This window comes from Durio zibethinus, chromosome 4 (genome assembly GCF_047325235.1).
Source record: "Durio zibethinus cultivar Kanyao isolate XHJ-2024 chromosome 4, ASM4732523v1, whole genome shotgun sequence".
Classification (NCBI taxonomy): Eukaryota; Viridiplantae; Streptophyta; class Magnoliopsida; order Malvales; family Malvaceae; genus Durio; species Durio zibethinus.
This window is the reverse complement of record NC_143165.1, coordinates 2,144,474-2,199,067: the sequence shown is the minus strand read 5'-3', so window position 1 is coordinate 2,199,067 and position 54,594 is coordinate 2,144,474. Positions and strand designations below refer to the sequence as shown.

At 28.9% G+C, this 54,594-nt stretch overlaps 2 protein-coding genes and 1 pseudogene across 3 annotated transcripts; 1 reads left to right on the top strand and 2 right to left on the bottom strand.

The window, feature by feature from the left end:
* Nucleotides 1–4,330: 4,330 nt before the first annotated feature.
* LOC111287337 (receptor-like kinase TMK4) lies at nucleotides 4,331–8,472 on the bottom strand. The gene is made up of 2 exons (XM_022877822.2): nucleotides 6,026–8,472; nucleotides 4,331–5,196 (listed from the first exon to the last, which is right to left on the bottom strand). The coding sequence occupies exons 1-2, from the start codon at nucleotides 8,271–8,273 to the stop codon at nucleotides 4,682–4,684; spliced, it is 2,763 nt and encodes a 920-aa protein (XP_022733557.1). The 5' UTR covers nucleotides 8,274–8,472; the 3' UTR covers nucleotides 4,331–4,681.
* Nucleotides 8,473–25,370: 16,898 nt separating this feature from the next.
* LOC149519024 (uncharacterized) lies at nucleotides 25,371–29,435 on the top strand (annotated as a pseudogene).
* Nucleotides 29,436–32,709: 3,274 nt separating this feature from the next.
* On the bottom strand, nucleotides 32,710–35,455 carry LOC111287766 (uncharacterized). 2 transcript variants are annotated; one of them, XM_089759021.1, is made up of 3 exons: nucleotides 34,267–35,455; nucleotides 33,712–34,152; nucleotides 32,710–33,591 (listed from the first exon to the last, which is right to left on the bottom strand). In XM_089759021.1, the coding sequence occupies exons 1-3, from the start codon at nucleotides 35,438–35,440 to the stop codon at nucleotides 32,930–32,932; spliced, it is 2,277 nt and encodes a 758-aa protein (XP_089615147.1). In that variant the 5' UTR covers nucleotides 35,441–35,455; the 3' UTR covers nucleotides 32,710–32,929. The 2 variants fall into 2 exon arrangements, with proteins under 2 accessions (XP_089615147.1, XP_022734468.2); XM_022878733.2 differs by having other exon boundaries at nucleotides 32,710–34,152.
* Nucleotides 35,456–54,594: the final 19,139 nt, after the last annotated feature.

The following is a 54,594-nucleotide window of genomic DNA, read 5'->3' as shown; positions in this document are numbered from 1 at the left end:
TGTAGAGCGTAGAGAGGAAAAAGAGGATGTGAAACACGGCTGTAATCACTTCACTGGATTGTGAGATGAGAGGTGAAAAAAAAAATTTTTAAATCGATTTGAAATTATAATATTTCGTTTAGATCGATTTTTTTATTTGATTTAAATTAAATTTAAATATTAAATATATATTAAATTTGAATTGAATTTCGGATCAAAAGATAAAAAAAAAATCGAATCAAATTATATATTTTTAAAATTTTTTATTTATATTTTAAATTTTTATAAAATAAAATTAACAATTTCATATCAAAATTTACTTAAACATATTAAAATTTTATATTAAAATAATATATAAAAATTAAAATTCAATAAATTAAATTAAATTGATAAATTTAATTCGATTCAATTTGAATCGGATCGAATGAAAATTCGATTCGAATTTAAATCGTATTTTCACTTTTTATATTATTATGTAATATTTAAAAAAAACTGAATCGAATTGAATCAAATTCGGTCCACATGGAACCATTATCACCTCTAAGTGAGGCAATCTGGAGGGCGGAAAAAGATATTGTGAGAGAAAGGAAAATGAACGTTTCTTTTTGTTTTTTCAATTTCATAGTTGATTAATTTTTTTTGGTTATTAATGCCTAAGAAATTAAAAGTTAGATTGTCAAGGGATTTTTTAAAAAAATAAAAAAACTAAATTTAATGTGAGTAAAAAATTAAATAATAAGATATGTAAATAAAATCAATGATTATATCATTAAATCAATGGTTATATTAATATTTTTAGTTATAAAAAATTAATAGTATTAATAATTAGATTAAAATTATTAAATTAAAATAATATAAAAATTATATTTACATGAATTATAATAAAAAACTAAATCTCAAATGTTGTTAGGGTAAAAAGCTACTAACATAGTTTTACATATTTTATTTTTATGACTTTCGAAAGAAAAGGCTAAAGAATTTGAAGATGATTGCAACTTATTTTTGCTATTGTTTTATTTGTAATTTGCATCATTATCATTTAAAAAAAAAAGACAATAAAGATAATAAGAAATTAATTAAGTTATTCTAAATTTCAATTTCTAACTATTAGTTGACCAACATTACGACAAATTGATATCAATTGAAGAGAGTGATTTGGTTTTGCCTACCCTTAAGATTAAAAACTATTTTTTTGCTTTTATTAAAAAAATGAATTGGACTTTTTAAGGCACCTATCATTATTCATTATACCAAAAGTTTAAGGTTACATTTGAATTGATGATGAGATTCAAAATAAAAAAAAAATTATTGTAATTGTGATTCAAAAAATTATTGTAGTTATGATTGAAAAAAATTAAAAATTAATAAAAAATTTATATTGATTTGATCTTGTTAAATTGATATTTGAATTCAATTAACAATATGATGAATTTAATCATATCGTATAAAAAATATAGTAAAATGCAAACGGATACTAAGTATGTCACAAGAATAATTAGATTTGAACTAAAATGTAAAATTCAATTCATAATGACTTATCATTTTATTTTATTTAAAAAAAATTCTCTTTGATGTCCACTTGGTTTCTAGCTTATGATATTTATTAATATATAATTTGGAGCATGATATTCTATTCTTTTTTTTTCTTTATTTATCTTTTTTATTATTATTACAGGCCATTTAAAAGATTTTATTTTTCTTCTATCTGTTTTTTTATTATTGCATACATTTTCAAATTTTGATAAAATATAAAGACCATTACGATCAAAATTTAAAAAAAAAAAAAAAAACTGAAAATCGGGCAAGATCAATTTATGCCACAAACCAATTGAAAAACGTTGGATCTCCCAACATCTGTGCAATGATTAGCGGTGGCAGTTGCCGACTTTGGTTTTGTTTTGTTTTTGTTTTTGCTTTTTTTTTTGGGCCAGTTGTTGCCAACTTCGGTTTTAGTCTTTTTTTTTTTTTTTTTTGTCTCCTTTCTTTTTCTTCTTTTACGGCCGTCCACTGTTTTTTTTTTTTTTTTAATTGTTTTTTTGTTTCGTCCCTATGGATGTTTTGAACTACAAATTATTTAGTATTAAAAACCAACTTTTTAAAGATAATTGATAATTGTATAAAAGTTAAAAAAGAAGCATATATATGAAATACATTAAGTTTTATTGCGAAAGAATGATAGAATAGAATGAAAATGAAAATGAAAAACTGGATAATTTAATAATTAAAATTTATTGTTATTTTTTTATTTTGTAATTTAATCATTATATTTTGTAATTTCGAATGCAATTATTTTTATTATAATCTTATAATTATTCAATTATGATAAAAAAAATTATATAGAGGTCAATAACATATAAGGGTAAATTCCATCAAATATTTTGATAAAATCCTATATAATTTTAAATTTTGATTGATTAATTATGCTGTAATATTATAAATAATATATTTTAACACTGAAAATAGCGAAACAAATTAACATTTAGCTCAAGTAGAAGGACTAAATTTGAATTTAAATCCACTCATTATTGTAATTCTAATTTCCAGTAGTACTAGTAAAATATTGATAATAAAGGAATTATTTTCGGTCTCCTAATTAAGGCAAACCAATTTCCTTAACAATGACCTTGAAATCTCAATTCAAAATCCAACTCACACAGCCTAATTCATGAACAAATTTACTATTAGAGATTGACTGCCTTACTGTTTGATTCAATTGTCATTGAAAAACCCATAAATTTAGCCAAAAGTACATACAATTAATCTTCAATTTTTATCTATTTACCTCGTCTCTGAAAGAGATATTACATATTTAAATTTTTTTAAAATTGTAATTTTAAAAAAGTTTGACCAAAATATATACCATTTGAGCTAGTATTAAGTTGAGAAGTGGGTGTAAACTTATTCTTAAATTTAATCTAAAAAACTAACTGCATTTTTTTTTCAATAAAATAAGTCTCCAGGTAACCACTATTTATGCTACTAGTTCATGCAAAATTGTAAAGGCAGGTAATTTACCACTTGAGTTTGTTAAAAATCAAGTTTGATACTGTTTGACAAATCTCACTTATCTAATAATAACTTCAAATTAGTTGTTAACAAATACCAAAAAAAAAAAAAAGTTGTTAACAATAATTGCCTTCAATATTCAATAGTTGTTGCTAATGAGACTTTTTTTTTCTACTGGTAAATTGACAAATTGATAATCTCAATTAAATGTTGAACAAAATAAAAGTTATTTTATGATGAATTATAAATTAATTTTATTTTAAATCAGATCCTTTTTAATGATGATTTTTAAAATTTTTTTAATAAATAACAGCCATTCTTTTCACTTCAAGATTTTATCTATTTGTTTGTGTAAAAAAATCTATTTATTTGTTATAAATTAAAATTTTATAATTATAATTAATCCACATCAAGATTTTAATTTGAAGTCTGCAAAATTCAACAAAAAAGGCTGTTAGGTCTGGGGTTGTAAAACAATGGTGTTGCTGTCAAGACAAATAAACCTAAATCCAATTTGTTTAATCAATAATCATTTTTAAGCTGTCAATTCAAAGGAATCCTGAATGAATTTCAACCACCACGTTGTGCTTTTGTGGGCAGTGAGTTGTGACAGCTTGAGACAGATTATCTCAGATTCATTTCAATTCATCAACATATCAACCTATATTCTTTCGATTTACATCAATATTTTAATATACATATATATATATATATATATAAACATAAGTTACATTAATAGTAGTCGAATTTTGTATAGCATTTATTTTGATAATTAAATCATAATAAGTTTTGTTTTAATCATTAATATTTGAATAAATATTTTTTTCATTCGACTGTTAAGTATAACAAAATGTTGACAACACACATCACAAATTAGATTTTTGTTTTGAATACTAACGTCTGTTGGTTCGAGTGATAAATGATTCAATTTTTTTAAATAAAATTATAATTTTAAATTTTATAAATAAAAAAATAGATATTAAAAAAATTTATTTTCTTATGAGGTTCAATCCAATTTCGATTCTAAAATAATTAAAATCTAAAATAATTACCGAATATTAAAAGCTCTCAAATAAAAAAAAAAAAGTTCTCGTTTTGAATTTATTTGGGGTTTGGCTAACAATGAACATAAAGGAGCTTCATTTTTCAGGGTATACTATACTTTTGTATGGTCCGAATTGGACATTGTTACGAACTTGCTTTTGTTTTTTCTTTGTGTCCACTTGAATTCCATGCTTTTGCTCATATTTTTGCTGACTTTTTCGTTGAATGGACAGGTTTTAATGTGTAGTGACGACTTTTGTCTCTGTTTTTATAGGTTGTGCACAAACCAAACATGATTGAATGATTGAAAACAATAATTATACATTACAATGGAAAAGGTTGAAAGAATATGATACAAATTTTCTCTCCCTTTCCTCCAAAACTCTACTTCCTGTGTAAAAGCTCCACCAACAAAACAAATCGATTGGTTAGCTTTTGAAGAATTTAATAAGAAACAACAACAGCTCTATTGGCTCAGGCTTAGCACAAATAAAGATAAGAGAACAAACTGAATTAATAAACATAATATGACCATAATACTCTTCGCAATCAACTGGACTGTAGCCCAACCGGCTTTTTTTTTTTTTTTTTGCCCTCTTTGCAGCTTTTACAGTCATACCTCTTCGAAATTATGTCGGTTTTTCCATTTCCATCACCGGCAATCGGTTGAGCTGAACGAGTTTGGAAATCCCGAGGGTATTGCGGGAATGCTTGACTGGGTTTCGGAATATGATATATCACCATATATTGTTGACATACCTTCATCTGCTTGCCATCTTTGTAGAGCCTGAGGAAGGCTCATGTGAAGGTCAATGCCTGAGTTTTCATCATCGTCTTGGCTGGTAGGTTTCCACTGCTCAACAAGAGGGCCTAGCACATTGACTGCATGCCCCATATCGGGTCGCTGATACGGTTCACGAGCTGTGCAGTGACCTGCCAGCTCAGCTACCTTGAAGATGCTCGCCATTGTCTCATCATCAAGGTTGATTGTATCATCAACCACTTTTGGAACGTTGTCTTTGTTGATTAGGACCCTGCGGAACCATGTGACTAAATGTGACTTCTCATCAGGTAAGGTTTCATCGAGAGCTTTTCTGCCAGTGATTATCTCCATCAAGACCACTCCAAATGCATAGACATCCACCTTAGTAGTCACCCTTCCAGTTGCTGTTACGATTTTAAAAAATAAAAGAAAAAGTATATCTGTTTAGAAATTTTAACATTTAACCAAACAACTAAAGCGCGTATAGTCCATATCTTCCTTGTGAATCGAACTATTTATCAGTTAGAGACTTACTTCTAGCTGTTTCAGTTAGCAAAATTCATCAAATTATAGAATAAAGGTTCACATTCAACGTCAGTTGTCATTTAAGTATATGACAATGTTTTGAAGAGAACAGCCAGGCAAAAGGAGAAGACAAGAAAATATTAATTGGTTTTTCCAAAAAGAGTGGTTAAGTAAGCCCAAAGAACATAATTTAACAAACAATAAAAGCCTTGCCATACCATGCCTACTAAAAGATGCCTTTTATATATATATATATATATATATATATACATACATACATACATACAAAGGAGGTCGTAGCCATGATTTTAATCTTTCTCACAAGAATACCGAATATTCTATGGGGCCTCGTAACTTATAAACCATGTTGTGGAAAACCTCGTCCCCATGTTTCCTACCTCTTTCACTCCCTATAGAACAAACTAGGATGTGAAGAAATTCAAGTCTAAAAAATGGCTTGTTAGCACCATTTTGATATGTCTAAAGCAGATAATACCATGAAGAGCCCCAACCCCAATCACATTAACTACTAATATCCTAGGTGATTCTATACTTACATTGAGACATTAAAGATGCAACTAAATTACTTTGAAAGGATTGATTCGCCTAAAACAAATTTTCATAGAACATATAGAATTTTTATAGAACATATAGAGCTAAGCAGCTCATATAAAATATTAAAAAGTTTCAGGACGAGGATCCGCCTACCAGCATATTCAGGAGCAAGATATCCAAATGTTCCTGCCAATCTTGTCTCTACAGAGTACTTTCCCTCAGGTGCATTCTTAACAAGGCCAAAATCTGAAACCTTTGCCCTCATGTCATCCCCGAGAAGTATGTTGGAAGGCTTCAAGTCCCGGTGAATGAAACTTTGTTGTGCAAGAGAGTGCAAATACTCCACCCCCCGTGCAACATCAAGTGCAATGGTGACTCTCTGCTTCCATGTGAGTGAAGCATAGCCATTTTCCGGCCATTCAAAGAGATGCTGACCAAGGGTACCTTGAGGCATATACTCATAAACCAAGAGCCTCTCATTACCATTAATACAGTAACCCAAAAGTGCAACCAGATGCCTATGCCGAACCTTTGTAAGCACTGCAATCTCAGCCTGAAACTCATTCATTCCTTTAGTACCTGTTGCCACACACTCCATCCTCTTGACAGCAATCTGTGTGCCATCATGGAATTCCCCTTTATACACAACCCCGAAACCCCCTTTCCCTAAAATATTAGCCTCACTGAAATTATCAGTCACCTGTCGTAGGACTTGCATTGAGATCACAACATTTCCACCCTCAATGAAATGGCTGTCACTATGATCACCACTGCTGTGGCTTTGCATTTCACCAGGAACTCCCCCATGCCCATTCATCCCACCACCCATCGCCCCATTCTTAACTACTCCCTTCTCAGTATCACTACCCTCCATCTTACCAAATTTCCCATACTTCTTGTTCATAATATACTTATAAGAAACAAAGCAGACAACAGCAACGAAAATTAATACACCAACAACAATACCTATAATCAGAGCAATCGAATTCTTATCATTGCCACCATTTTTTGAGTTATCAACTGAACCTCCATCTGATGCACCAGAACCTGAAGTTCCTCCATCACCAGAACCACCAGATTTTCCTAGTAAACTATTCCCCGAGTAAGCAAATTTTACTGAACTCGAAAATGTCGGGATGTTTCCACTAAGATTGTTATTAGACACATCAAGAAGCTGCAAACTACTCAACTTAGTCAGACCATCAGGAATCGGACCTGTTAATTTATTATCATTCAGGTTCAAATTCTTCAATGACGTGAGGTTCCCAAAGGCCGGAGAAATCGTCCCAGCCAAATTTTTCTTTGCAAGATTCACCGTAATCACATTCCTTTGTGCATCACAAGCAACAGAAGGCAATTTACAAGCATCATTTCCAGCCCAATTATCAGAAAGGAAAACAGGGTACCCAAAACCTGCCGCAATCTCAAGCAATATAGCAACTTGAGGATCACAAGGATCCCCATTATCCGTACAGAAATGATTGATTCCATTAACAGTAACTTTCTCAACTGAGCTAGGAAACTTTGGTGAAGGACCCTGCAATTTATTATTAGACAAGGAAACATTCTTCAAATTCGGAAGATTGATTAAAGATTTCGGAACAGGCCCTGTCAACTGGTTGTCTCTTAGCTGCAGATCGAACAGACCAATACATTTAGACAAATCTGGGATCGGACCCGTAAACATATTTTTTTGAAGCCAAACCTGAGACAACTGTGTCATGTTGGACAAAACTTCTAGAGTACCTGTGAACCCACCATTCTGATTGTTGATCCAAAGATTTTGAATCATAGAACCAGCAAGAGAAGCCGGCAATATACCGCTCAAATTGTTGTAAGACAACCTAATACTTTGTAAACTGTTCATAGAATCGAAGATATCAGGCAAGGTACCGAACAAGCTGGTGTTGTCTAGTTGAACTTCGACAAGGCCTGTAGATTGGGCTAAATCTGGGAAAGTCCATGGACTTAGGTTCATATTATCACTCATACTCAAAGTTTGCAGATTGGTCAATCCTGAGAACGCGTCTGGAGAGACTGAGGTGAACGCGTTGCCGTCAAGGTAAATGATTTGTAAGCTGGAGAGTTTGGCGAAAGATGGGATGGTCCCAGATAAAGAGTTGCGCTGAAGAGACACACTACGGAGTTCGGTTAACGAGGAGATATCGGGAGAAACAGTTCCAGACAAGGATTTGGAAGACAGGTTGATGGAAGTAACACGGTTGGATGCATCACAATTTAGGCCTGGCCAGTGGCAATAGTTGTCTGAAGAGGTGGAAGACCAGCCGCTGGGAGCTGGATGGAAAGATGAAGCTATTTTTAGAATCGTTGCGCCATCGTCGGCGGCGCCAAGAACGGCGGACAGATGGAGGAACAAGAGGACGAGGCGGTGGTTGGGCATTTTGGTTGGTTTTATGACAACCAGAAGAATTTGATTACGCCACAACAAAGGTGTGATGGGTTGGTTGTTTGAATAAAGTTAGCTGTTTTTTTATTTATTTATTGTTAGAGATGAAGAAAGAATGGAAATGGCGAAGTAAAGACAGAACACAGTGTTTAGGATAAGAGAAGCGTTGGGGGAGAGACAACAGAGCAATGACGAGGAATTTTATTAGTTGTATTTGTATTTATTCAATTACCTTTTTTTTCTTTTTTCTTTTGTTTTTTTCTAATTAATTTATTTTTTAAAACTTTAAATACAAAATCTGAAAATACCTTCAACATCTTATAAAATAGTTAAGCTTGAAAATTTTGCAAGTAAAAGATTACTACTTAACTCATTAAGTTATTACTCTTGTAATAATAATTGAATTAAAATTTGAGAATGCATCAATGTTTTTTTTTTGGAAGAAAAATTTGAAAATAAATAGACTGTTCAATCCTCCAAATTATGATAAGATGTATTATATTTGACAGCTTAAAATAAGTAATTATAAGTCAAAATGCAACAATTTTTATTAAATTAATATAAAAACTCCACCTATTACTATACAAAATGCCAATTGAAATTCCTTAATAAATTGTACTCCTAAATAATAGAATGAAATAACATAACTATTATAATTTATACCGTTCTCCAATCAGTTTCATTAATTAATTTTGTCCAAGTATTGTTATTTATTAACAAAAGGCATCATAATTAACTAATATATATAAATATATATATTCTTTTAAATAATTGGTAATCTACAACTTTAAGAAATCCCTAGAAAACTTTCACAATAAATAAAAAAATAAAATTATTTTTCACTTTTAAATTCTCAACAAAATTAATCTTATTCCCAAAAACAATTTTTATTTAATTTAATATAACTACATTGTAAAAGAAAAAAAAATACTATACTAATATTAAATTGAGTATACTATACTAATATTAATTTTAAGAGACGATATTTAAAAAAATTAAAATTTTAGTAATCATAATCTTTTTTCTTATCATAACATGATGATATCTTTTATATATATATAAAAAAAACTTATGTTTTGTAAAATATTTCAAAAAAAATTCTAAATGCAACAAAATCAATATAAAAAAAAATACATTTTTAACATTACTTAGAGAAAAAGTACAAAATAAATTTAAATAGTTAATTACGCTTTTGATACTTAAATTTGATATTTAAAAAATAAAATATGTAATTTATATCTTAAATTTTTATAAAATATATAATTTGCACTATGAACTTTTAAATTATATATTATGATAATTCAAATTCTAATATCTCTAATCATATCAATATATATATATATATAATGTATGATAAATATTATCTAATTATATGTTCAGCATACGTATTACAAACATTTTTATTTAATAAAAATATCTAAAACTATATATTTTTAAATAAATCATAACATTTTTAGGATCCATCAATTATTATTTGTCATGTGCCATTCACATTATATTTTTACAAAATATTTAATATTTTTATTTAATAAATAATATTTGTATAAAAATTATATTAATTAGATATTATATAGATAAGTTAAATTAATAGTATTAAAATTTGAACTAACAATATATTATTTAAAAAATTCTAAGTACAAATTTATATTTTATTTTTTAAAATACTAATTTATATATTTTTTAAAATTTCAAATATTAAAAATATAAGTAACTCAATTTAAAAATACCCTATAATTTATATTTTCGGTGGTGGATAAGCGGCGCGGTCCCACAAAAGGACAGCTATTGCTTAGCTGATACTATAAAATAAAATCCAGTCAAAACCAAAGAAATAAAACAAAAACTACACGACTAGCCGTCTTTGGAACTTTTCTGTACTCCCGTCTGAGTGCGTTACCACGATTTTTCCTTACATTTGAGTAACCGCGTTTTTGTTTTTTCTTTTTAGCTGTCAATTTGTTAGCCTTTATTATTATTATTATTATTATTTTTTCAGTTAGTTGGTAAATTACTTGTTTGACTCTTGACTATTGGAATTGAGCTGGCTCTTCAAGAATTTCATCACCTCAATTGATCACTTCCAATTGAAGAAGTCAATCTCTTGCTTCCTTACAAAACCGAAAAACATAATTTAGATGAAAATCAACCTTATCGTATAAACATAGCTTTTCTTTATAATATAATAGAAAACAGTGACGGATCTTAATATTTATTTTTGAGGAAGGCCAATTATATTTATTTTATATTTTTTGTAAAATTTTTATCACATGTATATGGTAATAAAAAATAATTAAGCATATAAAATATTATAATAAAATCAAGCATATAAATTGTACAAAAAAAAACATTTCTATGATAGCATTAAAAATGTTAAGAATAACACTTTCAAATTAATGGTAAAATTACTGAGTATATATATAGTCTTTCAATGACTTATAAAATTTTTCTTTATTTTTTTATAATTTAAAATTGAAATAAAAGAGTATAAATGAATCAATAAATAATATTTTTATCAAAAAACAAGAAAAATAAATAAAATTTTAAAAGAATGAAGTTGAAATTTTAAGATTAGAAGTTTTGATTTATTTCACCTTTTTTAAAAAAGGTTAGAATCTGATTTAAAAAAAAAAAAGATTTTAGGATAGTATTGGATTGAGATCTAAAGCACAATTAAAAGAAAGAAATTAAAATCTAATGAAACTAAGAATTGAAGCAAGCTAGAAAAAAAAAATAGAAAACACTTAATTATTACTTGTTCAAAATTAGAGTCTTATTGAGAAAATTAAAAAATTAATTTGATTTTTGTTAAGTTCATATAATTGTGATTTAAAACTTATGACAAATCTATTTATTTTAAAGATTTTAAAATAATTATTAATTAATTGATACAATAAATGGATAAATATTATATGATTTTAACTCCTCTTTAATGATAATAATACATAAAATTAAATTATAAAATCATAAAAATAATAATTTTAATTTGAAAAATCAATATATACACATACTAGAAACTTTAAAACTTTAGGAGATGTCAATGCATCCTCGAGCTCTAATAATATAACTCCTCTCAATATATGTGCTAGAGGTAAAATTTTGAGGGGTGTCAAGACCTCCACAGGCTTCAACAAGGAGCCACCTCTAATAAAGGGTATCTCAAGTTCTCTCGAATCTACTTTTTTTTCGGTAGCGAAGCTAGCATAACGATATTAGGGTATTTTAAATTTATATTTATTTTCGTATCTATACTTAATTAATATTTTATTTTTATTTTTATCATTTTTTTTATGAGTATTTAATAGGCATGAATAATTCTCATATCTATAACCTTTAACAAAAAATAAAAAACTAAAATTTTTTAAAACTTTTTTTTTATTTTTATCTTGTATATTTAGATAAAGTTTTATAAATATATATTAATATATATTTTTTCAATAAAAATATATTAATTTTAATTAATTTAAAATAATAATTTATATTATTTAATAAAAATCTATATATTAAATATATAAAAATTTATATGTAGGAAATGAGTATAAAACATGTGCTATATTATCTATCTTCATTCTTGTACCCAATAAAAATTTAAAATTATATCCATTTACATTCTTATACTCATAATGTGATAACCATCCCAATCATTATTTGGATAAAAATCGAATTCCCCATTAAATGAGGGTAAAATTGGCATCTCAAATTATGGATAACTATTAGTTAGGCTTTTTAACGTTATTTTTCTTTGCTCCAAAATATGGTCAAGCTTCAAAATCATGTCTTTTAAAGAACTTCCAAATATATGCAAAACAATTTAGTAACGGAATCTATGGCACAATAGTTCGTGCATAAATCTCTGTTTAAATAATAGATTTTGACTTTCTTTTCTTTCAATTAAAAAGAAAAAAAGACCCTCATCAAACAACGTTGACTTTTTGTATTTTACTATTTTAATTCTAAAATAAATTTATTTTCACAAATGATTTTAATTATTTCATGCAAGTGTCAGTTATCGTGTCAATGAACGGATAGATCTACATAACAAAAAAAATTTGTATGCTAAAACCGTTACTTTTTTTTTTTTTTTTTTCATTTGTTAAAAGCGTATATAATTAAAGTTTTTGACATATATAACGGATTTTGATAAGATGTTATGGTTGGAAATAAATAAGTGAAATGAAGGTTTTGATAATTTAATTATAAAAAGTTATAATTTGATCACTAATGCTTATGAAATAATTTTTTATCACCTAGCCGTTAGAGACTAATGATATGCTGAAGTGATATTACCATATCATATGACATATCACATAATATTATTGACGTGATATTATAAATTTAAAAAATTAAAATTAAAAAAATTATACTTTTGATCACTTAACATTTGAGAGTTATTATTTTGATCATCCAACTTTTAAAATTTTCACAATTGGTTATCAACGTTTGATTTCTATTGTCAACACGGCTCTATAGCGATTTGATAACTAACGCTATAAAATTTACCATGATAAATTATTTTAGTATTTCTCTTATCTTTATTGAAAGATTTTGGAATAATACTCAAATAAGTTAATTTAACTTTATAAAAAAATAGAAATAAGTATTCAATATTTTTATTGTGTTGAATTTTAAAATTACAAATTTTTATTTTGTTGTAATTATATCCTCTAAATCTGAAAATTGGATGAATAAATCCTATTGTCAAAATTATTAAAGTAGCAATACTTTATTTATTTGTGATTTAGCTTTTCCAAATAAATTCAAATGAGTATTTTTTTAATAAATTGTTCGAATTATTTTCAAAATAGTGAAAAATAGTTGAGAAATCAATGTTGCCAAAAGCTTAGATTTAGTTTTGGTATAATTTAAAATACAAAAGAAATGATTTAGAGGATTTTTAGGAAGTGTAATTCAAATACTCTATCATAGGCAATTGAATGCTTAATGTTAAAAGCATTCTATTATGAAAATACACTAAGGAAGTCGACTACCTTTGTAAAGAAGTTTACTATCTTGAGTTGATTTGCATTATGTTATAGAAATTAACTAGATTATAACTCGTGTGTTGCACAAAATAATTTTATTTATTTAATATGAATATATATATATATTAGTTTTTTTAAAATTATATTAAAAATTTAAAATTTATAACATATATAAAATTTATATATATTAACTTGTCATTAAAAAATAAATTTTTTAAAAACAGCAAAAAAAAAACCATATCTTTCCTTTCAATATTTTTTTTTAAAATAATATTTATACACCTGTAAAATTATATCAAATAAAAATAAATTATGTCTTTTTTTTAAAAATATATATATATATTATTGAATGATAAATTAAATGATAGAAATATTAACACATTTTCACTTTATTAGAAATTATTATACAAAATATGAAAATGTTAGAAAATATGTGAAAAAAGAAAAATAAATTGAAAAAATATTATTTTTCATATGTATGAAATTGTAATAACAATAAAATATATCTTAAAAAAAATTATAAACAAAAAAAATAATTTGCAATAGTAATAGAATATACCTTAAAAAAAGTTATTGAAAAAATAAAAAAAATTTATGCCTAATACATTACATTTGTAGTCTTAAATTTGCAAAAAAAATTCTTTAGTGGCAATTAGGATTAAATAGATAATTTTTAAGTTAATTTTTTAAAATTTAAAATGGATATAATAAGAGATAAATATAATATTAAAATTTTACATTTATTTGAAATATAAATTTGATAATTAGAGTTCAAATGGATATAATCATTTTGATAATCTTATTATTTAAAGATTTAGGATGAAAATTTTTAAAATTTTCAAAATCTTACATAAAATTATCTGAATTTTTAATGTCTTACGTAAATTTTTTTAAAAAATAATTTTTTAAATCAAGATAAAAATATTATTGAAAGATTTGGATAAACTTAATTTTTGTAATTTTTAATTTATCTAATTTATAATTAAAATAAATTATATTATTTCTTTAAAAAAACTATCCTATGTGTCATTTAAAAGAGTTGTCCACATAAATATTTATATGTCAAACTTATTTGTGTATGTTAGTATATAATATATATATATATATATATATATATATATATATATATATTAGATTTAGGCACTCCAAATTTCAAATGCCTTAACAAGGGAAGTTGAATTCTGAGCTTTTATTTGAAATTATACTAAGATAATGGACTGCCCCAGTTAGGTCAATCAACTACCCTATGTTACAAAGCATTCTGGAAGCTGAAACACAAGGGAAAATTGACTACCCTCGTAGGGTAACTAACTGCCCTAGCACCAAAAAAAATCATGTTTTATGCTAAAAAATTATGGTTTCTCTTCTTATAAATTATAATGATTCAAGAACAATTTTTCACTAGTTAAAAGTTGTAAATGGCAACTATAATCGTTTAGAAAAATGTGTTCTTAATGAGATAACACATTGATTGATTAAATCAACACAATTCGAGGGATATAACCCTTGAATCAATTCTCTATAAATAGAGAAAGTTAGAACACATTTTTATATACTTAAAAAGTTCTTTTGTATTCAAAATTCTTTCCTTCACTCTCAAAGTAGAAATAAAGTTACTTAGACTTCGTTTGCTGCAGAAAATACAAGACTAAAACTAGTATTTTTGTTCTCTTTAAGGTTGTTTAGTGGTTTGAACTTCATTAGGGCAATGTGAGTTCAAACAATGGTTTTATTGTATCTTATAGACTATTTTGGTTATCCTCTTTGCATCCCAAAGTCTCGTGGGGACGAAATAAATATAAAAAAGTTATGTTCATAAACACGTCTTGAAGTTTATTAATTGAAGATTACTGCAATCGATTCTCTGTTTTGATGTCAATTTCAACCATCGTATGAAGGCATTTTTATCAACAAGAAGATGATCTTAAAACCAACATAAATTATATCTGTCAGCTTAGAAAATTTAAAAGAAATATGAAATATTTCATAATGTTAAGGTTTTAATTACAATGAAAATTCATAATCTTAAATTCTATGCAATAAAATACTAAAGTATAGTAATAAAAATAATAAAATAATTTATTAAATTAAATTTCACAAATATTGATGATTAAATCGATATAAACCATGTTGACAGTAAGACATTAATAATGGAAACAAAAATATTAATAATTTGACAAACGTTAATAATCAAATTATAAAATTATCAAAGCTGAGAAACCAAATAGAAACTTTCGAAAAAGTTAAATGATCAAAAGTATAATATGTTTCTTTTTTTTTTTTTTTGATTTTTTTAATTTATAATTTCACGTAACATTTTATATGTGTTATAATGTCACGTCAATATGCCATTAATCTTAGACAATTAAATGACAAAAAATAATTTTATAAATGTTAGTGGCAACTATAACTTTTTAGAATTAAATGATCAAAATAAAAAATTGTCTATAATTAAGAGACTAAACATGTAATGTACCCTTTTATGTTCAACTCAACAACAATATTTTATAGTCATAATTATGGTATGGATGATCATTCTTTTTGAAATTTGTTGAATGAAAATTCTTTGAAATTATAGTGACCTATTTCTTTTTAAATAGGTTTTTTTTTTTATTTATAAAGAAGGGATCTAGGGAGAATTAAGAAAAAAAAATTTTCAAATGTTAAAAATTGAACTCCAATCTTATTAGAATTTACTAGATGAGTAAACCATTTGAATTAAATCCCATTTCAATATTTTTAGATCGTTAATTAGTTCTATCACGTTGAATTTTATTTTTAGGGTGACCAAACATTTTATTTGGATATAACTATTTTTAAAATTTAAGGTTAACATTAATAAGTAATTGACTTATGTTAATTTGTTATTGCTATATTTATAAAAAAAATTGACAACTTCTTATTCCTTTTTTTTTTTTTTTAAATCTATGACATATAAAGTACCTTGTTTGTTCTATATACACTACAACAAAATGGCGTATTAGCGGCAATTTTGTAGCAGCTTTCACTTACAAACACCGCTAGCTTCCGTGTTTTTACAAAATTTCATGCGTTTATTATCCAAACGTCACTAAATATTCAAATAGTGGCGTTGTTACTTATAAACGCTACCGAAGACTTGACATTAGAGGCATTTCTCGACTAAATCGCCTTGAATATTTTTTATTAAAAGTTTCGATGAATAGTTAAGGCGTATTTTTGACAGACAACGCTTTCAATAATCACACCATAAAAAATTGTATGAGATTAAAGAACTCATTGTCTACAAGAAACGACATTAATATTTAGACCAAATATTTTTTCAGTCTTATTAAATTTATTTTCTTCAAAAACTCAACTAATATTAAGCTTATCAAATTGTTAGGATTGTACGGATGTTTATTTACTATAAGATTGTTGGTTCGATCCGTCCTTCAGGCTTTTTTTTAGGTTTAGGCACATATCATTTGTTATTGATTATTCTAGGCGTTTTCTTGGCATAAATGCCTTCACCAATTGCTTTAAAAAATTTATCATAGAATATTAAAGACGTTTTTCGTTGAGAGACGCCTTTAATAATCGATAGGAAAAATATGGGGTCGATTATTGAATGTGTTTTTGGTCGAACTTGCCTTGTATAATCTAGTAAATTTGTTTTGAATTTTTAAAGGCGATTTTATAATAAACACCTTCAATATTCCATAGATAAAAATTGGATAGGATGGTTGAATGCGTTTTTGGCTCAAAACACCTTTAATATTCGCAGAGATAATTTTTAATGGTCGAAATATTGAAGGTGGCTATATCCAAAAACGCCTTCATAACTTTTTGTTGGGATTATTGAAGGCGTTACCCGTAGAAAAATGCCGTTCATAATCCATTTGATTTATTTTTAGTTGGTATTATTGAAGGTATTTTTTACCCAAAATACCTTTAATATTCCAAACAATAATTTTTTGGGGAAATTATTGAAGGTAATTTTGGTAAAAAAATGCCTTCAATGTTTTTTGTAGGGGTGCATGAATGCGTTTTCTTGCTAAATACGCTTTCATTAGTCTCATCAAATAAACATAATTGATATGTTTAGTCAGTTGTACAATTATGCCCAGAAAAATGTTTGCTATCAGTTGTATATTTATACCAAAAAAATATTCAGTTTATATATCTGATACTATGAATTACATTTTAAAATTTGCATAATGAACATTGTTGTATTTTAAAAAATTTACCACACATCTGAAATTAAAACTGATAACATTGCCATATTAATATATTTTTTTTGAAATAATCGTACTTAGTAATTTAATAATTACACATAGTGTATTCATATTAAGTATATCAATAATATTAAACCAATACCCGGCCCCAATATACAAACTTAAAGTTTTCATTCAACATTGCATGTTAACAACATTATAACAATTTGTTCCATATATATTTACAATCAACCCACAATGTCTAACCTGAAGATTTATCAACATTGATAAATGACAATACATAATCACACCATTCTTTAAGGACTTCATCCAGCTTCTCTTCTATGAAACTTTTTTTACCCTCCCACTAAAAAAAAATCAGAAGGAAATGTTAAGAAATGAGAACATAATGTACCATTTTATTTTTTTGAATATATAATGAGTTTATGAAATTTATACTAACCTTGAATGGTGTGATCATAAAATCATGTAACACAATCTCTCACATAAAACGAAGGACACAATATCCACATTCAGTATTATCGGGTTGACGAAAAACCTAAAAATTAAATTGAGTCAGTTTAGAAAATAGTTATCTACATAAACTCAGTATTAAAAGAATAAATTTGACATTTACTGGTAATGACACCCATTTCAGTTTTTTTATCTTCTTATTGAATGTAGATATTATCTTAAATTGAAAAGAAAAAAAATTAGTGGGAACCTAAATAAAATTTACAATATGAAGAAATAGAACATATATAATATAATAAAGTACTGTAATACATCTTTATAAAAGTTTCAATATCGGGGTTAGGCATCCTCGTTGGATTAACTGAATTAAGAAGGTATGGCGTTAAGGATTTTATGTCAATCACAATAAGCACCCAATGACGACTATAAAATAATAACAATGATATACTCAGAATAAGCATCAGATCATAGAATGGAGCAGGTTAGAGTAATTAAGCTTTGAATATAGCTTACTGCGCATTATACGGGAGCAAATAATAATCAGTCGGTCTTTTCATGCATTGGATCACATGATTAGCAGGATACACAACTGTGCCACTCTGTTCACTAATGAAGTTGGGATCAATGAATCGAAATCTGTTTATCAACTATCTCCTTTTCAGCTCTCTATATAGGAAGCTACATGATAACAATCAACATTGTTGGTTAGTATTACACCCTAATACTAACTTACTACATATTGAATGTGCATATTTGTATTTATAAGCTTACTTCATATAAGTAACGATTCTAACAGCTGATAATTTATCTATTTCACAAAATTCTTTCACCTCATCCACACCAATGAAAGAAAATGATTGTTTATCAAATAAGTCTTCTTCAGCCTCAATGGATATAAAGTTTCTAACAATTCATTTGTCTAACGAATATTTTATTAACTCATCCATGGAAGCCTGGACAAGGGTCAAACGTTGAGGCTGAACATCCTCCTACAATATTAAACTAATGTATAAGTATTAAAACCAAATCACTCAATATTATAATCAAATTAATATTCAAATTATAACAAAAATCTTACTTCTTGAGTGGTAACGGATGATGGGATCACTTCATTACTTGCATCGACAGTTTCTCGCATGGGGACGATGCTATCAGGCTGAGGTACTGGCATTACCTGCTGCATTGCTGTCAACATGAACTCCAAAGCAGTGAATCTTTGCTATTGGTCATTAAAGTGTAGCTCCTGGTCATTAATTTGTTGCTGTTGTTGCAAAATTATTACTTCATATTGTGCATTTCTCATTCGTGGGGTTTTTGCTTGTTTACAAAAATACGTTGATAGCAAGATAAATTTACCAACCCCACGAACACGATCAAGCCTTTCTTTAGTGCCTAATGCTAAAGATAAAATATCTTCGCCATACTGGATTGCCAGTTCATCAAATTTTACTTTGGCAGCATAATCATCCTAAAAGATAATAATAAATTGGGCTGTTAGAACAAATCTACACAAGCTAGTATACACTCATGCATACAACCACATTGCCAATCATACATTATAGCAAAAAAATAGTTATACATACAATCTTTTTTACCAGTTTCTTGATTGCTTCATCTGTAAAGGATCCATCTTTTCGTAGATGTCTTTGTTTTTAGACATCCCATCTAAAAACTTTTATGTTTGAGCTCACTGATTCCTATTAAATTACCACAATAAAAAGAATCAGAATGTATGAAATTAATGTTCATAAATATTCATTAATGAGTATAAAACAAGTGTGCGAAGACACACAAGTTCATACTTCATAGTTGCATATCCTTTTCTTACTATCCGATGGTGATATTGTTGTTTGGCCCAAATGTCTCGATGTTGTTCTTTGATTTTTTACAAAATCATGAAATTACGTCAATCACATATGAAAATCAAAGGCTATATTGTATAAAGACTTATAAACTTGGTTTAATTTGGTAATGGGTTTGCGTATTGAAAAATCTTCTAACAACTGATATTGAATAAAATTTGTCCAATCTTCCACACTTATGACATCTACATATGTCGTAGATGGAACAGCTAAAACATCACCTTCACCAGCCATCAGTAAAATATATTGAGTTGTCAATCTGCTTTTAAAGTCTCTGAAAGCATTTTCAGCAGATTGTAACACAATCTTTTTATAATCAATTGGGACATCGAACCATTCCTAAATAAGTTAACACAAATAGTATCAACACATTGAATTTTATTTAAATGATCATATAACAAAGTTTACAAAATAGTTACATAAACATACCACAACGGACTGCCATATTTCATCCTTTAGATCATCAGGAACTCATCACCAATTGGTGTATGTAATTGAAATCCTCGTACAGATGATGGATCCAATATGAGTAGCCATCTTGGTAGTTTTTTCGGACACAGGCTACCCACTTTGATTGAAGTCAACATGAATTTTACTGCTAGTCGGTTTGATTTGTTTATTTGAGCCCCTTCCCTTTCTTTTTTGACCTACACTTCTTTCTTTTTTATGTTCATTAGAAGGAGAATAATATTGTTCGGAGTCCATATTACCTATAATATTGATCATAATTATACGAATTACATAATATGACCCTCTAAATTGATCATTGTATTTAATTTAATACAACCAATACCATACTAAGAATAGAAACATCATTTAACACACCATTCAGCAATGTGCTCATACACACCCTTAAGCAAACCACTCAAAAACACCATTCAGCCCTTATTCAAACCCATTCAGCAAAACAATATCAGACAATAAGTTCAGCAAACCATTCAACATGAAATATTATTCAGACCCCCAATATCATACAATATTATTTGATAATATAATATCAATCAACAATGTTCAACAAACCACAACCTAGAGGAATGTATACTATATAGAAACAACATACTTACCAATATTAATGAAAATATATAAATGCATATGCCAATATTAAGGAATTGAAAAAATAAAAATTCTTTATTGAAGGTGTAAATAATACAGTAAACTAAAAAAAAAGACTTACCAATTTAAAATAGAGGTTTACAACGGTGATTTGTTGAAGGTTGGAGGTGAGAAATTGGAGAAAGAAAGCAATGATCTGGTAGAAATGTGTTTAAAGGTTTGGTTTGTTTGGTAGAAAAACGTAACTTTTAATCGTTTTGTGTACCAGGATTCTGCAACTTCCTATGTTCAAGGTAGGAAAATGAATATAAAATTAATTAATAAAGGCATTTTCATGGAACAACGCCTTCAATAATCACTTGAAAATTTTATTAGAGATTATAAAAGGCATTTCTTACGAAAAAGACGCCTTTAATTATAAGCCTTTAAAATTGTGCATCCAACTTATTAAAGGTAGTTTAAAAAAAAAAACGTCTTTTCTAAATTTTAAAAATTATAAAAGGCATTTTTAGAAAAAAATCACCTTCAATAAGTATGGATTTCCAAAGTTCATAACAAATTATTGAAGGTGGCTTATAATTAAAGATGCCTTTAATAATTCAAAAATTTTTTTTTGGAAAAATATTAAAGGCATTGTTATTTGAAATCGCCTTCAGTAATTATATACAAATTGTGATAAGAATTATTAAAGGCATTTATCTTAAATATACGCCTTCAATAATAGTGTTACAATATGTGTAGCGGTATATAAAAGGTATTTTACAATAGAAAACACCTTTAATAATTTTTAAAATATTTAGTGAGAAAATTTTGAAGGCATCTATTATTAACAAACACCTTCAGTAATTAAAGGTGCTTTTTCTAATAACATATGTTCAATTACCATCCTGGTATATCGAAGGCGGCTTATAATAAAAGACGTATTTAATAATCCTGAAAACTTTTATTAGAAAAATTATTGAAGGCGTTTTTATTTGAAACCGCCTTCAGTAATTATATATAAACTGTGAATAGAAATTATTAAAGGCATCTATCTTAAATATACACATTCAATAACAATGTTACAATATGTGTAACAGTATATAGAAGGTATTTTACAATAGAAATGTTTTTAATAATTTTTAAAATATTTAGTGAGAAAATTTTGAAAGCGTCTGTTATTAACAAAAACTTTCAGTAATGGAAGGCACATTTTCTACTACTCGCCTTCGATTACCATCGTAGTATATCGAAGGCGACTTATAATAAAAGACGCTTTTAATAATCCTGAAAGCTTTTATTAGGAAAATTATTGAAGGCGTTGTTATCTAAAATCGCCTTCAGTAATTATATACAAACTGTGATAGGAATTATTAAAGGTGTTTATCTTAAATATACGCCTTCAATAACAGTGTTACAATATATGTAGTGGTATATAAAAGGTATTTTACAGTAGAAAATACCTTTAGTAATTCCCAAAATATTTAGTGAGAAAATTTTGAAGCCGTTTGTTTCTAACAAACGCCTTCTGTAATGGATTACTACGTTTAAAGGTATATTGAAGGCACATGTTCAAATAAACACCTTCCATTATCATCGTGGTGTATTGAAGGCATGTCATAATAAAAGACACCTTCAATAATTAGAAAAATTTTTTTTATTGAAATTATTGAAGGCATTTTTTTTGCAACCGTCTTCAGTAATTAACTACAAACTGTGATATGATTTATTAAAGGTGTCTTTCTTTGATATACACTTTCAATAATAGTATTAGAAATTTTGTGACGATATGTTTAAGGCGCCTATAATATATTTAAAAAATATTTGGGAGGTAATTATTGTTGGCATTTTTTGTTAGCAAACGCCTTTCATAATCCTGTCCAATAAAAATCTTTTCAAACTTAGCGCATCCAATCACCAACTTTAAGCTTCATCTTCATTATTATATCTTTCTAAACCAAGTACAATTTACTTTCCCTTTCTTTCCACTTTTAGTATTTGAGCATTGTCTTTTAGAACCCTATTTCGACTATTAATAATTTATTGACTTTAGCTTTTACTTAATTCGACTATTCCTTCAGCTCTTGCAAATCGCGATTTTTTTTTTCGTGAAAAAAATTTTCTACAAAACCCACCTTATTTCACCTTATGTTAACCCCAATGCCATATACTTTTGGGTATTGTCAACGTTAGCAACAGAGTTTTAACAATCATAATATCTGGTAGCTAATAAATTACTTCACACCAAAGAGTTATCATTTTGTGTAAGTACTGTTCTTATTATTATCTTTTATTTAAAACATAGTAATCCATGCAATTGTACATGTTCATTTTCATATTAATTATTTTTATACATTTGGTCTGATTATGTAGCAACTAATAAATGGAAAGAATTGGATACAAAAGTTTAGATTAAGTAAAGAGTACAGAGATAGAGTGAAAATTTTTCTTAATTTTGCATTTGAGAATACAAGTGAAGATAATATGATATTATGCCCATGTGTGAAATGTGCTAATATCGAGTGACAAATGCATCAAGTTGTTTATAAGCATTTAATTTTTATTAGATTTCTATCAGGATATGTTAATTGGTATTTTTATAGAAACTTTATACTGTCAAGATTTTCCATTACAGTTTCTTCAACATCAAAAGCTCCTCATCATCAACATGATCCCTTTATAGCAGATGACATTGAAGGTATGTTATGAGATGCTTTTAACATTCATAACCAAAATTTTCATAATCTTTCTCACAAAAATTAAGGATTTAATCAATCCAACATTGAAATGTATGAATTTGGTGAACCTGAGATAGGTGTACATGACCAACAATCTACAGGAGAAGCATCAAAGTTTTATAGGTTGCTTGAGGAGATGAATGAAAAACTTTTTTAGGGATCAAAGCATTCAAGTTTGTCTTTTTATGTTCATTTTTTTCACTTGAAATGCTTATGTGAATGGACGGAAAACTCTCTGACTTTATTATTATAGTTTATAAAAAAAATATTTTCTTTTGTAAAAATCTCTGAATCTTGTAAGGAACTAAACAAGATGATCAAATATTTATGTCTCGGATATGAAAAAATTCATAGTTGTCCCAATGATTGCATATTGTATTTGGGGGATAAAAAATATCAAGAATCTTGTCATTTGTACAGTATTTCTCGTTGGGTCGACAAAACCTCAATGAAAGGTTGAATAATAATGGTGATGAGGTATGTATAAAAAAGAAGCCTATTAAGGTTTTACACTATTTTTTATTACTACCAAGACTGCAACGATTTTACATGTCTTTCAAAACTACAGATTCAATGAGGTGGCAACATGAGAAGTGGACGGATGATGGATCATTGAGGCATCCTGCAGATTCTTTGGCATGGAAGTCATTTCATTTTAGATTTTCAAACTTTACATCTGATCCTCAAAATATTATGCTTGGACTGACAGCTGATGGATCCAACCTGTTTCAAATGATGAGTACTTCTTATAGTACTTAGCTAGTTGTATTGATTCCTTACAATTTGCTATCATTGATTGCTATGAAGCAACAATCATTTATATTATCTATGATAATTCTCAAGAAAAAAAGTTTAAATAATGATATAGACATCTACATACAATCTTTTATTAAAGAGTTAAAGTAATTATGGAAGGAGTTGAGACCTATGATGCATCAAATACAAAGAACTTCAATATGCGTGCTGCTTTATTATGGACTATCAATAATTTTTCTACTTATGTGAATTTATCTGGTTGGAGTACAAAAGGTCGTTATGCTTGTCCATGTTGTGTTGCATAAACATGTTCGACGTGGTTACGTAATGATAGAAAGTTTTGTTATATGGGACATTGTCGATGGTTAGATGATAATCATCGATTTAGATTTTAAAAATATCTCTTTGATAAAACTGAAGAGTTAAGGAGATCGCCTTTACTCATTAGTGGATCTACTATCTTGTCAAAGTTAAAAGATATCAATTTCACATATGAAAAAATGACTTTATAAAAAAAAAGAGTGAGGGACATCTTTGAAGGTGTCTAATCTCGTATTACGTAAGTTGGTGATAGTCATACAGAAGTTGGTGATCTTGATGTTCAAAGTGATGAAAAGGACGATGAAGTAAATGACCCTAATGAGTATGAGTTGTGAAAAAAAGTATATTTTTTGAGTTGCCTTATTGAGAATATAATTTATTAGGTCATAATCTTGATTTGATACACATAGAGAAGAATGTTTACAAAAATTTTATTGAAACATTTCTCAATGTGAATAGAAAATCCAAAGATGACTTAAAAGAGTCGGCTTGATCTAGTTGATATGAGGGTTCGCCCATACTTTCATTCGATGTTGCTTTCTAATGGCAAATATCGATTGCCTGCTGCTTGTTTTGAGATTTCTAAAGTCAAAAAAGTTATGTTTTGTAAGGTTTTAAAAAATATCAAAGTTCCAGATGGCTATGCGTCAAATATATCAAAATGTATGAATATGAAGGAGCAAAAACTGTCATAATTGAAGTCATATGATTATCACATTTTGATGTGAGACTTTCAATTGCTTTACGCTCATCAATGTCAAAGCAAGTGACTTATGTGGTAATTGAATTGAATAACATATTTAAATCTCTATGTCAGACATGTATGAATGTGAAAGAGCTTGACAAAGTTTAAGATCGAGCCACGATTACTTTATGCCATTTAAAGAAGATCTTTCCTCTAAATTTTTTCACTATTATGATGCATTTGGTTATCCACCTTCCATATGAAACAAAGGTCGGTAGGTCGATTTATTATCGATGGATGTATCCTATTGAAATGTATTATTTATTTTAATATTGATTACATTTTTATTGATTATTAAGCCAATCTACTTAAAATAACATATGACTAATGTTTTATGCTATAGGTTTTTAGAGAGGTTAAAGTTTTATTGTCACAACAAACGCTATCCAGAAGGTTCTATTGCTGAAAAATATTTAGCAGAAGAGTGTATGACATTTTGTTGTCTTTATTTGGAAGATGTTGAAATGAGATTTAATAGACCTTTGAAAAATGTTGGAATGTAGCATACAGACTCGGCCTATAATTATCTTTTCCAAAGTTTTGGACAACCTATAGGCAAAATTGAATTGGTGCAGTTAGATAATAAATCTTGGGCACATGCACATCGATATGTTCTTTTTCATCATAACTCAATTGAATCGTTTCGCACGTAAGTTGTTTAGCAAGTAAATTATACATTATAGTAGGCATTATTTATTGTGTTTTTTTTGTGTTAATACTTTATCACGATACTTTATAGTGAGTATAAAAATAATTTGAGAGATCTTGCACATTATCGATAATCAAACCCTCGAGCAGTTGATAAGTTATTCACTAAAAACTTTCATGAATGGTTATGAACAACTATAAGTAATGCCATACTTCTTATTATTTTTTATCTACATAGAATGCTTACGGTAAAAATAACATTAATAATATATATTTTATTCTACTTTTATAGGTTTGGAGTAGAAAGCTTGTTAGTGAAGAGGTGAAGTGTCTTTCACACGGTCCAAACTGAATTGTGAAACGATACAAAAGTTTCATCATTAATAGATTTAGATTTCACACAAAATCTCGTGAGAGATTTAAAAGTACATAAAATTTAGGAGTTATTGTGACTTCATCAACTACTAGCTATGCTAGTGCTAGGGACACAAACCTTTTAGATAGAAATGTTGACTATTATGGTATGATTAATGGCATTATTGAGTTGGATTATTATGGCAAGTGAAAAATTGTCTTATTTTGGTATGATTAGGCAGATGTGAATAGTGATAGGTGTTTTAAGAAAAATCAGTACAGATTTACACTTGTTAATTTTTCTCGATTAATTCATACAGGACAACACCTCATCAATGAACCTTATGTATTTTCATCTCAAGTCAAACAAGTATTTTACTCTGAAAATCTAAAAAAATTGGGTTGATTTGTTATTCTTCGAAACACACCTAGAGACTTATTTGATATGGGGTTAGATACCAAAGATGATGTTGAACATGGAATTGAATATTATCCTTTTGCTGAATAAAACTTGGATGAAACTACCTCCAGTACCAATGCTCAGTGGGTCTGTAAAGATGTTACTGAAGACATTTACGAACCATGATTTTGTGCACTTATAATTTGTAATTCGAGTGTTTAAGACATAATGTAGTAAATAATAGTATGTAAATAATGTCACATTCACTATTGTTTAATGATTGTCTTCTAAATCATACATTATATTTTGATTTAATTAAATCGATATATTCTTTATATATCGTAGGTTTTGATTTCTTAAATTGAAAATGTCTTTATATATCTTTTGAACTAAAATTTTTTCTATATTCACTTTTATGATGTAGGTAAGCTACAATACGAAAAAGTAGGTTGAAAGAAAAACATATCAGAGATATTAGTTCAGAACCATCTGTGGCACCTATAGATATTGGCTATGGACTAAATCTTTTGGAGGAAAATAAACGTACTATCGGATCTAACTCCGTCATTTCTAACCCTTCAATTGATATTAGATCAGGCAATACGGGAGGTCCAAGTTTAAATAGTACCCCATCAATTGATTATACTTTAAATTTGAATGTAGGCATGATATAATCTAATTTTAAAATTCGAGTATAATCATAAAAGTATTACGATTTTACAATTATATTATATGTTTGTTGCAGTTGATAACAATGGTCAACGGAGGACCAGAGGCTGGACAACTTTGAAGGAATTATTTACACTACCTCTTAATGAGCGTATTGTAGTGTCTACAAACTCTAATAGGCAATCAATTGGTGAAAAGGCTGAACTATTGATCGAATTTCTAGGCACGTTAGCCCATAATGGAATGAAATTGCCTATTCATTATGAAACATGGCATGATATTCCAGAAAAAGTTAAGGCTAATACGTTAAACTTTATTGAGGTATTAGTATAATTAATTAGATATATTCAAATTTTTTATTTTACTTTTTGTTTACTTATTCAAACTTTTTTTATTGTATTATTACAGTCAAGATTTGTATTTGAAACACCAACTTCATATGTGCTTAAGTCCTTGGAAAAAAAATGGAAAGATTATAAGCATAGTTTGAAGAATAAGTATTTCAAAATAGAATTGTAAATGCGATGATGCAAAATCTACCCTGTAATGTGATTAGGTGGCAATATGAACAACTGATTAGATTTTGGTTTTCAAGAAAAAGAGAGGTAGTAGTTTATAATTTTGTATAATAGAATGAAATGATGAAAGTGTTTGATGGTTTAAGTTGATAATATTTATATTTCTATCATATAGGCAATTATTTTTTATGACAGGAAAGAGAACAGATTAGGATTGGTAGCAGAAAGCAACACAAATATAACCACACAAGTGAATCAAAAAGTTTTGCAAGAAAGTAAAAAGGAATCGTAAGTTTATGATAATTAATTTATTCCAATTAATGAACTTTTTCTACCGTCGAAAGGTAAATATAGAAATTAACATTTATTGTTCTGTTTTAATAGATTTGATTGTTTCACTACATGATATTAAACTTATCGAAAGTTTTGAACTTAGTTACACAGACGATATGTATGAAAGATTACTGTTTACGTATATTTACGCCTTTATTATCTAGTTGTTGTTATTGTTAATTTTTAATAGTTTTGATACCTTCAATACTTGATATTAAGCTTGTCTGATTGATTGAAATTGGTTTCTATGGTTGATATTGGAGAAAAAGTTGTTAGTTATCTTTGTTTGGGAATATTTTTACATATAAAAGGCAAATATACAAATAAATTTTGGATGCCTTTCAACACATTGAATGACTTCAATCCTTCATATTAAACTGAGAGAAAATAATTGAATATGGTTTTCATGATCGATATGTGTGAAAGCCAAAAATACATTTATTCTTTGCGTATATTTAAGACTATTGTGTTATTATAGGGCCAAAATATAAATAAAGGAGATTAAAGTTATTCGAAATTTTAATACTTGATTGACAGAATTGATATGCATAAATAAGTTACGGTTGATATGTATCCTATCAAATAACATATGTTTTTATATAGGAGAATAAGATGGGCAGTACAATTAGACGTGTAAAACTTTTTCGCGTAACACACAAAAAAAAAGATGAATCTTACATAAATGTCAAGACACAAAAAATTATGGTAATTTGTATCATCTATTTTAACATAAAGTAAATATTAACTATTTTTAACATATAATTAATTAGTCATTAAACTTGATTGTTGTATATGACAAATTCACAGGAGAAAGCGAAAGAGAAAATGGCTGCTGGAATTGAAGTAGCATCTGAAAGTTCTCTCAACATGCAAGAAATAAAAAATCGAATATTCATAAAAGTTGCTGGAAAAGAAAGGCATGGACGGGTTCGAGGCCTTGGATTGAGTCCAACACCATCTGTCTACTATGAACATAACTCTCCGTAATTTACACTCTTAGCAAGTCAGTCTTCATAAGATATTTCAATATTGAGAAGGGAGTCACAAACTATGCAATAACGTTTTCAGCAAATGGAAGCAGAAAAAGAACATGAGCGTGCCAAAATTGAAGAAGAATGTACTAGAATAGAGCTAGAGCGTTCAAAATTTTAACAGTTGCATGATCAATTCGATCATCTTATGAATTTTGTGCAACAATAATTTTCAAAAAATGATCTTTGTGCTCCATAAACTCAGGTATTATATTTAGTAAATATTAAAATTTTTAAATAAAAAATAAGCATACAATGAGGTGTTAAAAATTGTATGGTATTATTCAATAGGTTGTTGAGTACGCTAGTGACCAAGGTGAAAATTTTTTTTCATCAATTGGGAGCCAGCAAAATGTATGTAGTCATCCATTTCATATATTTTAATTTTTTTATTGGCTAATGTATTTACAATATTTGAATGCTATTATACTAATTATTAAACTTTGTATTAATTATATGTATATTTAAACGTGATGGAGTTAATATTAATTTCAGTTTCTAAATTTAAGCTCTTTACTGAAAATAAAATTTATTATAAAAATTGTAAAAAAATATATATTTACATTATAGCGGCATTTGCATTGGTCAATGCCGCTAAATGAATATTTTAGTGGCATTTGTAGTATAAAATGTCACTAGTAGTAGCGGCGCTATTTTCAGCAAATGCCGCTACTTCGGTGGCATTTTTTATAGAAATGCCACTAAAGCAATGACCTTTTTTTCATAACAACGTCACTGAATTAGCGGCACCTAAAAGATACAAATGCAGCAAATATTGAGGCATTTTCAGATTCAAATGCCATGCAAAGTAGCAGCGTTTTCTGTTATAAATGCCGTCAAAGAAATGACATTTTTCTCATAAAAATGCCACTTAAATAGTAGCGTCTCTAAGATATAAACACTACTAAAATGATGACGCTTCACATACAAACGCCGTTAATATTGAGCTATTTTTTTGAAAATGTCGTTATTTATCGTGACGCGTGTATAGGTGACATTCTGTGTGACATTTTTTCGCAAATGCCGCAACCTTATAGTAACGTTAATAGATGCCGCTAAACGGTTAAAAAAACACCACTAAAAACCAAAACCCTCACTGGCAACTTCTTATTCCTTTTTTTTTTAAGTCTATGACATATAAAGTACCTTGGTTGTTCTATGGATGAATTCGGTATATGAGTAGTAATTTCTCAATTGATTTCACATAATTTTAACACTTGGATTCTTCTTTTTGTTAGGGTAAGCTATTTGGACATTTAATACATAATATATTTAGAATTAATAAAATCAAATAAATTCAGTTAATACCATACAATTACAAGCTCATAGAAAACTACAATATAATAAAAAAAATTAAATAATCAATTATAATACTACACAAACCCATTAATCAACATTGTTAACAAAGTACTGAATTTTTTATTGTATTGATTAAGGTTCAATTCCTGACAATTATAAATATAAAAAATTAATTTAAAATTTAAAATTGGCCCGTATACTTAATTATACATACTATATTTAAAGTACTAGTATAACTAATGGATTTTAATTAATTGGCCCAATTTTATATATCACTCATAAATAAATTTTAAATATCCAAATTTGGTAAAGAAATTAGAATGAAAAATATTGGATCATTTTCTTCAACTTAAATTTAAAAATTTATAGTAAATTATCTTAAAGAGATTATAAAACGAAATTCTCAAGTATATTTTTGGATTGTTTTATATATTTCACATCTCGTAAAAATTTTAGGAAATTACATGGGTTTATAGGCCTTAAAAGGCAAAATTTGGACTGACCTAAGTCCATAAAGGTGTTATTCATTTGTGAGTTTAAGGATGGCAATTGATAGTAAGTAAATGATTATTTTATGATTATATTACATTCAAATACTTATAAATAGATAATTAATAAATTTAGATGATAGATTTATTATTTGTGACATATTCATATGGATTTCAAATACTACCTCTTGATTATTTAATATCTGAGTCTGTTTAAGTTTTTTAACGGATAATATCAAATATCTAAATTTATTATCCAGTTACATATAAAAAAATATGTAAAATTTTATATTTGTGGATATATTTGAAGCTTAGTAACAACTTTTATTTATTATGTATTAAAAGTGAACTTAAATTTAAAACTCAAGTAAAAAGATATTTTAATGGATTTCAATATTTAACAAATAATGTTTATTTAATTGGATACAGATTCATATGATAATACTAAATTTAAATGGATAATTAAAAAAATTTAGATATGAATATCTCAAACATTATAGATATCTGCCCTGTTACCATTTTTATGTGCCTAAAAAATTTATCCATAACTTATTTGTGATTTTTGGTTAACAAAAAAGATAAGAAGCTAGGCCCATACTTGTTACATGCAAGATGAAATTATAGATATCTTTATTACATTATTATGTTACCTTGTTTCTGTGTTTTTTTTTTTTTTTAATAAAGTTACTTAAACTAGATCTTTCTTTTGGAAGAGAAAAATATTGATGTCTTTAAATTATAATGATTATTTGAAAAATCTGTTCAATCCACTGGAATTAGAGCTTGACTTGACTCAATTTGATTAAAAAAGTTATGAACCTGAATTTGGATAATTTGAAATTTTAATTTAAATTGATTTGATTTTATAACTCAATAATTTGGATTTTGAATGAATTGAATTTCAAGACTAAAACCTAAATAATTTAAATGTTAAATAAAAAAATCAAATTTAAAAATAACCCAAATTTCCTTTTATCCAAAATAGCTCAACCAGACCCACCTTGAATTGCTTAATTATCACCTCTAATTGAAAGACAAAATAGATATATTTTTAAATAATAATTAATAATAAAAAAGTATTCAAAAATTTATTCAATTCGATATGCATAATTCAATTTTTGCAATAAATGTCATGGGAAATTGTGAAGTATTCGAATATTAAAGCAAATTACAAAATAAACATAAAAAGTAACAAAAATAAAATAAAAAATACATTGTAAAAAAATGCAAAGACTAACCAAATATCAAACAATAATTTCAATTTTGAACTTGCAAGAGAAACGAGCAAAATTTTCATCGTTTTTAAAATAGCAAATGATAAAGACAAAACCGGTTGCAAGGAGCATAAAATAGCAAATAGATGAAAATTCACAAAGAATTTAACAGTATATTAATGTCTTTCAACCGGTTTAAATTGAATAGTTTTTAGCAATGTATTAGTCAAGATTGATGAACAATTAATAAAAAATTTTAATATCATTAGATTAACCAACATAAAGCCGTGATTTAGGCTTCATAACTAAAGCTAAACTTGAAAACTTTAATCAAATATAAACTGCACATTTAACTTGGCATTTATTACAAAAATATGCAAGTAGAAGGCCTAAATTCAACAATTCAAAAGATAATTTTAGAATAAAATTTAAGACTTGACTTTTAGAAAGTGACATATGATGACATATTTACAACCTTTATTCTATCTCCCAACAACATTCTACTTTAAAAAGAAATAAGAACTATTATCTATTAACTTTGCTGGCGGAATCCACTGTCCAAGATGAATAAACAAGAGCTTAAGAACTCAAAGACCATTTTTACCTAACAAGATTCAAAACCTATGCCTCCTATTCTCAATTCTTCTAGGCTGCCTCTTTCTAAAGACAATTCCGAAAACATTCGTGTTCACCAGCGGCCTAAAGATAAAGTTGGAGCCAACAACCATTCCTATTATTAGTCCAGCTCCATATCCTATGGCTACTACTTCCCAGCCAAACTCAAACACACTGCCAATGCCTTCGCCTTCTCCAGAGTTTAAAGGTGGCAATGGGGCTTCAGGAATTCCACATTTTATTGATAAAGGGCTTCCACATAACCCTGAATCTGCGTCAAAGGAATTAGTAGCAAATGTGCTAAACTGTGTTCCTTGAGGTATGGGCCCTTGGAGGTTGTTATGAGAAACATTGAAGAATGCCAGGAATGTAAGTTGTGTCAATTGTTGAGGGATTTCTCCAGAGAGATTATTTTGAGAAAGGTCTAAAGATTCTAGTTGTATTAGATTCCCCAAGCATGATGGGATATGACCAACAAAAGCGTTAATGGAAAGGTTAAGTACCTTAAGAGCCTTTAAATTCCCCATGGCTTCTGGGATTTCACCACTGAGCATGTTGTTCGAAAGATCGATGGCTGTCAAGGATCCTGGAATATGCCGGTATTCAAGTTCCAGGCCTTTATTTGTCAATTTGACTGAGCAACGGACGTGAAAATCTTGGACTTGATTGGGTAAAACAAAATAAAAGTCGAAATTTAGGATTACTCCAATGTATGACAAGCTGCTTGCTGTGGCTACTTTCATGGAATTCCAAGTATTGAAGTACCCAAATGGTAAATTACCTGTTAAACAATTGTTAGAGAGGTCGATGATTTGCAACTTAGGGAAATGAAATTTGGTTTGAGGTTTCCCAATCACACCATGGAGTCCATTAGATCTCAAAACTAGAATCTTGAGTTCTGGAAGTGCACCCAACCAAGAGGGGAAGCTATCATTTATTTGATTGTATTCGAGGTGAACAGCCTCTAGCATGGTACAATTGACCAGTGACCTTGGTATCTTTCCTTGAAACTGATTTTGACTTAAGTCTATCGCCTTCAACTCACATCCCATTTTGTTTGCTTGAGGAATTGCACCTGTAAAGTGATTATTTCGAAGATTGAGTACATTCAGACTTTTGCTGAGGTCTCCAAAACATGGAGGAAGCAATCCGCTCAAATTGTTATCGGACAAACGCAAGAGAGCAAGACAAGACAGATTGCATATCATTGGCGAAATTTCTCCTGTCAGTGAATTATTTGAAAGGTTAAGAACGCGATTTAGCTTCGAATCACCAATGGATATTTGTACGTAAGATAACTAAACAAGTAAATTTTTGAGAGGAGATGTGATCTTACCTGATAAACTGGTGTTTGTTAGGTCCAAATAAGCTAGATTGGTTTGCGTACCGAGCCAAGACAAGGTTCCATGGTTGAAATTGTTGGTGGCAAGAGATAGATAAACAAGTCGGGTAAGATTGGCCAAGGAAGAAGGGATATCTTCGGAAAAATTGTTATAAGAGAAGTCCAGACCCAAAAGCTGGTTTAGTCTTCCAACAGAGAAATGAATAGGTCCCAAAAAGTTGTTAAAAGACAGATCAAGATATCTGAGTTGAGTAAGGTTACCAAGTGAGTATGGCAGCTTCCCAGAAAATTTGCAGTATTTGATGTCCAAATATTCCAAGGACTTCAAGTTTCCGATTGATTCTGGCAACTGTCCAAAAAAACTTGTGTTTGCAAGGGATAATTTCAAAAGAGGGTGGTTGGCTTGAATAACAGGTAAATATCCAGTAAGCTCCGGATTGGACTGCAGATTAATCAACCGAAGCCAGGGTAACTCAAAAATTCCAATAGGAGACTCACCACGCAAGTCACAATTTGATAAAATTAAAGCTGACAACGAAGAAAACTTTGGTGAGATATTATTAGGTATGGAAGAAGATATTCTCACATCACTAAGATCGAGTACTTTAAGGTTGGTTAACTTCTCAAGCAGAGGCCTCAACCCTGGCTTTCGAAGCTTCAATGAGTTCCCTGACAGATCAAGGAGCTCTAATTCTGACAGCTCTAAGATTTCTGACGGTACTTGACCGGAAAAGTTGGAGTAAGAGAGATCAAGGAATGTCAGTCTTGACAGGTTCCTTATCTCTGAAGGAATTTTAGAATTATTGAAAACATTGTCTGCGAGATTAAGCCATTGAAGGTGAAAAAGACGGAAGAGGCTGCTGCTGGAATTGATTGAACCATAGAGATAACTGCTACTAAGGTCAAGGCCGATTACATGACCAGTGCTATTGTCACACTCCACCCCCTTCCAAGAACAGCAGTCGCCACTTTTCTCCTGAACGTTCCACGATTCAGTTTTGGGATAACCATAAGAACTAGAGTTAATGATGACAAAGCTTTCCTTGAACTGCAACAATGCTGAGAGTTCAACAGGGTGGCACAATGGCTGTACCGAAGAACCAAGAAAAAACAGGAAGAGAAAATAAAGCAAGCTTATTGAAACGGAGAGATACAAAGGGAAACCCATAATACTTTCTCAATAAGAAAAGAGAATGAGCGCTGATGAAGTGATTTTTTTATAGACACAGTTTCTTTCAGCCACACCGCGTGTTGAAATGAAACTATCAAGTCTTTGTCGTCAAGACTCAAGATCGTAGACCTTAGCAAAAGAATTAACTATATTCCAATAAAATTCACATTTCCATAGATAATGGAAGAGACATGGCTACAAAACTATTGCGTATTTCATGCTGAAACAACGTTATTGACATCATTTATCTCACTTAATGTAACAAATATTAAGTGTGAACAGTAGAGGTGAGAAAAATCTATTCAAAGGTGAGAAAAATCTATTCAAAATGTAGAATATGATTTGATTTGAATTTTTTTTATTTAATTTGGTTTAAGTTTGAATATTAAATATTTTTATTAAATAAAAAATTGAAAATATTATATTCAAATAAAATTATATATTTTTATTAATTTTTATATATATTTTAAATTTTTATAAAATAAAAATAATTATTTTATATTTAAATTTATATAAATATAAATATAAATATAAAAAATTAATAAAATGAATCGAACTTATAAAATTTGATTAAAAAATAAAAATAATCTATTCAAATTTAAATAGATTTTAAATATCTAGAATATTATATATTATAAAAAAATCCAATCAAATTTGATTTAATTGATCGGAGAACCTTGACCAAAGACTATTCGAAGTCAGTTGTTAAGGCTAGAAAGTGCCAGCGGACTTTCTCACATCCATAAATACCTATAATTATCTTAGGCCTCGTTTGGATTCTACTGATGCCGTGGTCGCACCTAAAAATGTGCTGGACATTCGTTTGAATGTCATTCTCCATGCTTTTGAACGCCACTGGATATAAAATTTTGAACACCAGTGGAGCTTCTGGATTTTTTATTGTTGTTTTATTACATTTTTGCCCCTTTATCTTCTTCTTCTTTTTTTTTTTTTTTAATTTTGTTGCCTTTTTAATTATTAATTAAGTGATAAATAAATTTATATTGTTTATATTTTATTATTATTAATGATATAAAAATATTTTTATTTATTTTTTAAATATTAAATAATTTAAATTTTTTATTACATATAGATTTTAATTTATATTCTTAATAGTCATTTTATCATCTCACAACATTAAATCTCATTGTTACCACTATGTTTGCATCCAAACACATACTCTATGAAGACCTACACCTAATTTGAGAGATATTATTTATTTTGACTTAAAAATCTTATAATTTTATCTCATAAAAGAGGCCTCTTAAATTTCGATTTAAGTTTTTACTTATGTATCACAATGGATTTTTAGAATCTCTTTATATGAGATTGAAGTATCATAAATTTCTTTCACTAAAGTTTGACATCCCTGTTAAATTTAACATAAAGTACAAATAGAATCACAGTATCACAGAATCAGATTACACCGAACATTGGGATTTTAGATGTGACTTTCACCATGTATGACTTAGCTTCCATTCGATTAGTAATCGCTATGATGTCATTTGTGTATACCCATACTTAACCTGTAAAGTATTGTTCATTTTTATTTGAAAATTTCGTACACGATTTTATCTCACAAAAAGTGCTTTAAAAATTTGAATTTAAATCTCTACTTATATATCATATTAGATTTTCAAAATCTCCTAATATAGAATTAGAGCATCATATATTTCATCATTGATTTTAATATCATCGCTACAGTATTCAATCACACTTTTTCAATAATTAACTTTAGTTTTACGACTATTTTTAATCTCACCTAAACCAATCTCATCATTTATCCAAATAAATCATTAATAATTTATGAATTTTTTTTAGTGAGGGGTTTGAATCTCCTCTTTTTAATATAAAAGAAATACGCAAGGATATTAAAAAAAACATTATCAAATAATTGTTAGTATATTTTTTAATTTCTTAATAGAGTGATATATGTATTTTAGGATTTTCTTAAAAATAGAAAAATTAATTTTAAAAAAATAAGACATATATTATCATGTTAATCCTATTTGTAAAGTTAAAAAAACTCCATTGATAATGTATTAAATAATTTCTCTAAATAGTAATTATTTATTTAGAAAGAGATGCTACGAATCAAATGAACTTGTTTGACTTGCGGGGTATATTGATTCTAGGTATCTTGAGAACTAAAAGGCTTATGAAACAAAACATTTTTATATAATCTTTCCTGTTCTGAACATTCTTTCCCCTTTTTTGTCTTTTTTTTTTCCCTTAATTGTGAGGGCACAACCACACAAGAAATGGTGCATTAAAGTAAACCACGTAGCGAACTAATAATCACTTATGTTTGATTTTTTATATATATTTTGGTCATCAAACTATAATTAAAATGTTTCAATGAGTCACTTATATATCTTTATGTTCTAATTTTTTGGGTATCCGCCCATTAATCACAAATAAATTATTGACCCACACTTATGCTCTAGAGGATTAATGAGGGAGTATTTTAAAAAAAAAAAAAAATTTATTCTTAAATTCTCTATATTTTAATATTTATTTTAATTAAAAATATTATGCGAATAAACTCTTAGTACATTTTCAATGATATATCAACTATCAAAAATCAGTCCATACGCGAGAGTATTGCTTTAAATCTTGTGAAGAGATAATTGATAAACAATGCTCTCTCTGTTCCATTTTAGTTGTCTATCTTTTTTTTTTTTTTTTTTGATGTTTCAAAATTATGTCTTATTTCTTTTTTTAAACATCTAAAACTCTTACTTTTTATATTTTAAAATTATTTTTATATTTTTTTAATTTTTTGACATTAAAAATAATAAAACTTTAATTTAAATTTTACTATTAAATACATTAAAATCAAAATTTTTTTTTAAACTCCTAAAAAATTAATGTAAGACAAACAAATAGGGACCTAGGGAGTAAAGCTTAATTTGCAATTAATAAAAGGTGATGGGCTGGACTGGTTGAATTGGAGTTTCTGAGGTTGTGAGGCGAATTGGGTCGAGCTTGTCACAAAGTGAAGAAAGGTCAAGGGCGGTTGAGTTGTTGTTACTATGGAATTGATCGCTGTAAGGAATAATGTTGAATCTAGGGATATTTTAGTTTTTGAAAATTTTTGAGTAAATTACATTATATATTCATTTTTTATGTAATAGTTTACTTTCATTCGCAACATTTAAAATTTATATTTTAGATAAAACTTTTTAAAAATATTTAATTCATAAATTTTCATCCATCATTAATAAAATATGATGAAATTGTTACTTCAATCCTACATGGATGTTCGCATGAAAAAAATGAAGTCATGATTTTTTTTTTGAAGGGAATAAATCTATTAATCATCAAGCAAGAGAATTACACTAAAAAATTATGGTAAAATGTATGATGGGAAGGTATTCCTCTATCTAGTGTAACTCTCCCAGCATGACCGGTGCATGTCTAGCTAGTTTGTGGGCAACCTCGTTTGCATGGTGTCTTGTATGTTCCACCCTGAAAAAATTAAACTATTCTTCAGAATCTTCACGTTATCCAGAATGTTCCCTACTACAGATAGATCCTTTGTTTCCAACCTAATCTCGGTGATAATCTCAAAGGCAACTCCTTCCAATATGATTGACGTGAGGCCTAAATCTTTTTGCAAAGCTTATTCCTGCTGCTGCAGTATAGGCTTCGATCAAATGCCTCCAATAGCTTCTGCAGGTTTCAACGCTCCATTGAAGTTCACTTTGGCAATATGGTTGGCGGTGGTTTCCATCTCAGGTTTTCTGCTCTCTGCTGGTCCACTTGTTCCTATCCTTTTCTGAATTCCTCCAGGTAAGAAACTGCAAAGTTTGCCGTAGCATTTTCGTTTGTTGCAGAAAATACAAGCCTTAAACTAATATTTTCGTTTTCTTTAAGAGTGTTTAGTGGTTTGAATTTCACTGATGCAAAGTGAGTTCAAACAAAGGTTTCATTGTATCTTATAGACTATTTCGATTATCCTCTTTGCATCCCAAAGTCTTGTGGAGACAAAATAAGTCTAAAAAAGTTATTTTCATAAACATGTCTTGAAGTTAATTAATTGAAGATTATTGCAATCGATTCTCTGTTTTGATGTCAACTTCAACCATCGTATGAAGGCGTTTTTATCAGCAAGAAGATGATCTTGGAACCGGCATAAATTATACCAGTCAGCTTAGAAAATTTTTAAAAAATATGAAATATTTCATAACGGTTTTAATTACAATGAAAATTTATAATCTTAAATTCTATGTAATAAAATATTAAAAGTATAGTAATAAAAATAGTAAAATCATTTATTAAATTAAATTTTATAAACATTAGTGATTAAATCGATATAAACCATGTTGATGGTAAGACGTTAATAATGGAAACCAAATTATTAATAATTTCACAAACATTAATAACCAAATAATGAAATTATCAAAGTTGAGTGACCAAATAGAAACTTTCAAAAAATTAAATGATCAAAAGTATAATTTATTTCTTTTATTTTCAAAATTTATCGTTTTTTTTTTGGTTAAATTTATAGTTTCACGTAACATTTTATATGCATGATAATGTCACCTCAATATGTCATTAATCTTTGATGATTAAATGACAAAAAATAATCTTATAAATGTTAGTGACAAATTATAACTTTTCAAAGTTAAATGATCGAAATAAAAAATTGTCTGTAATTGAGAGACTAAACATGTGATGTACCCTTATATGTTCAGCTTAACAACAATATTTTATAGTCATAATTATGTTATGGATGATCATTCTTTTTGAAATTTTTTGAATGAAAATTCTTTGAAATTATATTGACCTATTTCTTTTTAAATAGTTTTTTTTTTAAGGGATCTAAGGAGAATTAAGGAAGAAAAATTTTCAAATGTTAAAAATTGAACTCCAATCTTATTAGAATTTACTAGATGAGTAAACCTTTGAATTAAATCCCATTTCAATATTTTTAGATAATTAATTAGTTCTATCAAGTCCGAATTTTATGTTTGTGGTGGTGACTAAACATTTTATTTGGATATTACTATTTTTAAAATTTGAACTTAACATTAATAAGGAATTGACGTATGTTCATTTATTATTGTTATATTTTTTTTTAGAAAAATGACACTTTCTTATTCCTTTTTTCTTTTAAAAGTCTACGACATAAAAAAGTACCTTGGTTATTCTATGAATGAATTCGGTATATGAGTAGCAATTTCTCAATTGATTTCACATAATTTTAACACTTGGGTTCTTCTTTTTGTTGTGGTAAACAATTTGGACATTTAGTACTTAATATATTTAGAATTAATAAAATCAAATAAATTTAGTTAATACCATACAATTACAAGCTCATAGAAAACTACAATATAATAAAAAAATTAAATAATCAATTATAATACTACACAAACCCATTGATCAACATCGTTAGTAAAGTACTGAATTTTTAATTTTAATGATTAAGATTCAATTCCTCACAATTATAAATATAAAAATTTAATTTTAAATTTTAAATTGGCCCATATACTTAATTATACATACTATATTTAAAGTACTTGTATAACTAATGGATTTTAATTAATTGGCCCAATTTTTTAGATCACTCATAAATAAATTTTAAATATTCAAATTTGGTAAAGAAATTACTATTGGATCATTTTCTTCAAATTAAATTTAAAAATTTATAGTAAATTAGCTTAAAGAGAATATAAAAAGATGTTCTCAAGTATATGTTTGGGTTGTTTTATAAATTTCACATCATGTAAGAATTTTAAGAAATTGCATGAGCTTATGGGCCTTAAAAAGAAGAATTTGGATTGATATGGGTCCATAAAGGTGTTAATTCATTTGTGAGTTTAAGGATGACAATGGATAGTAAATAAATGATTATTTTATGATTATATTATATTCATATACTTATAAATAGATACTTAATGAATTTAGATGATAGATTTATTATTTGTGATAGATTTATAAAAATTTTGGATGATATCTCTTGATTATTTAATATCTGAATTTATATAAATTTTTTAATGGATAATATCAAATATCTAAATTTATTATCCAGTTACATATAAAACATATGTAAAATTTTATATTTGTGAAAAAATTCAAAGCTTAGCAACAACTTTTATTTATTAAGTATGAAAAGTGAACTTAAATTTAAAACTCAAGTAAACAAATATTTTAATGGATTTCAATATTTACCAAATAATGTTTATTTAACTGGATACAAATTCATATGATAATACTAAATTTAAATAGACAATTAAAAGAATTTAAATACAAATATCTCAAAAATTACATATATACGCTCTGTTACCATTTTTATGTGCCTGAAAAATTTATCTATAACTTATTAGTGATTTTGGTTAACAAAAAAAGATTAGAAGCTGCATACTTGTTACATGCAAGATGAAATTATAGATATCTTTATTACATTATTATGTTACCTTGTTTCTTTGTGTTTTTATTTTGCTTAAAAAGTTACTTACACTTTAGAACTTACTTTTGGAAAAGAAAACTATTGATTTCTTTAAAAAATAACGGTTACTTAAAAAATCTGTTCAATCCACTGGAATTAGAGCTTGACTTCACCCAATTTGATTAAAAAAGTTATGAACTTGAATTTGGCTGATTTGAAAATTTAATTTAAATTGATTTGATTTTATAACTCAATAATTTGGGTTTTGAATGAATTGAATTTCAAGACTAAAACCTAAATAACTAAAGTGTTAAATTAAAAAAAATTCAAATTTGAAACTAACCCAAATTTCCTTTTATCCAAAATAGCTCGACCAAACCCACCTTGAATTGCTTAATTATCACCCCCAATTGAAAGACAAAACAGATATATTTTTAAATAATGATTAATAATAAAAAAAATTCAAAAATTTATTCAATTCTATGTCTGTCGTACTAATTTTGAGACCACTAGACGTAAAGGAGTTTTAAAATCGAAGTAAATGGGGGAGTCACCATCAATCTTTATTAGGGTGTGATTGGTCACCCAAAAGTTTATCTTTTTAATAAAACTATAAAAGCGAGTTTAAAGTTTATCAAAAAGAAATATTTTGATTTACGAAAAATCAGGTTGGGTCCGAGAGTCGGTTACATATGGGGAAGAATTAGCACAATCACAACGCTCATAAATTGGTACCATTTAATTACATACTATTTTCAGTGTTGGATAAAAATGGTTTCAATTTGAAATTTAACACTAATTTTCTTCATTTGGAAAATAAAATTTTGCTAAAACTCTTTATTTAAGAATATTGATAAAATCTAAAAGTTAAAGAATTATTTTAAAATTTTCCAACATCCAAGCATAATTTAAAATAATTTTTTTCGCTCAAGATTTAACACGATAATCTTTAAAATGAAATAACAATCTTTATAAAAGATAATTGTTAATGACTCTCTAACATCCAAGCAGAGTACCAAAAATTATTTCCTTCGGAATGTTATTTTTATTTTATTTTATAATATCACAAATTTTTTTTAAAATGTATTATTCTTTTTCTATTATAAAATATTTATCATCAAATAGTAAATAAAAATTAAAGAGAGAATAATGCATACAATTATCGATGATAATACGCTAACGTATGTATGCTAATGAATATCATGTAAAATGAAATGCAATTTAAAAGTTTAATTCTTAAGTATAATGAGACCACCCCGACTTTCTAACATCTAGGCAGAGCTTAAGTGCGACTGTTTATATTTAAGATGCCACATTTATTATTATACTTTTTATTTATTAAAGTTATTATTAATGCGAATTAAGAACTCGTATGAAAAACTTAATGAAATAAAAATTCTTAAATACCCCATCATCTAGGCAGCATTCGGGAACAAATCATTTCAAATGAGATTTTCACATTTGTCCTTAGGATGTTCAGAATATTTTGAGTAAGGGCTTGAGTAGAGGTTTTAAAGGTTAGGATTTTAAGATTTTAAAGATTTGGATTTTAGGGTTTTAGTTTGAGAGATTTTGGATTTTAGGGGTTTGGATTTTAGGATTCTGGATTTTAGAAATTAGTATTTAAGGTTTCATTTTTAAGAAAATGTGAGCATCTCTAAAAATCTTCAATATCTAAGTGAATTTTTAGAGCAAGTTCGATTTTAGCAATTTTTGATAATCAATCGAAAATTTCTCATATATATATATTTTTATGAAAATTTATTAATAGAACTCTCCAACATCTAGGCAGAATTATTTTTCGAAATATGTTTTTATTCTCTACGACATCTTGGCAGGAAAAACAAGAAAAATTATTATTATTATTATTATTATTATTCTTTTTTAGCATTTTTAATATATATCTATTTATTATCTTACTTGCTTTCATTTTTATTATTATTAAAACAATTAAAAATTTATCCTAACAAATTTAAGAACTTATCATGCATAAATATAAAAAAAAAATACTTAAAATAACAAAAATAATAATATATAAAAAAAATTAGAAAATTCAAAAAAAAATTTTTTTACCTGAACCGGACCGGTCAACGGTTCAATCAACGGTGGTTTGGTTGGACCGAAAAGGGGTCGGTTCGACGCGCGGTTTGGTTGAACCGGTTGATGAGCGGTTCGATGTGATCTAGGGAGCAATTCGGTTGCGCAGACTCCGGGTCAGGTCCAGGTTGACGCACGGATCTCCTTGGCTAAGAAGGCATCGTTTTGGGCGTTCCTTTAAATGACGTTGTTTTGAATTTCAGTCTTCTATAAAAGCAAAAAAAAAAAAAATTTTGCTTTATTTTCCTCTTTTCTTTCTCTCTCTAGCTTTCTGTTTTTCAGAGCCCTTCTCTCTAAACTGCCGGATGGTGACCGTTCGCCACTTTGGCCGTTGTCCCCAGTTGTCGGTCGCCTATCACCAACGATTGAAAAGTTAAAAAAAGGTTAAAAATTTTTTTTGTATTCTCCTGAGCTTCGATCCAGCCTTCTTTTCGTTAGAAACAGCCCTGATCGACGTAGATCGGGGTTTGAAGATTTTTGTTTCTCTTCTTTTTTTTTGTAAACCGAAGACTGATCTGATTTTTTTGTTCTTGTAATGAGCTTCGGTGCTGAGGTTCCTCCCTATGGGGAGGACTGTTTGTCTTTGCTTTTGTTTTTCTATTTTGGGCGTTTGTATGGGTAAAAGGGGATCGGTACTGGTGGGCGAGTCTGATGGGATTGGCTTTTAGGGGATGAAGAGTTGGGGTTTATGGTGTGTTCTATGGGTCTAAGAGAGGCTGAAAGGGGAAACGTTGGGGGATTTATAAGGCTGAAAATGGTGGTAGCCAATGGAACATACTTCCGACGAGGTATGGGTGTGATGGTAGGGTAAGGTCGATGGTTTCGAGTAGTTGGGGCAAGTGAGGTGCAGAGACTCCGATGGTATTGGGGATGGTGGTGACAAGGTGGGTGGCAATAGTGGTGTGTAAAACACCACTACCATTCTGATTTTTTCTCTTTTTTTTATCAGTTATCATTTTTATTTTTATTATTTTTTATATTTTTATTATTTATTTTTTTATATTCATTAAATCAATATTATTATTATTATTAAACCAAAGATTAGAAATGATAGACCTGGACAAAATCTGGTGTCTACAACTACCCCTCTTTATACGTTTACTGAGAATCAGTAATAGGACAAAGATAAAGACAACGATTTTGTCCAAAGCTAACAAAATGAATTTCCTAAATAATTTAAAGGATTGAACTATGAATTAAATGGAAAAGAACAATTGAGATGATATCGCGAATTAAAAAATGATAGAGATAAAATGATTAGGATTAAAAATGTGAGTAAAAAAATAAGGATGACTAAGATTAAATCGCAAGTGAGAAAAATAAAAGTGACTAGGATTAAACTATAAGTCAAGAAAATAAAAGTGACTAAGATTAAATCACGAGCTAGGAAACTATAGAAATGATCAGGACTAAACCACATGTCAGAGATTAACGATGACCGGGGTTGAACCGTATGTTAGAAAGAATAAAAGCGACCAGGATTAAACCATAAGTCAGAGAGCTATAGGAATGACTGGGACTAAACCACAAGTGAGAGATTAACGGTGAGCAAGACTGAACCGCAAGTCAGAAAAAATAAAAATGACCGAGACTAAACCACAAGTCAGGTAACTATAGGAATGACTGGGATTGAACCACGAGTCAAAGATTAACGACAATTAGGACTGAACCGCAAGTTAGAAAAATAAAAGTGACTAGGATTAAATCACAAGTCGAAAAGCTATAAGAATGATTGGGTTTAAACCATGAGTCAGAGATTAACAATGATTAGGATTGAACCACAAGTCAGAAAAAATAGAAGTGACTAAGATTAAACTATAAGTCAAGAACATAGGAATGAATGAAATTAAACCACGAGTCAAAGATTAACGAAGACTGGGACTGAACCGCAAGTTATAAAAATAAAAGTGACTGGGATTAAACCGTAAGTTAGGAATATAGGAATGATCAAGATTAAACCACAAGTCAAAGATTAACGATGACTAGGGCTGAATCGCAAGTTAGAAAAATAAAAGTAACTGTGATTAAACCGTAAGTCAGAAAGTTATAGGAATGATCGGGTTTAAACCACGAGTCAGAGATTAACAATGATTGGGATTAAACCGCAAGTCAAAAAAAATAGAAGTGACTGGGATTAAACCGTAAGTCTGAAACATAGGAATGATCGGGATTAAACCATGAGTCAAAGATTAATAACGACTAAGACTGAACCGTAAGTTAGAAAAATAAAAGTGACTGAGATTAAACCGTAAGTCAAAAACATAGGAATAACCGAGATTAAACCACAAGTCAAAGATTAATGACAACTGGGGCTGAACTGCAAGGTAAAAAAATAAAAATGATTGGGATTAAACCACAAGTCGGGAAGCTATAGGAATGACCGAGTTTAAACCACGAGTCAGAGATTAACAATGATTGTGATTAAACTGCAAGTCAAAAAAATAGAAGTGACTGGGATTAAACCTCAAGTCTAGAACATAGGAATGATCGGGATTAAATCACGAGTCAAAGATCAACGACGACTGGGACTAAGTTGCAAGTTAGAAAAATAAAAGTGACTGGGATTAAACCGTAAGTCGGGAACATAGGAATGACCGAGATTAAACCATGAGTCAAAGATTAACGACGACTAGGGTTGAATCGTAAGTTAAAAAAATAAAAGTGATTGGGATTAAACCGCAAGTCGAGAAGCTATAGGAATGATCGAGTTTAAGCCATGAGTCAGAAACTAACAATGATTGGGATTAAATCGCAAGTCAAAAAAAATAAAAGTGATTAGGATTAAACCTCAAGTCTGGAACATAAGAATGACCGAGATTAAACCATAAGTCAAAGATCAATGATGACTAGGACTGAGCCACAAGTTAAAAAAATAAAAGTGATTGGGATTAAATCGTAAGTCGAAAAGCTATAGGAATGATCGGGTTTAAACCATAAGTCAGAAATTAACAATGATTGGGATTAAACCGCAAGTCAAAAAAAATAAAAGTGATTGGGATTAAACCGTAAGTCTAAAACATAGGAATGACTGGGATTAAACCACGAGTCAAAGATTAATGACGACTGTCACTGAACTGCAAGTTAGAAAAATAAAAGTGACTGGAATTAAATCGCAAGTAGGATAACTAATTAAAATGATCGAGATTGAACCATGAATTGAAAGAATAAATATAACCAAAATTGAGCTATGAGTTGAAAAATAAAGGATTGAGCACTCCATAGATTGAAAACTTCGATTTTAAGAATCATGCCACAGATGACACATCATCTTTTAGGCCATCATTTTTATTTTAAGAAGAAAAATACTAATTTTTCATGATGACTCATAAAGAAATCTTTTATGCAACTTATCAATAGGTTTGTGACATATGCAATGATTATGATGAATGAAAAAACAAAGATGCAATCAACGTATTATATCATGCATTTTCATCCAAGTTAATTCAACTTTTTGGTTCAATTCTTTCAAGCTTTAAAAGCCATTTCCAGTAGTCTCATCTTTCTAAATCTTTCAATTTTCGATCAAAAATCTCTGTCTTATGATGGACCCACTTGACTTTTAGTCACTCTAAAATCTTTTTTGAATCCTTTCTTCATCTCTTCTCTTTTGTTTTCAGTGATCAATCAGTTTCATTTCATTCTTTCTGCCCTCATATTACTATTTTTGTCATCCTTATATTACATTCTCTTTTTGAGCGATGCATTGGTCTATTATGAACTTTATCAATCATTCTCTTAATTTTAAATGACAAATGCAATGATTTCAGGTTCAAAGTTAGATGTGAAACATAGTTATTAATGGGGTATGTCGGATTTAAAAAGATAAGCCTTTCGAGACATAAAGAACAGTTTGCTCAAGAGTATTTCAAGAATCAAATAGCAATTTTCTAAATAATGAACATTTGGATGACCTCGGCCTACTCAGACCAGGTCTCTTATAAAAACTTGTTACATTTATGATCTTGTCACTTGTGATTTCATATGATCAATCTTTACCTCACATTTGTGACTAATGAAAATTTACCCTCTAAAAGTCATCTCTTTTAATTCTGGTGACAATTCGTCCATTTGGTGTCACTCTTTCTTTTTTGAAAGACTTTCTCTAAGATCTACCTTCATTCAAATCGCCTTTTCAGGTTTTCAGCTCAAATGACCCCCTTTGATTCAAACCGTTCTTTTCGAGTTTTCAATCTAAATCACTTTCTTTCTTTTTTTTCTTTTTATTTTTGTTTTGTATTTTTTATATTTTTATTTTTTTTGTTTTTTTTAAGTAAAATATTTCTTGACAGTGTCCGAATTTATAGGGTTTGATAATTCATCTTCATCCATTTCTGTAAGGATCAGAGCTTTACTAGAAAAAACATTTTTTACCACATATGGACCTTCCTAATTAGGCATCCATTTTCCTCTATTGTCATGCTGATATGGCAAAATCCTTTTCAAAACCAATTTACCCTCGCGAAAGCATCCAGGTCATATCCTTTTGTCATGTGCTCGTATGATTCTTCTTTGATACATTTATCCATAACTGAGTGCTGAAAGCCTTTTCTCTTTAATAAGATTCAATTGCTTGATACAATCTTTAGCCCATTCTGCCTCATCCAATTTTGTCTCCATCAACACCCTCAAAGAAGGAATTTCCACTTCAATCGACAATACAGCTTCCATCCTATACACTAGTGAAAACGATGTGGCCCCTGTGGAGGTTCGAATTCATGTTTTATAGGTAAGTAAAGCAAAAGGTAACTTTTCATGCCAATCTTTATATGTGTTAGTCATTTTTCTCAGTATTCTTTTTATATTTTTATTCACAACTTCCACTGCACCATTCATTTTTTGACGATATGGTGCTGAATGATGATGCTTGATCATGAATTGTGCATATAATTCTTTCATCATTTTATTATTCAAATTGCTAGCAGTATCTGAGATGATCTTTTTCGGAAGCCCATACCGACATATTATCTCTCTTTTTATAAATCTACACACCACTAATTGTGCAATACTAGCGTACGAAGCTGTTTCTACCCATTTTGTAAAGTAATCAATTATTACAAAGATAAATCAATGCTCATTTGAAGCTTTTGGGGTTATAGGTCTGATCACATCCATTCCTCACATAGAGAAAGGCCATGGTGGTGCCAAGACGTGTAGTGGGACTGGAGAGGAATGAATTTTATTTGCATAAATTTGACATTTGTGACACTTCCTAGCATAACTGATGTAATCATTTTCCATTGTAGACCAATAGTAACCTACTCTCATAATCTGTTTGGCCATCATATGCCCGTTAGCATGTGTTTCACAAATTCCTTCGTGTACTTCTTCAAGTATTCTTCTTGTTTCCACAGCATCGAAGCACCTTAGCAAAATTTAATCTCGACTCTTTTTATACAAGATTTTTTCATTAAGCACAAAACCTGCTGCTAATCTTTGAATGATCTTCTTATCATTTTCTAAAGCCTGTTCTAAGTAGTTTTGACACTTGATATATTGTACAATGTCATAGTACCACGGTTGTTGATCTACCTCTTCTTTCACGTTTGATTAGTGGACTGGTGAAATTTTCATTTGTACTCTAATGGACTGAATTTTTGAACTATTATTTAACTTGAACATTGCTGCCAAAGTAACCAAGGCATCAGCAATCTAGTTTTTTTCTTAGGGAACATGCTGAAATTGGATCTCTTTAAAATGTTTCATTAAGCTAGTTATATGCTTTTGATATAACACTAGTTTCGGGTCTCTGGTCTTCCATTCACCTTTTAGTTGATAAATCACCAAGGTTGAATCCCCATATACTTTTAGTGTTCCAATATTCTTTTCAATGGCCATCTGTAACCCTATGACACATGCTTCATATTCAGCAATATTATTTGTGCAGTTGAAATCCAACCTTGTGGTACAGGGGTAGTAATTCTCTTCTGGGGATATTAGCACTGCCCCAATGCCATGCCTTATTATATTGGATGCCCCGTCAAAAAATATTTTCCATACTTCTCTTAAGGCTCTTTATCTTCATCCTGTAAGATTGCCATCAAATCTTCATCTGAAAACTCAAACTTTATAAGTTCATAATCTTCTGTAGTTTGATTGACAAGAAAATCAGCAATTGCACTCTTTTTTATGGATTTTTGTGTCATATACACAATATCATATTCTGAGAGCATGACCTGTCATCTTGTTAGCCTACCTGATAAAGATGATTTTTTAAAAATGTACTTGAGGGGATCCAATTTTGATATTAGCCACTCGTATGGTAGAGCATATATTGTCTGAGTCTACGAGTAGTCCAAGCCAGGGCATAACATATTTTTTCTATTTAGGGGTACTTGGCCTTATACTTCGTAAACTTTTTACTCAAATAGTAGATAGCATGCTCTTTCTTGCCAATTTCATCTCTTTGTCTTACTACACATCCTATTGATTTTTCTTGAATCATTAGATATAAAATCAATGGTCTTCCTGCAACTAGTGGTATTAACACCGGTAGGCTTATCAAATACTCTTTAATCTTTTGAAATGCATTTTGGCATTCTTCATCCCATTCACTAGGATTATTTTTATGAAGCAACCTGAAGATTGGATCATATTTCGAGGTAAGTTAAGATATGAAACAAAAAATATAATTCAATTGCCCTAAAAAACCTCTCACCTCTCTTTGCGTGCGTGGTATTGACAACTCTCGAATAGCTTAAATTTTATCAGGGTCTACTTCATACCTCTTTCACTGACAATAAACCCTAACAATTTTCTAGATTTAACAGCAAATATGTATTTGGTTGGATTCAGCTTGAGCTAGTATCTCCGTAATCTTTCAAAAAACTTTCTGAAATTAACAACATAATCTTCACCTTCTTGAGATTTAGCTATCATATTATCAACATATACTTCTATCTTCTTATGCATCATGTCATGAAAGAGAGTAACCATCACCCTTTGATATGTGGCACCAATATTCTTTAGCCTAAAAGGCATAACTTTATAACAAAACGTGCCTCACATTGTCACAAATGTAGTTTTCTCCATATATTCACGAGCCATTTTGACCTGATTATAGTCGGAGAACCCATCCATGAATGAAAAAGTGAAGTGCTTAGTAGTATTATCCACAAAGGTATCAATATATGGCAATGAAAAATTATCCTTTAGGCTAGCCCTATTTAAATCTTGATAGTCCACACACATTTTAACTTTTTCATCTTTCTTGGGAATTGGAACTATATTGGCTACCCATTCAAGGTACTTAGCTACTTCTAAGAAATCAACGTCAAATTACTTTTTTACTTCTTCTTTTATTTTCAGTAATATTTTTGGCTTCATGCGTCTTAATTTTTGCTGTACTGGTCGACATTCTAATTTTAAAGGTAATTTGTGTTCAATCACCTCTGCGCTAAGTCTGGGCATATCTTGGTAAATTCATGCAAATACATCCATGTACTCTTGCAGCAGACTCACCAGTTTCTACTTCTCGATCGATGATAATGAAGTATCGATCCTAACTTCTTTCTTATTCTCACTATCTCTCAAATTTAATGGGTCAGTTGATTTCTGGTGGGGTTCTATAATTTTTTCCTCTTGTTTCATCCATTTTAACAGATTATGAGGTAAATCATAGTCTTCTGAATCAACATCTTTATCAAGCTCGCTAATGAAAATCGAATTTTCAAAATCAAATCTGATGTTATTGCCTTGGTCATCTATAATGTTCATTATTAGCAAACCTGAAAATGGGTATAATCACAAAAAAATATATATTGATCTTGGTAAGGGCAAAGAGAATGGTAATGAAAGAAAAAAAATGAAAAATAGAGAACATGGTATAAGTGAAATGCATTGCATTCATCATTTTATTAAGACAATGAAAATAAGCCAAAATGATAATGAAAATAAGCCCATACACTTAACATTCGCATGTTCTTGGGTAAAAGCAATTGAAATTTTTGAGTTAAAGGGTTTAAGGATAACAAAAATGGTACACTCTTCTTCGAGTCTCCTAAAAAGGAAAAAAGATCTCTTCATCCTACATTACCCCTCCATTTACTTCAACTTGAAATCGAGATAAAGCTTTCTCCAGTTCCATTATTGGTTTACTTTGTTCAACCTCCGTTGACCCAGGATAGAAATGTTCGATTGAACGAAAGGTTTTATACAAATAAGGGAACATCATTTTTATATCAATTGAATCTTGCCCTTTGAGACGTATTATTCTTTTTTTTTTCTTCTTCAGCATTACGTTCTTTCTATCAGCAACCGTAGGTTTATAACCTAACTCTCATCTTTCTTTATTTTCAATTGAGTATGGTGTTATTGCGATTCCTTGTAAAGCTTTCCCTAAGCCTTGCCTGGCTCGCCAACCCTTGCTAGTAGTCTATTTGATCACTATATTTGTAGCTTTTAACAATTAAGGGATCAGTATCCTTGACTCTTCTTTGACGTAAGTAGCATTTGCTACTTCAAAAGCTCTGAATGAACATTCGATCACTTCTTCTGCTACTTCAACGTAGGGAGTAGTTAAGGTCTTTGTTACAAATAAATTTTCCTCATCATCCACATAGACTTGTTTTTCTTCCACGATAAATTTTACCTTATGATGTAAGGATGAAAGTACAATTTCGATCGTGTGAATCTAAAGTCTTCTCAATAGACAACTATATGCAAGAGTTATGTTCATTACTTGAAATGTGATATTGAAGGTACAAAGATCGATCAGTAATAGGATCTTTATATCATCAATTACCTCTCTTCGTACCCCGTCAAATGCTCTTACAATCATATAGTTATTTTACATATGAGAGGGCTCTATCGGAAGCTTTTACAATGTTATCAAAGGCATTACATTAATAGATAATCTATTGTAATCAGCACTTTGACTAAGTGTAAGATTTACACTTGACAGTAATATGTAAAGCTTTAATACTACCACGTCCTTCTAGAGTTATTTCATCATCATTAAAGGTGATAAAATTCAAGGCTATAATATTTTCAACCATGTGATCTACCTTCTCAACAAAAATGTTATGCTCGACATAAGCTTGGTTGAGCACTTTCAGCATAGCGTTTCTATGCAGCTTAGAATTCAATAGTAGTGACAGTAAAAAAATATGAGCTGACAGTTTATTTAACTGGTCAACCATACTGTACTCACTGTGCTTAATGATCTTTAAAAACTCACAAGTTTCTTTTTTTGACATCGATTTATTAACTTGTACTTTTGAGCTTATCACTGGTTAAAAATCTTGGCTTTCCCTTGTGTCTTCTTCTTTTATCTTGTCTTTCCCTTTCCTGACCTTTTTTTGACATTTTAGGAGTGTAAATTTGACCACTTTAGGTCATTCCTCCTATTCTCTCTATGTTGGCAGTATTCTCCATACTTGGATTATTCGATGTCATATCAGGCCCTTGCATCACCACATCATAATTGTATCTCCATGGGACTGCTTTGTCGATTTGATAAGGGAATGGACTAAGGACATAAATGATCATTGGTATCCTGGAAGAGGAAATGATTTTCTCAGTTAGAGGCTCTGGTTTCTCATAATAGTAGATAGTGAGAGATTTGGGGATAAAAGACTTGTCAAAATGCTCATCACCTACTGTATTCATACTATTTTCATCAAATTCATCATAGAACTCAATGATGGCCTCATCCATCAAGCTTTGTAATGTTTGTTTAAAAACCTCACAACTTTAGATTGAATGTCCAACTGTTTTTCCATGGTATTTATAAAAATGGTCAAGGTCTTCATGACTTCCATTGTCATCCAAAAATAATAGTTGAATCACGCATGTCTCATACAAACAGTCGTATAGCCGTTCAAAAGGGATGTTCACTTCGTTCGTGCATCTTTTGATCTTCACATATTTCTTCTTACCCACTATATTGATTTTTCCTTCGGTGTGATCCGAAAAAAAGTTTCCACTAACACTTGGCTTGAATTTGGTATCAAAAGACAAAAGCCCATCATTTATCAAACATTACACATTGTGTTTAAGTGCCATGCAATTTTTAATATAGTTTCATGTAACTTCATAATGGTAATCGTACTTTACTTTAGGGTCATACTAACTTGGGTAAGGTAGTTTTAATGGTTTTACATAAGAAGGAGTGATAAGGTGACCTCTCACTAACCGAGGGTATAAATCAATGTAAGATATGAAAATTGGGTCAAAATGAGGTCTTTCTAGATTATTATTATTCTGTGAGTTTTTTTTATTGTTATTTGGGTAGGTTGGTTGGGTAAATAGTCAAGTTGAGGGTGCAGAGGTGTAGTTGGATGGTTAAAGATTAAAGCTTGGTCTGGGCAGTGGTTGTTGGGGTGCCCGATAATGATATGGTTGTTGAAAATTTTGGTTTGTGGCAGGGTAGTAAGGGGGTATGGATTATATGAGACAAAGGGATGGTGCGAAGGATTTTTATGAGTGACAGCATGTATCTTTTGCTCTTTCTTCTTTAAAGTTACTGTCTTCTTTTTGGGCCCTTTAATTTTACCATTTTTGATAGCGTTTCTATCATCTCCTCTGAGATTACCATGTCAGAAAAGTTTTTCGTGGCATTCATTACCAATCTGTCAGTACGGGGCTTTCAGTGTGTTAACAAATAGCACAATTATCTCTTTTTCAGTCAGTGGTAGTTAGACCTGGGCTACTGCATCCCTCC

Excerpts from the sequence above, each read along its gene's own strand:
- LOC111287766 (XM_022878733.2), bottom strand. The coding sequence starts at position 35,440 with ATGGGTTTCCCTTTGTATCTCTCCGTTTCAATAAGCTTGCTTTATTTT. Across the intron at positions 34,153-34,266 it reads AACAAACACCAGTTTATCAG|GAGAAATTTCGCCAATGATA; the intron begins GTAAGATCACAT and ends ATTCACTGACAG.
- LOC111287337 (XM_022877822.2), bottom strand. The coding sequence starts at position 8,273 with ATGCCCAACCACCGCCTCGTCCTCTTGTTCCTCCATCTGTCCGCCGTT. Across the intron at positions 5,197-6,025 it reads TCTTGCTCCTGAATATGCTG|CAACTGGAAGGGTGACTACT; the intron begins GTAGGCGGATCC and ends AAATCGTAACAG.